The 70241-nt window shown below is 46.9% G+C and overlaps 6 protein-coding genes across 12 annotated transcripts; 2 read left to right on the top strand and 4 right to left on the bottom strand.

Annotated features, from left to right (window-relative positions):
- Nucleotides 1-44737: 44737 nt before the first annotated feature.
- LOC109770749 (ATPase 6, plasma membrane-type-like) lies at nucleotides 44738-47352 on the top strand. The gene has a single exon (XM_020329460.4). It carries the CDS (start codon nucleotides 44879-44881, stop codon nucleotides 47258-47260), a length of 2382 nt encoding a protein of 793 aa, XP_020185049.3. The 5' UTR covers nucleotides 44738-44878; the 3' UTR covers nucleotides 47261-47352.
- LOC141026889 (ATPase 9, plasma membrane-type-like) lies at nucleotides 47265-47862 on the top strand. Its single transcript, XM_073503764.1, has 2 exons — nucleotides 47265-47277; nucleotides 47341-47862. The coding sequence occupies exons 1-2, from the start codon at nucleotides 47265-47267 to the stop codon at nucleotides 47631-47633; spliced, it is 306 nt and encodes a 101-aa protein (XP_073359865.1). The 3' UTR covers nucleotides 47634-47862.
- Nucleotides 47863-48004: 142 nt separating this feature from the next.
- LOC109770748 (uncharacterized) lies at nucleotides 48005-50909 on the bottom strand. 4 transcript variants are annotated; one of them, XM_020329459.4, is made up of 8 exons: nucleotides 50609-50909; nucleotides 50401-50506; nucleotides 50149-50278; nucleotides 49906-49957; nucleotides 49657-49803; nucleotides 49452-49563; nucleotides 49051-49177; nucleotides 48005-48972 (listed from the first exon to the last, which is right to left on the bottom strand). In XM_020329459.4, exons 1-8 carry the CDS (start codon nucleotides 50813-50815, stop codon nucleotides 48510-48512), a joined length of 1344 nt encoding a protein of 447 aa, XP_020185048.1. In that variant the 5' UTR covers nucleotides 50816-50909; the 3' UTR covers nucleotides 48005-48509. The 4 variants fall into 4 exon arrangements, with proteins under 4 accessions (XP_020185048.1, XP_073361901.1, XP_020185047.1 ...); XM_073505800.1 differs by having other exon boundaries at nucleotides 49657-49794; XM_020329458.3 differs by having other exon boundaries at nucleotides 50401-50509; nucleotides 50609-50908.
- Nucleotides 50910-51440: 531 nt separating this feature from the next.
- LOC109770747 (uncharacterized) lies at nucleotides 51441-56824 on the bottom strand. The gene is made up of 5 exons (XM_020329457.4): nucleotides 55981-56824; nucleotides 53245-53573; nucleotides 52128-52303; nucleotides 51926-51992; nucleotides 51441-51844 (listed from the first exon to the last, which is right to left on the bottom strand). Exons 1-5 carry the CDS (start codon nucleotides 56618-56620, stop codon nucleotides 51806-51808), a joined length of 1251 nt encoding a protein of 416 aa, XP_020185046.1. The 5' UTR covers nucleotides 56621-56824; the 3' UTR covers nucleotides 51441-51805.
- Nucleotides 56825-57705: 881 nt separating this feature from the next.
- Nucleotides 57706-58201, bottom strand: LOC141026888 (uncharacterized). Its single transcript, XM_073503763.1, has 2 exons — nucleotides 57908-58201; nucleotides 57706-57834 (listed from the first exon to the last, which is right to left on the bottom strand). The coding sequence occupies exons 1-2, from the start codon at nucleotides 58199-58201 to the stop codon at nucleotides 57706-57708; spliced, it is 423 nt and encodes a 140-aa protein (XP_073359864.1).
- A 2089-nt stretch (nucleotides 58202-60290) lies between these two features.
- Nucleotides 60291-65557, bottom strand: LOC109770746 (uncharacterized). Of its 4 annotated transcripts, none has more exons than XM_073505802.1 (10): nucleotides 62854-65557; nucleotides 62541-62757; nucleotides 62261-62412; nucleotides 62120-62191; nucleotides 61874-62026; nucleotides 61628-61791; nucleotides 61401-61548; nucleotides 61090-61212; nucleotides 60909-60996; nucleotides 60291-60800 (listed from the first exon to the last, which is right to left on the bottom strand). In XM_073505802.1, the coding sequence occupies exons 1-10, from the start codon at nucleotides 65347-65349 to the stop codon at nucleotides 60622-60624; spliced, it is 3792 nt and encodes a 1263-aa protein (XP_073361903.1). In that variant the 5' UTR covers nucleotides 65350-65557; the 3' UTR covers nucleotides 60291-60621. The 4 variants fall into 4 exon arrangements, with proteins under 4 accessions (XP_073361903.1, XP_040250735.1, XP_020185043.1 ...); XM_040394801.3 differs by having other exon boundaries at nucleotides 61401-61551; nucleotides 62854-65528; XM_020329454.4 differs by having other exon boundaries at nucleotides 62541-65557.
- Between the last annotated feature and the right edge of the window lie 4684 nt (nucleotides 65558-70241).

The raw sequence follows: 70241 nt of genomic DNA, 5'->3' as shown, positions 1-70241 counted from the left end.
AATTTTCATTATAGAACTTGGCTTGTATATTCCAATGATGGGCTTCCTCAAAATGCCCTAGGTCTCGTGAGCAAGCAAGTTGGATGCACACCCACTTAGTTTCTTTTGTTGAGCTTTCATACATTTATAGCTTTAGTGCATCCTTTGCATGGCAATCCCTACTCACTCACATTGATATCTATTGATGGGCATCTCCATAGCCCATTAATATGCCTAGTTGATGTGAGACCATCTTCCTCTTTTTTGTCTTCTCCACAACCACCATTCTATTCCACCTATAGTGCTATGTCCATGGCTCGCGCTCATGTATTGCGTGAAAGTTGAAAAAGTTTGAGAATACTAAAGTATGAAACAATTGCTGCTTGTCATCGGGGTTGTGCATGATTAGAGCATTTTGTGTGACGAAGATGGAGCATGGAAAAACTATATGATTTTGTAGGGATGAGCATTCTTTGGCTATGTTATTTTGAGAAGACATAATTGCTTGGTTAGTATGCTTGAAGTATTATTATTTTTATGTCAATATTAAACTTTTGTCTTGAATCTTCCGGATCTGAACATTCATGCCACAATAAAGAAAATTACATTGAAAATTATGTTAGGTAGCATTCCACATCAAAAGTTATGTTTTATCATTTACCTACTCGAGGACGAGCAGGAATTAAGCTTGGGGATGCTGATACGTCTCCAACGTATCTATAATTTTTGATTGTTCCATGCTATTATATTATCTGTTTTGGATGTTTAATGGGCTTTAATATGGTCTTTTATATTATTTTTTGGGACTAACCTATTAACCGGAGGCCCGGTGCTAGTTGCTGTTTTTTTGCCTATTTCAGTGTTTCGCAGAAAAGGAATATCAAACAGAATCCAAACGGAACGAAACCTTCGCGAGGATCTTTCTTGGAACAAACGCAATCCAGGAGACTTGGAGTGGAAGTCAGAGACGCAACAAGGTGGCCACGAGGTAGGAGGGCACGCCCAGGGGGGTAGGCGCGCCCCCCACCCTCGTGGGCCCCACGTAGCTCCACCGACGTACTTCTTTTGCCTATATATACTCTTATACCCTAAAAACATCCAGGAGAGCCACGAAACCACTTTTCCACCGCCGCAACCTTCTGTATCCGTGAGATCCCATCTTGGGGCCTTTTCCGGCGATCTGCCAGAGGGGGATTCGATCACGGAGGGCTTCTACATCAACACCATAGCCTCTCCGATGATGTGTGAGTAGTTTACCACAGACCTTCGGGTCCATAGTTATTAGCTAGATGGCTTCTTCTCTCTCTTTGGTTCTCAATACAAAGTTCTCCTTGATGTTCTTGGAGATTTATTCGATGTAATACTTTTTGCGGTGTGTTTGCCGAGATCTGATGAATTGTGGGTTTATGATCAAGATTATCTATGAATATTATTTGGTTCTTCTCTGAATTCTTATATGCATGATTTGATATCTTTGCAAGTCTCTTCGAATTACCGGTTTAGTTTGGCCTACTAGATTGATCTTTCTTGCAATGGGAGAAGTGCTTAGCTTTGGGTTCAATCTTGCGGTGTCCTTTCCCAGTGACAGTAGGGGCAGCAAGGCACTATTGTATTGTTGCCATCGAGGATAAAAAGATGGGGTTTATATCATATTGCTTGAGTTTATCCCTCTACATCATGTCATCTTGCCCAATGCGTTACTCTGTTCTTATGAACTTAATACTCTAGATGCATGTTGGATAGCGGTCGATGTGTCGAGTAATAGTAGTAGATGCAGAATCATTTCGGTCTACTTGACATGGACGTGATTCCTATGTTCATGATCATGCCTAGATATTCTCATAACTATGCGCTTTTCTATCAATTGCTCGGCAGTAATTTGTTCACCCACCGTAATATATGCTATCATGAGAGAAGCCACTAGTGAAACCTATGGCCCCTGGGTCTACTTTACATCATATAAGTTTCTGATCTATAATTCTAGTTTACTATTTATTTTGCAATCTTTATTTTTCAATCTATACAACAAAAATACCAAAAATATTTATCTTATTAGCTTTATCAGATCTCACTTTTGCAAGTGGCCGTGAAGGGATTGACAACCCCTGATCACATGCTCAATATGGAGACTCCCACCTCCCCACCTCCCCATGGTGACTCCCTTGGCGACTGCGGCCTCTGGCCCTAGTTTCCACCGCCGGCGACCCCAATGGATGGCCTCCTCCATTGGGACTTCTCCCCCGGTCTTCGGGTGGAGGATCACGTGCGTTCACGGTTTGGATCTACGGTCCACTTCGTCCCAACCCTAACTCCAAGGAGTTCTTCCTTGAAGTTTCTTTCTCCTCGGCCTCCTTTCACCTCTCGGAAGAATCAGTGGGTTTGGCCTTACAATCTTGCATTGGAGGTCTCAGTGATGGTTTCAATGTGCTTCGTTTGAGTGATTGATACGTCTCCAACGTATCTATAATTTATGAAGTATTCATGCTATTATATTATCCATCATGGATGTTTTATGGGCTTTACTGTGCACTTTTATATTATTTTTGGGAAATACCTATTCACCCAGAGCCCAGTGCCAGTTCCTGTTTTTTCCCTTGTTTCAGTGTTTCGAAGAAAAGGAATATCAAACGGAGTCGAAACGGAATGAAACCTTCTGGAGAAGTTATTTTTGGAAGGAAAGCAACCCAGAGGACTTGGAGTCCACGTCAAGAAAGCAACAAGGAAGGCACGAGTCAGGGGGGCGCGCCCTCCAGCCTCGTGGGCCCCTCGTGGCTCCCCTGATGTATTTCTTCTGCCTATATATATCCATATACCCTAAAACGATCGGGGAATATAATAGATCGGGAGTTCCGCCGCCGCAAGCCTCTGTAGCCACCAAAAACCAATCGGGACCCTGTTCTGGCACCCTGACGGAGGGGGGAAACCTCACCGGTGGCCATCTTCATCATCCCGGCGCTCTCCATGACGAGGAGGGAGTAGTTCACCCTCGGGGCTGAGGGTATGTACCAGTAGCTATGTGTTTGATCTCTCTCTCTCTCGTGTTCTTGATTTGGCACGATCTTGATGTATCGCGAGCTTTGCTATTATAGTTGGATCTTATGTTGCTTCTCCCCCCCGACTCTCTTGTAATGGATTGAGTTTTCCCTTTGAAGTAATCTTATCGGATTGAGTCTTTAATGATTTGAGAACACTTGATGTATGTCTTGTCGTGCGTATCTGTGGTGACAATGGGATATCACGTGATTCACTTGATGTATGTTTTGGTGACCAACTTGCGGGTTCCGCCCATGAACCTGTGCATAGGGGTTGGCACACGTTTCTGCCTTGATTCTCCGGTAGAAACTTTGGGGCACTCTTTGAGGTTCTATGTGTTGGTTGAATAGATGAATCTGAGATTGTGTGATGCATATCGTATAATCATACCCATGGATACTTGAGGTGACATTGGAGTATCTAGGTGACATTAGGGTTTTGGTTGATTTGTGTTTTAAGATGTTATTCTAGTACGAACTCTAGGGCTGTTTGTGACACTTATAGGAATAGCCCAACGGATTGATTGGAAAGAATAACTTTGAGGTGGTTTCGTACCCTACCATAATCTCTTCGTTTGTTCTCCGCTATTAGTGACTCTTTGTTGCATGTTGAGGGATAGTTATATGATCCAATTATGTTATTATTGTTGAGAGAACTTGCACTAGTGAAAGTATGAACCCTAGGCCTTGTTTCCTAGCATTGCAATACCGTTTACACTCACTTTTATCATTAGTTACCTTGCTGTTTTTATATTTTCAGATTACAAAAACCTATATCTACCATCCATATTGCACTTGTATCACCATCTCTTCGCCGAACTAGTGCACCTATACAATTTACCATTGTATTGGGTGTGTTGGGGACACAAGAGACTCTTTGTTATTTGGTTGCAGGGTTGCTTGAGAGAGACCATCTTCATCCTACGCCTCCCACGGATTGATAAACCTTAGGTCATCCACTTGAGGGAAATTTGCTACTGTCCTACAAACCTTTGCACTTGGAGGCCCAACAACGTCTACAAGAAGAAGGTTGCGTAGTAGACATCAAGTAGTTTCTGGCGCCGTTGCCGGGAGGTGAGTGCTTGAAGGTATATCTTTAGATCTTGCAATCGAATCTTTTTGTTTCTTGTTTTAGCACTAGTTTAGTTTATAAAATAAAACTACAAAAAATGGAATTGAGTTTGCCTCATACGCTTCATCTTTTGAATATCTTTCATGAGTATGATGGGAAGGAAAATTGTGCCAAAGTGTTAGAAGAAGAATGCATTAAAATGTTTGGCACTAAATCTTTGAATGATGAGCACGATTGCAATTTTGTTAGTATGAACTCTTTGAATATCCATAGTACTAATGATGATTGCACTAGTCATGATGAAAATGTTTCCTATAAGCATGTCAATTTTTGTGGAGTGCATTGGGTTTGCAAGTACACATCAAATAGGGAAGATAGATATTGCAAGAGGCATAAGCATTTAGAAACTAAATTGTTGCAAGAAAGGCTAGATGTTTGTGCTGAAAATTTAAATTTTCTTGGCCATACTTGTGAACTTTGCAATGAACGGGGTCATTTAACTATCCGATGCAAATTGTTTCATGATCTAATCGTGTCCAAAAATTGTGATGACTTGATTTCCCTTGCACATTATAATGAACTTAGTTTGCTTATGGGCTACGAAGAAATGAAACGTATGACTAATTATCTTCCAGAATTTGCCCGTTATAAACTTCTTGAATTTGATCTAGAGGAAATTTATATGTATTGTGCGGTGAATTGCATTAAAAACCCTTATATTTCCAATTACATAAAGAAAAGAAAACAAATAGAAGATGAAGAGAATACTAATGAAAGGGAACAGACTTCCCAATATCCTCCTATTATTTCTTATGATGAATCAGGTAACGAGGAGGAGCCTTCTATTCAACCAATCTCATTAATAAGGAGCTCCAAAAAGAGGATTTAACCCACACATGATGTGGTGAAGAAGAAAAAAAGAAAAAGGAAGAGAGGTAAAAGATATCTCTTCCAAATAATGTTGCTCCTACTATTGTTGTGCCTCATGAAAATGAAGATGATGCACTTGATGATGATCTAGTTATGCCTATTTCTTGTTGTCATGATTATGATTGGGAAGATAATGATACTTCTTATGATCTTGAAAATCTTTTTGGCACTTGCTTGGAAGAATATGATAATTGCTATACTATTGGTGCTATCCATACTATTAATGATGAGAGTGATTATGCTTATGATATGAAAAGGCACAAGCTTGGGGATGCTATGTTTTATGAAGATGATGTTTTTGAGAATATATTTGCTGCAATTAATGTTTGTCCCAAGCTTGGGGATGCTATGTTTAATAATGATGATATTTTTAGCCTCCCAAGTTTTGATATGCAAAGTTGTTATGATGATAGCATGGCTTCTACCTACGAAAATTATATTGATGAAAGTGGGTTTGGAAGAGTGTCAACTTTAGGAAGTAATGATCCAACTATTTTGGAGGATGTTGAATCTTATAATATTTATGAAGGTGGATTTGGAGAGGTCATGACTTTATTTAGTGATGATTCCACTATCTTGGAAGAGGTTTCAATCGATTATGATGAGAACAAAGTTGCTACTTATGATGATTATTGTGATGAAACTTATGCTATAAAAATTAGTGATGATTATATTTATAAAACTTGTCATGATTATGATTACCCTTTTTATGAACATTACTCATTTAATGTGGAAACAATTTATAGTATTCAAGTCTCTTATGATACTCCCATTATTCCGAATGAGAAGAAATTTGCTTATGTGGAGAGTAGTAAAATTTCTATGCTTGTAGATCATGAAAAGAATGCTTTAGGTGCTGGTTATATTGTTGAATTCATTCATGATGCTACTGAAAATTATTATGAGGGAGGAATATATGCTTGTAGGAATTGCAATAATATCAAGTTTCCTCTCTATGTGCTTTAAGTTTTGAAGTTATGCTTGTTTTGCCTTCCTATGCTAGTTGATTATTGTTCCCATAAGTTGTTTGCTCACAAAAATCATATGCATAGGAAGTGGGTTAGACTTAAATGTGCTAGTCATATTCTTCATGATGCTCTCTTTATGTTTCAATTCTTATGTTTTATGCGAGCATCATTGAAATCATCATGCCTAGCTAGGGGCATTAAACGATAGCGCTTGTTGGGAGGCAACCCAATTTTATTTTAGTTTCTTGCTTTTTGGTTCTGTTTAGTAATAAATAATCCATATAGCTTCTGGTTAGATGTTTTTTCATGTTTCAATTAGTGTTTGTGCCAAGTAGAACCTTTGGGAAGACTTGGGTGAAGTCTTTATGATCATGCTGTAAAAAACAGAAACTTTAGCGCTCACGAGATTTGCTTCAACTTTTTACTGGAGAGTGATATTTAGTTGATTCTTTTTTCAGATGATTACTAGACAAATGCTTTAGGCGCACCAATTTATTTTGGAATTTTTGGAGTTCCATAAGTTTGCGTTAGTTACAGATTACTACAGACTGTTCTGTTTTTGACAGATTCTGTTTTTCGTGTGTTGTTTGCTTATTTTTATGAATCTATGGCTAGTAAAATAGTTTACAAACCATAGAGAAGTTGGAATACAGTAGGTTTAACACCAATATAAATAAAGAATGAGTTAAATACAGTACCTTGAAGTGGTGTTTTGTTTTCTTTCGCTAACGGAGCTCACGAGATTTTTTGTTAAGTTTTGTGTTGTGAAGTTTTCAAGTTTTGGGTAAAGATTCGATGGACTATGGAATAAGGAGTGGCAAGAGCCTAAGCTTGGGGATGCCCAAGACACCCAAAGGTAATATTCAAGGATTACCAAGAGCCAAAGCTTGGGGATGCCCCGGAAGGCATCCCCTCTTTCGTCTTCGTTCATCGGTAACTTTACTTGGAGCTATATTTTTATTCACCACATGATATGTGTTTTGCTTGGAGCGTCATTTTATTTTCTTTAGATTTTCTTGCTGTTTGAATAAAATACCAATATCTGAAATTCTTAAATGAGAGAGATTCTTCACATAGCTACATAATTATTTAACTACTCATTGATCTTCACTTATATCTTTTTGGAGTAGTTTGTCATTTACTCGTGTGCTTCACTTATATCCTATGAGTAAATGGTTGAATGATTTGAATGTCATAAATAAAAAATTATATATGTTTCATATGCCTATCCCATGGAGAGTAATTCCCTCACATATAAGAAGAAGATGTGGTAAATTTTTTTAAGGTTAGCAAACATTGTATTGGTCACTTTAACAATTCAGGAAAGAATATTGAAGGAAGAGAGATTTCACATATAATACTATCTTGGACATCTTCTATGATTGTGAGCCCCATTAATTATTTTCAAACCTAAGCAAATTAGTTGAAGTTGGACAAGGAAGAAAACATAATGAGTTATGCTTGGGTATATTTGTATAAGTTATATTATTTTGGATCCTCTAACATGTGGTGCTTGCTATTTAGAATCCTTTGCTAGCCAAAATATCTGTACTAAGCGGGAATACTGCTTGTGCATCCAAATTCCTTGAACCAAGTTTCTTTCGTGAGTGTCCACCATATCTACCTATATGCGGTATTTACCTGCCGTTCCAAGTAAATTTGCATGTGCCAAACTCTGAACCTTCAAATAATAGTCTGTTTTGTATGCCTGAATCGCTCATGTAGCGACTAGGGGCTAGCAGTATCTTCCATGCTAGGTGGGTTATTCTCACGATGAGTGGACTCGGCTCATCATTCACGAGAAAATGGCTGGTAACTGGGATGCCCAGTCCCAGGATCAAAAGATCAAAATCAAATCAAAAATAATTGCAAACAAAACTCCCCCAGGTTTGATGTTAGTTGGAGGCACCCGTTGTTTCGGGCAAGCCATGGATTGATGATTGTTGGTGGAGGGGGAGTAAAAATCTTTACCTTTCTGTTTGGGAAACGCCTATAATGTATGTAGTATGGAAGATATTGGGAACTCTTGGTCGTTATGTTGACAATGAAAGCATACCTCTCAAAATTATTTTCATCTCTGTTTTTGCTTCGAGCTCTGGCACCTCTACAAATCCCTGCTTCCCTCTGCGAAGGGCCTATCTTTTACTTTTATGCAAGAGTCAGTAGTATTCCTTCTCATTCCAACCTACTCTTTAGTTGGCAAGCATCATGTGATGGAAAGATCTAAGCATATATGGCCATTCAAATATATTTGATCATGAATTATTATTGTTGACATTACCCTTGAGGTAAAAGGTTGGGAGGCGAAACATTAGCCCCTATCTTTCTCTGTGTTCGATAGATGCTATTTGTTCTAAAAATATGCTTTGAGTGGTAGCAATCATGGAAGACTATATTATAGTTGAAAATGTGGAGTTTGCTAAATCAAAGCTCTGACATAGACTCTTCCTGAAAATAAGATGAATTGCAATTGTTTGATGACTGAGAACTGTTTGTTAGTTTTCAAGAAAGTTTATGATCTATAATTTAACATGTGAATAGTTTGTTACTTGATCATGAAAAGTTCTATGAGTTGAGCTACTGTTATGACATATAATGATGCTAGAAAAGGTGATTGAAATTATCATTGATCAAACTTATGCACCTGCTAGCATTCACACTTCATAAATTATTTCTTTTATCATTTACCTACTCCAGGACGAGCAGGAATTAAGCTTGCAGATGCTGATACCTCTCCAACGTATCTATAATTTATGAAGTATTCATGCTATTATATTATCCATCTTGGATGTTTTATGGGCTTTACCATGCACTTTTATATTATTTTTGGGACTAACCTATTGACCCAGAGCCCAGTGCCAGTTCCTGTTTTTTCCCTTGTTTCAGTGTTTCGAAGAAAAGGAATATCAAACGGAGTCGAAACGGAATGAAACCTTCTGGAGAAGTTATTTTTGGAAGGAAAGCAACCCAGAGGACTTGGAGTCCACGTCAAGAAAGCAACGAGGAAGGCACGAGGCAGGGGGGCGCCCACCCCCCTGGGTGCGCCCTCCACCCTCGTGGGCCCCTCGTGGCTCCCCTGACGTATTTCTTCCGCCTATATATATCCATATACCCTAAAACAATCGGGGAACAGAATAGATCGGGAGTTCCGCCGCCGCAAGCCACTGTAGCCACCAAAAACCAATCGGGACCCTGTTCCGGCACCCTGCCGGAGGGGGGAACCCTCATCGGTGGCCATCTTCATCATCCCGACGTTCTCCATGACGAGGAGGGAGTAGTTCACCCTCGGGGCTGAGGGTATGTACCAGTAGATATGTGTTTGATCTCTCTCTCTCTCTCGTGTTCTTGATTTGGCACGATCTTGATGTATCGCGAGCTTTGCTATTATAGTCGGATCTTATGTTGCTTCTCCCCCTCTACTCTCTTGTAATGGATTGAGTTTTCCCTTTGAAGTAATCTTATGGGATTGAGTCTTTAATGATTTGAGAACACTTGATGTATGTCTTGCCGTGCGTATCTGTGGTGACAATGGGATATCACGTGATTCACTTGATGTATGTTTTGGTGACCAACTTGCGGGTTCCGCCCATGAACCTATGCATAGGGGTTGGCACACGTTTTCGTCTTGATTCTCCGGTAGAAACTTTGGGGCACTATTTGAGGTTCTATGTGTTGATTGAATAGATGAATCTGAGATTGTGTGATGCATATCGTATAATCATACCCATGGATACTTGAGGTGACATTGGAGTATCTAGGTGACATTAGGGTTTTGGTTGATTTGTGTCTTAAGGTGTTATTCTAGTACGAACTCTAGGGCTGTTTGTGACACTTACAGGAATAGCCCAACGGATTGATTGGAAAGAATAACTTTGAGGTGGTTTCGTACCCTACCATAATCTCTTCGTTTGTTCTCCGCTATTAGTGACTTTGGAGTGACTCTTTGTTGCATGTTGATGGATAGTTATATGATCCAATTATGTTATTATTGTTGAGAGAACTTGCACTAGTGAAAGTATGAACCCTAGGCCTTGTTTCCTAGCATTGCAGTACCGTTTACACTCACTTTTATCATTAGTTACCTTGCTGTTTTTATATTTTCAGATTACAAAAACCAATATCTACCATCCATATTGCACTTGTATCACCATCTCTTCGCCGAACTAGTGCACCTATACAATTTACCATTGTATTGGGTGTGTTGGGGACACAAGAGACTCTTTGTTATTTGGTTGCAGGGTTGCTTGAGAGAGACCATCTTCATCCTACGCCTCCCACGGATTGATAAACCTTAGGTCATCCACTTGAGGGAAATTTGCTACTGTCCTACAAGCCTCTGCACTTGGAGGCCCAACAACGTCTACAAGAAGAAGGTTGCGTAGTAGACATCAGTGATCGCCGTTTTTGGTTCTCAGTGGCCTCGAATCGTGTGGGTCATTTCATTTTTGGCCTTAGAGATCGCATCTGGACGGACTTTGTTTGTCATTTTCATCTCCATCGAGGTGCAAACTCTATCCCTCCTCGGATTATGGGTTGGCATGCGGATACCGAGCTAAATGGTCTGGCTTCTTCACCTGGTCCGGCGATTAAATCTAAATGGCTCTCCTCCAACTCCAAAGATGTTATTGATCCCTCCTCGTTATCGGTTTTTCAAAATTTGGGGTTAGTTCCGCCGCCGATGGAGAGACATTCCGGTGAGGGTTCTTTACCGGCGATCACTTTTGGAAGTTTCTCGGGTCTGGATTCTCAGGAGGATAATTCTCCCTTTCGTTTTGGATCCATCAATGTACCGATATTGCCCGGATCTCATGTCATGTTGCCATCTTTTCGTGGCCGTTGGTTTTTTCAGAGATTATGGGATGATATTCCTGAGGATAAGCTTTTCCATATCCTGGATGGATGGCAGGCTGGTTATGATAATGACAGTGTTAAGCTTATGGTGGATCTCTCTAATATACCCTCGATGGAATATATTTATGAATGGCTTAAACACTGCTCTCACTGTGATAGGTTTGGTCACTCGCCATCAGTCTGCACTGGGCTATTTTGTCAAGCATGTGGTGATACATCTGGGACTTGTTCTTGCTTTTCATCGGTCTCCAGCCAGGAATTGGACCACGTTGCTTCTACCTCGTCTCGTCATGAGCCATGCATATTGGGCCGTCCTGTGTGTACTATGAACTGCTCGGTTTGCTCAGCTATTGGACACCGGGCCGCAAAATGCCCTGGGCTACTTCACTGCTCCTTCTGTCAGTATCTTGGCCATAGAGCCCATAAGCCCACCCTGTGCCGTAGACTTCCTAAACTGTGTTGGACACAAATGCGACTGCACACAACTAAATCAGATGAGATCCTACCCCAGAATATCTCGTTATCCTCTAAGGTAGGTAACCCTGTGGTTGTTGGTATGCCCCGTGGTATTCGGGATACGCAGGCGTGTATGGTTTGGGTAAAGAAACAGAAAATCCCTTGCCCTTTGGACGTGGCTCCTTCCCGTTGCTTGTCAATACGCCTCCCTCTTCCACAGGCAGTCAATTCCGCCTGCCAAAAACACCAATCGACCGCAGTAACACTTCCCTCGCGCACGCCACCTCTTCCATCGCCAAAAACCACCGCCAACTCCACGCCGTCGTCCGCCTCCGCCCCAATCCGCCGCTCTTTGACGGCTGCGATGGTGAACTTCCCGGTGCGCCCGTTCGCCTTTGCTCCCGATGGTTCGACCTTCGACAAAGGCCCTGCTCATCGCGTCCAGCGCCATGTCATGGTGGTGGACGACCCTCCGCTCAACCATGATAGGTATGCCATTGTTTCTGTCGACCCTCCTGTCCCCGATCATCAGAAGGAGTTCTGGCTCGCGGAAGTCTGCCGCATTATCACTATTGACCTTGAGTATGATCTGCTTGATGATTTTGTCTACCCGCTGGGCATTGGTTGTGTTGTGTTTGCGGATATGGAGAGCAGAGATGCTGCGTTTAGGGAAGGGCCTCATGCTCTCACTGATGATTCACACTTTTCCTTAGTTCCGCATGATGAGAGCATCAATATGCGCATGCCTGCTTTTGAATATGAGGTCTGGATTATGTTTCTTGCTTTTCCCATGGACTATCAGACTGAACATTACATCCACAAGGCAGTCTCGAACTTTGGTAAGCTTCTAGTCTGGCCGCGTCCGGGGCAGAACAAGGCCCGTGTTCTAGTCAAATGACATATCAAAGATGTTGCTGAAGTTCCTCATAGTCTCTTGGTGACCCGAGTTGGTCTGCTGCCCGATCTTGGGCGTTCTTGGTCTGTCCCCGTCTATGTGTTGAACGGGAGAAACACCATCCCTGGCCTGGTGGGCACGGAGGAAGATCCGCCCCTCCTAAATGCCTCACCGCATCCATATGATCTGCCATATTACACTCTCATGCAACAGGCCCGAATCGACGAGATGGCTGCTCAAGATGCTCTGAACGAAGCTGCTTGGAACGCACTGGAGCCGGAACAGGAACAGCTTCAGGAGAATGGATGGCGAGCCTAGCCAGTCATCCCCCCTCCATACTCTGGTTTCAGTTTCAGAACCTTTTTCCAGTATGATGGGCCGTCCCTTATGGATGGCGTTGACCCTGAGCATAATATTCAGGATAATCTGTCTAATGTGTGGTCGTCAGAAGCTGAGATTGAGGCAGTTGAAGCCCTAGCTGATTGTTTTGTTCTTGGAAATCCTACTGCCCATTTGGCCTTTGTCAGAGCAGGAGGCGACTCTGTTAATCTGATGGTAGCAATGGATCAGGAGTTCCTGTCTTGGATTGGTGGTATGCTCAAACGCATATACACACCAACCCTTACAGATGTGCAGATGGACAATGTGATGCTACCACTCAATCCTTTCAGGATTATCCAAAACCGTCTGAACTCTATTTCTGATGCCTACCTGTTGAATGTCACGCCAGAACCTGATGTTATGGCTAGAATCTTCAGTGCCCATTTCCAATTGGGAGCCAGTGTCATTCCCTGCAATCTGCTGCTGGAGGGCCCGCTAGTTATGGTGGACTCTGTTGATATGGAATGGGAATGGGCCGACCGATCCCCTGGGCTCAAGGCCATCACTGCACAACTTGCTCCTGAACCTGTCTGCTCTGAATCCAGTTCTGCTGCTCGGTTGGACCATGGGAGTGCTCTTCAGATGATTGCCTCGTCGTCTATGTTTGCTGCCAATAGTTCGCGTAATGTCAAGGTTCCCCTTGAAACCTACTGCTGTCAGAAGAAGCACAAGATCAAACAAATATGATGGCTTCAAAGTCAACCAGATCTCTGACAACAAGCAACCCAAGTCAAGAGTGAGAGCTCGAGTGGTGCGAGCGGTTCGAGCTGTCTCTACGGCTGCTGTTCCTGCACCAACCGCTGCTACAACTTGCCCTCCTCCCACCTCCGTCGAGGAAATTCAACAGGTGGACGTTCGGTGTGGTATTTCTCCTGAAGATCTATCTACCGAGAAGCTGTTGGATGGTCAGTCGTCGGCTCCGGACGGCGACAACTGACTTCTCCTTTCATCATGAATAAATCATGGAATGTGTTGTCGTGGAACATCAGAGGCATAAACTCTGATAGTAAACTTTTGGCACTTAGGAATGCTATTGATACTAGCGGTTTTCGGTGCTATGTATCCAAGAAACTAAGCGAGAATCCTTTGATCTAGCTTTTATTAAAACGTTCTGCCCTAAGCGTTTCGATAAATTTGCCTTTGCGCCTACGTTAGGTGCCTCGGGTGGCTTGATAACTATTTGGAACAGCTCTTTGTTTGTGGGCACGCCGTGGTTCGTTGAGTCCTTTGCTGTGGGGATTTCTTTTGTTTCAACACAATCGAATGAATCTTGGAATCTTGTCAATGTTTATGGTCCTTGTACTGGTCAGCGACGTGTGGATTTTAGCTCTTGGCTTTTTGATCTTCATATACCTGATGATGAGAATTGGTTAATCCTGGGTGATTTCAACTTCATCCGTTCCCCGTCCAACCGAAACAAACCAGGTGGTGACGCTATTGATATGCTTTTGTTCAACGAAATAATCCGTGCACAATCCTTGATGGAGCTTCCTGTCAAAGGCCGATCGTTCACCTGGAGCAATATGCAAGATGATCCTTTGCTTGAGCAGCTTGATTGGTTCTTCTCTTCTTCTAATTGGACCACGTCGTTCCTGAACACGATGGTATTACCTCTAGGCAAACCTGTGTCTGATCATATTCCTTGTGTTGTGGCCATTGAGTCCAAAATCCCCAGGTCCAAACTTTTCCGGTTTGAAAACTACTGGGTCAATCATATGGGTTTCTTAGAAGTTGTTGCTGGTTCCTGGTTCAAACCTTGCCACGCTCCTAACTCCGCTGCCCTCATTTGTAAGAAGCTCAAAAATCTACGTTATGATCTCAAGCGTTGGAGCCGAGGTATCTCAAAGCTGAAGATCATGATTCAGAACAGTAACGAGGCCCTTCTTCGGCTGGATGATATTGAGGACAAAAGATCTCTTTTCACACAAGAAAAGAATTTCAGGCGCATTCTTAAATTACACCTCAATACTTTGCTCAAATATCAGAATGAATACTGGAGGAAAAGGTGCACTGTCAGGTATTTCAGGTTCGCTGACGAAAACACTTAGCTCTTTCAGTCCCTTGCAACTGAGAGGTTTAGGCATAACTCCATTGCCAACCTGCGGGATGGTGATGTTATCGTTAGTGATCATGTTGGTAAGGAAGGGCTACTGTATAAAACATACAAAGATCGCTTGGGTTCTTCTAAACCCACATGCATGCGCTTTGACCTCGCTCGGATCATCCGACGGGTTGACGGCTTGGAGGAACTGTCGGCACCTTTCACAAGAGGTGAGATCGACGCTGTGATCAAAGAAATGCCAGCCAACAGGGCCCCTGGTCCAGATGGCTTCAATGGTTGTTTTCTTAAAAGTTGTTGGCCGATCATCAAAGAGGATTTCTATAAGATGTGTGAGGATTTTCATGAGGGCAATTTGGATGTCTCCAGCATCAGCGAGGGGTATGTTACCCTGATCCCGAAAATCTCATCCCCTCAGACTACTAATGATTACAGACCAATAACACTGCTTAATTGTTGTCTCAAAATTGTCACAAAAATATTGGCCAATCGTCTGCAGAAAATTATTCTGAAAATAATCCATAGGAATCAATATGGCTTTCTTAAAGGGAGGACCATTCAGGACTGTCTGGCGTGGATATTCGAGTATATTCATCAATGTCAGGCATCCGCACGGCAGATTGTGCTGCTCAAACTTGACTTTGCCAAAGCCTTTGATACAATTGAGCATGCACCAATGTTGGAGATCATGCGAGACATGGGGTTTGACGACAAGTGGCTAGGCTGGATGAAAACCATTTTTGGTTCAGGTGTTTCTTCTGTGCTCCTCAATGGAGTTCCTGGCAGAAAGTTTCATGTAAATGTGGGGTGAGGCAAGGTGACCCCCTGTCACCACTGATCTTTGTACTCGCTACTGATCTTCTGCAAGCTGTTGTTAATGATGCTTTTGCTCAAGGTCTGCTTGACCTGCCAATCCCAAGTAATTGCCGTGGTGATTACCCCGTAGTTCAATATGCGGATGACACCATCTTGGTGATGCCAGCTTGCCCGGATCAAGCTGCCCGCATGAAAACCATTTTGGAAGATTATGCTACATCGGTTGGACTGAAGATTAACTTCCATAAGTCTACATTGATCCCCATTAACATTGATCAGCGATATGCGATGGAGTTGGCGCAAGTTTTTGGCTACACTGTTGGTTCTCTCCCGTTCAGTATCTTGGCCTTCCTATGGGCACGACCAGACCCACGCTTTTGGAGCTCATGCCTCTTGTGCATGGTGTGGAGAGGAAGATGTCCACGGCTCTGTCTCTAATGTCGTCCGGGGCCAAACTCACTTTGGTCAATTCGGCCGAGACGTCGATGCTGATCTATGCCATGTGCACGATTAAGCTGCACCCTAGAGTGATTGAGCACTTGGATAAGTTGCGCAGATACTGTCTTTGGGCCAAAAACTCTGAGGATGGTGTTAAAAATAACTCGCTGGCTGCCTGGGAGTTAGTCTATAGACCAAAGGACAAAGGTGGCCTTGGGATCATTGACATCAAAACGCAGAATATGGCCCTCCTCTTAAAGCATCTCTTCAAATTTTACAACCACGATGATGTCCCCTGGGTGACCATGATCTGCGACGCCTATTACACAGACAAGATTCCGCATGCTATGGACCCGGTTGGCTCCTTCTGGTGGCGCGATGTTCTGCAACTCAGTGATGTTTTTCGTGGGGTTACTACTGTCACTTTGGGAGACGGATCCTCCTCTCTGTTTTGGAAAGACGCCTGGTTTGATAGTGATCACCAGGCCCCCCTCATGGAGCTCTTTCCCAGGGCCTTCTCGTTCTATTTGAACGAGGACACGTCCGTCGCTGATGTGCTCATGGCCACAGACCCAAACATGCTCTTCCACCTGCCACTGTCAGCTCAGGCTAGGGGAGAGGTTAGAGAGATCCAACATGGATCGTTGCACGTTATCCTGGAAAGTGATCGCAGAGACACCTGGGGGTGCACTCTCGGTGGAGCCTATTCCTCGAAGAAATTTTATGATCACTGCTTCTGGGAGATTGTTGCGGACAAGGCCTTTGGCTGGCTCTGGAAAGCCAAAAGCCCAATCAAATTCAAAATGTTCGGGTGGCTGCTGTTGGTTGATCACCTAAACACGAGAAACATGTTGAGACGCAGACACTACGTCGTGGCTAACAACGACTATACCTGCATTCTTTGTCAGAACCCCCCAGAGGAAACGATTGAGCACCTTTTCTTTGCCTGTCCATTTAGCCAGCGTTGTTGGGCTAAAGTTGGCATGCTTTGGCCAGCAATGGGGGACAGGATTTCTTTGATCCGCGAGGGCAAAGATAGCTGGCGTCAGCCTTTGTTTATGGATATCTTCTTGATGGCAGCATGGAGTTTGTGGAAGGAAAGGAATAATGTCTATTTCAGAGGGATCCCGCACTCCTTTGACTCATGGCTAACTAGGTTCAAGGATTTGTTGAGTCTCCTGTTACATAATTGTAGAAAGGATCTCCACCCCTTCCTAGACACTTACTTACAAAGATTGTAACCTCCTTGTAACACTTGTTTGCCTTTTTGTTTCTTTGGAGTTTGGCCGGGGGGCCATTAAAAACCCATCTGTAACACTGATGTAATTGTTCGTCTGTGAGTAATACAAAAGTTAGTGGGAGCCTCCCCCACTGTCATTAATTGTAAAAAAACCTTTATCGCGTTGGTTGCAAGGTTCTTGATTGTTTGTGCCGGTACTAGGTGACTTGCGAGTAGTCTCCTACTGGATTGATACCTTGGTTCTCAAAAACTGAGGGAAATACTTACGCTACTTTGCTGCATCACCCTTTCCTCTTCAAGGGAAAACCAACGCATGCTCAAGAGGTAGCAGTGACCGACCGGGAAGTTGTTCCCGGGTGCGCACGAGTGAGGACAAAGTGCGCAGAAAAGGCTAGTATTGATCTGTGGGGCCAGTCTAGATCCCGTCAGGAGTAACGACCACCGGCGGGTGTGTCCGGGGCGCTACAACATTGAAAACCTCCATGACGGCCGAGGTCAAAGGCATGCTTAAGAATTTTCTTGATGGTCTTAAATCATCCACAGCACCGTTGGAAGTGGTCGATCCCACTAACAAGGTGACGGATGCTAACTCCAACAAGGGGGAAGCTACTAGTGATCAAGTTCCTTTGACTAGTGGTAGAAGTGGAAATGACATCTTTGCCCATGTTGAACCTCCTCTTACTTATGGAGGACTGGTTCCCTCCACGCAAATGAATCATGTTGTTCCTCCTCCCAAGCTTGTGAAAATTGAGGACTTTCACGCCTTGTCCTCAAGTGAAGTGTTGGATGAGTTTGTTGCAATGAGGATCTTGGACAAGACCGCCGACAATGCGGTGTAGCATTCTCAATGAGCAAAGAAGCCCAACCTTGCTTTGAAGGCCAAGGCTAGTGTGGAAGAAGAGGGTGAAGAGGAAGAAGAGGAGTGTTGCCCCGAAGATACCAAATATGCTTATCATGAGCACATGGCTCTCGCTTCAAGGAAATTTTGGAGCAAGAAGAACTCAAGGCCCAACTTCAATAAGAACAACTCAAGTGGCGCCAAGGGCAAGCAATGTTTGAGGACATGCTATAATTGTGGCAATGTGAGCCACTTTGTTGCGGAGTGCCCGTACGAGAAGAGGGAAGACAATGGTGGCAAGCTTATCCGAAAAGACAAGGCCAAGTCCTTCCTCAACAAGAACAACTTCACCAAGAAGACTCCTCCCAAGGGGTTGGTCACACAAGAATAGTACAATGAGGATGAGGATGATGATGAAGATGGTGAGACTGTTGCCATGGCCTCTGTTGCCATTGCAACAACTCCACGGGTGTCCCTCTTCGATTCACCCAACGAGAACATCACCGCCAAGTGCCTCATGGATAAAGCCACCAACAAGGTAACCCCCAACATCAAAACCACCATCACTACTAAACCTTCCTTGACGGATTGCATTGATGAAAGTGAGGGGACAAAGGAGGAGGAAATGAGTAAGCTCAAGGGTAAATCCAAGAAGCACTTCGTTGCTCTCTTGGAACAACTTGGTGAAGCCAATGACATGATCGAGGCTCACGAAGACACCATCTCTAAGATGGAAGGGCATAGTCGTGACTATGCCGATGAGATATCGGATCTCTCTAATGCGCTTGAGGAAGAGCGTGGTCATCGTTTGGCTCTTGTTGTTTCTCGTGTGCTCAATTCCGAGAAGGCCAAACTTGGGGTTGACCATGCTAGACTCAAGGAGGAGTTTGATATAATTGACAAGGCTCACAAGGCCTTGAAGGGTACACATGCTAGCCTCAAAGAGTCTCATGATCAACTCAAAGTAAGCTAACCAAGGAGAAAGCCACATTTCCTCATATGGTTTTAATTGATAATGCAAATGCTACTAACCCTTGTTGTGAGCATGTGCATCTTGTGGAGGATAATGCCAAGTTGAAGGAGCAACTTGAGAAAGGCCGTGTGTCTTGCATACAAGGTGATAAGAACCTCAACAACCTTTTGAGCAATCAAAAGGAAGTTGCGGGCAAGGAGGGAATTGGGTTTGCACCCAAGTCCAAGAATAATAAGAAGAATGACAAGGCCAAACAACCTCCTCCTCTCAAGCAAACTTTGTGAAGGAGGGAGAGGGTGCTTCTAAGGAGAAGAAGAACAATGTGAAGGGTGGTGGTGTCAAGAAGGACAATGCCACTCCTTCCAACAAAGCCGGCGACTTTAACCCTTCTTATGTGTTATGGCGCGCTAGTGATGGGCATGTTTATGCCAAATTTGTTGGTTCTTCTTATGAGTACATTGAATGGTCTATTTGGGTTCCTAAGACCCTTGTTACTAACATCAAAGGACCCATTACAAAATGGGTACCTAAAACCAAGCATTGATATCTTGTAGGTGTTTGCTTCCGGTGGGGGGTCATGGCTGCTCGATAGCGGAGCCACAAATCATATGACCGGAAGCAAGGACTTGGTGGTGGACGTGCACAAGGTTTCATCTATGCCCACCAATGTCGAGTGGGGTGATGCCTCATCTTCTAAGGTATTGGGTCTTGGTAAGGTTGTCATTTCTCATGATCTCACAATCAAGAAAGTCATGCTTGTTGAGTCCCTTGCATACAACTTACATTCCGTTCGTCAACTTGCACTCATGGGCTTTGCCACCTTCTTTGATATTGATACTGTGGCCCTCTTGTGGAGCAAGACTCTTAAAGTAGCCTTTGTTGGCTATGTCGAGAATGGTCTTTATGTGATTAACTTTTCGGAGCGACCCACTAAGACCGCGACATGTCTAATGGCTAAAGTTGACGTGGGATGGCTTTGGCATCGCCGTTTAGCCCACGTCAATATGAGATCTTTGCAAAGTCTTCTCAAGGGGGACCATGTCCGTTGAATAACAAATGCTAGTTTTGCCAAAGATCGTGCTTGCAGTGCTTGTATCGAAGGAAAGCTACATGAGAAGGCTCACCCACCCACGACTATCATCTACTCGAAGAGGCCCTTGGAGCTCCTTCACATGGATCTTTTTGGGCCTCCATCCTTTGATAGTATTGGGGGTAGAAAGTATTGCTTGGTGATTGTGGATGATTATTCAAGGTACACTTGGGTATATTTCTTCAAGAGGAAGAGTGAGACCCAACAAACCGTCATCGACTTTGCAAATGAAGCTCAACGTCAACACAATGCAAAGATCTTGACAATAAGAAGTGACAACGGCACCGAGTTCAAGAACTACACCTTGGATGAGTTTCTTAGTGATGAGGGGGTCAAGCATCAATATTCCACACCATACACCCCTCAACAAAATGGTGTTGCGGAGCGGAAGAACTGGACTTTGATGGACGCGACAAGAACCATGATGGCGGAGTTTATGTCTCCATACAACTTTTGGGCCAAAGCCATCAACACCGCTTGTCATGCATCCAACCGGCTCTATCTCCGCAAAGGCTTGAACAAGACTCCATATGAGATACTCACCGGCAACAAGCCCAACCTCAAATACTTCTGGGTGTTCGGTTGTAAGTGTTTCATTCTCAAGAAAGGGTTCGTTTGTCTAAATTTGAGGCTAGAGCTCATGAGGGCATATTTGTTGGTTATGCTACAAACTCTCATGCTTACCGTGTCCTCAACAAGTCCACCGGACTAATTTAGGAGACGTGTAATGTGGAGTTTGATGAGAATAATGGCTCCCAAGTGGAGCAAAGTGGTACTTGTGATGTAGGTGATGAAATTCCTCCCCAAGCCATAAGAAGAATGGGTGTTGGCTATATCCTACCCATTGAGGAACCCCTTGTAGCCGAAGGAGAAGGACAATGTTCCACTCAAGTGGAACCATCACCAACCCAAGGCCCACATGCTTCCGAAGAACAAAGTGAAGGCCCTCAACCAAATGAACAAGATCAAGGGCAAGATCAACCACAAGATGGTGGTGAACCACCAAATGATGCCCAAGGTCAAGTTCTTACCACCGAGCAAGTTCAAGATCAAGAGCAAGCTCAAGATCAAGATCAAGCTCAAGACGACGCTCAAGATGATCAAGTTACTGCTCCTCAACTCTCTCTTGAGGAGGAATTGGAGCATCGTGCCACCAAGATTGCATCCAAGCTCGCTACCAAAGATCACCTCATGAAAAATGTGCTTGGAAGCTTAAGAAAGGGGGTAAGCACTCGTAGACAATTAGCAAACTATTGTGAACATCACGCGTTTGTTTCTTGTGTTGAACCCCAAAAGGTCTATGAGGCGCTCGAGGATCCAGATTGGCTTAATGCCATGCATGAAGAACTCAACAACTTCGAGGACAACAAGGTGTGGAGATTGGTGCCAAGACCAAAGGAGAACCATAATGTTATTGGAACCAAATGGATATTCAAGAACAAGCAAGCTGCTCACAGGATTATCGTTTGTAACAAGGCTTGTTTGGTGGCACAAGGTTACTCCCAAATTGAGGGTATTGACTACGGTGAAACCTTTGCACCCGTTGCTCGCCTTGAATCTATTCGTTTGTTGATTGCTTATGCTTCTCATCATAACTTCAAGTTGCAACAAATGGATGTGAAGAGTGCCTTTCTTAATGGTCCTATTAATGAGTTGGTGTATGTCAAACCCCCAGGGTTTGAGGATCCCGAGTTCCCGAATCATGTGTACCAACTCATAAGGCACTCTATGGCCTTAAACAAGCCCCACGTGCGTGGTATGAGCACCTTACCGAGTTGTTACAAGATCGTGGGTTTGAAATTGGGAAAATCGACCCCACTCTTTTTACTAAGAAGGTCAAAGGGGAGTTGTTTGTATGCCAACTATATGGTGATGATATTATCTTTGGTTCTCCTAACAAAGCTTTCAATGAGGAGTTTGCCGCACTAATGACCTCGAAGTTCAAGATGTCCATGATGGGAGAGTTGAAGTTCTTTCTTGGGTTCAAAATCAAACAAACAAGAGAAGGAACCTTCATCAACCAAGCCAAATACACTCAAGACATGCTTAAGAGATTCAAGCTAAGTGATGTCAAGCCGGCCTCTACTCCAATGCCCGTCAAATGCCAACTTGACATTGATCCCAATGGTAAAGCGATGGATCAAAAGGTATATCGTTCTATGATTGGATCCTTGCTTTACCTTTGTGCATCTAGATCGGATATCATGTTGAGTGTGGGAATTTGTGCACGGTTTCAAGCCTCAGCTAAGGAGAGACACTATGTGGCGGTCAAGCGAATCTTTCGATATTTGGCTCACACCCCAAAATTTGGCTTATGGTACCCTAGAGGAGCAAACTTCAACCTCATGGGCTTTTCGGACTCGGATTGGGCAGGAGACAAAGTGGATAGGAAGTCAAGTTCTGGAGGGTGCCAATTTCTTGGTTGCTCTTTGGTGAGTTGGCCTTCTAATAAGCAAAGTTGTGTGTCTCTCTCCTCCACCGAAGCGGAGTATCTGGCCGTCGGTAGTTGTTGTGCTCAACTTCTATGGATGAGGCAAACTTTAAAGGATTACGGTGTCATTTGTGACAAAAAGTGCCTCTTTGGTGTGAAAATGAAAGTGCCATCAAGATTTCTCTCAATCCGGTGCAACACTTCAAGACGAAGCATATTGAGATTCGTTATCACTTCATCTAGGATCACATTAGGCAAGGGGAAATTGAGCTCAACTATGTCAACACTCATGATAACCTTGCAGATATTTTCACGAAGCCTTTGGATGAAGCAAGATTTCGAGAGTTAAGGCATGAGCTAAATATCATCGATTTGAGCAATGTGGCTTGAACCTTTGCACACTCCACCACACTCATCATGTTGTCTTGTTTAGATGTAGGCATGGACATAGGGGGAGTGTTGTTCTCTCAATGAACTCTCCCTCCCCCCATTATGCATAAATTGACCAACTCTTTCACATTCACCATTGTTGATGGTACTTGTGCTTCAAAGATGAGTTTTGGTCATGGGCCCAAGGTTAAAATCTTCGCGGTGCCATACCAATTGACTCAAACATAGGTGGCCTCGGCCACCGCCCTCCTTTGAGAGGTGCTTGCTCGAGTAGTTTCCTTAGGGTGTTTGTGCTTTGAGTTACTCCAAGTTGCTCTTGGTTTATTGGTTATTCGAACTTGGAGTATTTATTCCCTGTGCTGCCCTTTGGAGTCCCCATCCCAAGCCTATCTCTATGCTTCAACCACCCTAGTCGTGCATAAGCCATTTTTTCCTGTTCTGGGTTGTTCTGTCTCCCTGCCGGCGGTACTACCGCTGTGAGGAAGCGGTACTGCCGCTCCAAGCGGTACTACCGTTCCATCCAGCAGTACTACCGCTCGAGTGGTACTACTGGGCCTCCTGCCCGGCTGTAGTATCGAGGCGGTACTACCGCTACCCCTAGCGGTATTACCACTTAGCGGGACGTTGTGAGGGGTAAGTATCGGGCAGGGGGAGTTCTAACTCCCCCATACCCTTTCACTCTCTCTCTCTCTCAGGCGACGAAGAACAGCCCGGCCGTCGCTCCGGCTGGCCGATTCCGTGCCGTCTTCAACGATTCCGTCCGGTGGAATCCTTCCCCACCACCTCCTCTCGCCATGGAACCCGGTATTGCCCCCATTCGTTGCTCTTACGGTTCTATCCTTTGAATCTAGGTTTCTAGGGCAATGCATGTTGGTTTCTCGATTTTTGGTTAAATCGGGGCTTGAGTAGGATGTTGAATGACTGCTAGATAGGAGGATTGAAGTTTTGGTTGAGCATTTTTGAATTTGTGACCTCCGGTACTACCGGATCTGGGGCTTTCGTGCGTCCGTTCCCAGAGCGGTACTACCGCTCCAGTTCCGCGGTACTACCGCTCGGGCGGTACTACCAACCCAGTTCCGCGGTACTACCGCTCGAGGCCCCCAATTCCAGAATGCTCACCTAATCCTTCCGTTCTCACTTTTGTTTCTTCGTGGCTTATGCATAATTTGTATTCATGTTTTCCCTTGCGGTTTTGTGTCTCTTCAGGTGGTAGTAGCTCCAAGGTTCGTCGCAAGAATGCGAATCCCCCATCTAAGCGTGGGCGCACCTATCATGCCAGAATTGTGTATTCCAAAGATGAAGAAGAGGTTTCCCCCACACCGCCGCCTGCTCGTCGCCAGTCTGCCAGGAACAAGGGCATATCCACTGTCAAGTCAACCGCTGCTCGCAAGAAAAAGGAACCGGTCAAGACGGCTACGGAATTGAAGCAAAATGAGTATTGGCAATACCGTGAGCAAAACCCCTACCTCCTTCCTTAGGATCCTTCTCTTGTTGGCTCACCGTTCTGGAACAAGGACCAATCACTTGTGTACTTTGATCGGATCAAGGGAAGGAAGAACCTGTTTGTGAAGACCAAGTCAATCAACCTGGATCACATGGAGAAGTACCGGGCATACTTTGGAGAAGCTCGTGCCCTCTGTGATCAGCTCAACATCGTGCCCCTCATGACCTTCAACTATGATTTTGATGCAGAGTTGGTTGCACAGTTCTTTGCAACCATATGGTATGGCACAAACACAGAGCGCACTTTGATCTGGATGACCAATGACAGGCAGTTGCGCACCACTTGGGGTGCTTTTATGGCGCTTCTGGGATATCCTGACGAGGGGCTGAGGAAGCCTCTTGGCCTTCATCCTCACCATGAGGGGGGGCCTACTCACAAGAATGAGCAGAAGCCTCATATGGTCATCACTAAGATAGAGAAAGGAGTCAAGAAGGAGCTGAAGCCATTCTTTGACATTATGCATCACATCTTCCAGCACACTCTCTTTCCTCGCATTGGCAACTTGGACATGGTGCATGGGCACCTTGTGGATATGCTACTGTTGTGCCACCCTGAGAAGGGCACAAATGCGGTTTTGGATGTCTCTCATGTCATGTGGAAGGAGATAGTGAATGCTACCTATGGAGATCATTGCCCAATTTATGCTCCCTTCATCTTCAAGTTGATTCAGACTACCTGGAGCTCCACTTTCCCTAGTGTGCCTCTTGAGACCGGACCCTTGACTCCTCATGACATCCTCAACTTGCGTCAGAAGGAGCTTTGGGCCTCTACTACTCGTCCTGAGGTGGCAGTGTCTTCTGCTTCTGGAGAGGATCAGGGTGATGATGGTGGTCTTGCTCCTGGCACAGAGCATTCTTCTGGTCAGTCAGGTTGGCCGGCTATGCTCAAGCACAAGGTTAAGAAGCTCTTTTGACTTCAGACCGATGTTCAGCACAAAATGAACTTGGCACATGTGGATGCCAAGAAGGCTCGTTAGGAGAGGAAGGCTATCATGAGGAAGCTTGAGATCCCAGTTCAGGATGGTTCTGAGGATCGTATCACTCCAGAGGACAAGTGGATTTCTTCGCACTCTCACTAGACGGACTCGGATGAGTCCAATGCTGCTACATCTGCTCCAGCTCAGGATCAGGAGATCGAGGAGGAGACCGACGAGTATGAGGAGGAGTCTGCTGATGGGTCTGATTCTGAGGAGTCTGACGAGTCCATGGGAGGAGACTAGTGCCACCTGGAGTTGCGTTAGGTCACTCTTTGCCCCTTTTGGTGTCTCAATGCGAAAGAGGGAGAGGTTTAGGACCGGGGATTTGTCTTTCTGCAGGGCGTTGTTGAGTCACAAGCTTGGTTCTTGTTGCTTCTATGTTTCTGCTTGTGAACTCGTTTCTTTCATTTGCTTTGGTTTTGTGTGAGACTCTATCATATGGTGTAAGACATATGCTACCATGGTTATCCTTATTATGTCCCTATGTACATGAGTTTATGCTCATTTGTCTTATTATTTTCCTTGCTTAAGTGTCGCTTATATTGTTGCAAGGATTGTCTGGTCTATAAAACATAGGGGGAGTGTTGATCTTAGTGTGTGTTATGCAGTCCAAAGCACATCTATAGAATGCACACATCTAGGGGGAGCCTGTCTATATTTTATAGATTTTGGGTTTGCTTCTGCTCATTATATATCTCTATGTGCAAATCCCGTATTGTCATCAATCCACCAAAAATGGGGAGATTGTAAGGGCATATTTCTCCCTAAGTGGTTTTGGTGATTGATGACAATGCATTTGTGGACTAATCGTGTGCATTGAGCATTTCAGATATCTCATGTCTAGGCACTAGACGATTCGATGCCCCTCGGAGCCTATCGAAGACGGCGGTTCTCTACGTTTCTTTTCGGTGGATTTGAGTCGTAGGAAAGCCGTACTATTAAGAGGGGGTCCGCTTCGGAAAGGCATGGGTGGAATCAACACGTACACAGCCCCATATGCACCCACAACCTCCTTTCCCTTCTCTGGAGCTTTTCCATGTTTTCTGTGGTGTTCTCAGCATCTTGCCAGCGGTAGTAACGCTAGTGCCCACGGTAGTACCGCTGGGTACTTACGTGGCACTACCACTTAGGGTGTCCCCGAGCGTGCAACGTTCTCTTGTCGGTTCGCAATTCACGGTAGTAGGGCGGTAGTAGCGCGGTAGTACCACTCCCGGCGGTACTACAGCCCGTACTACCGTCTCCACTACCGCTTGCAGGGTTTTTCCTCTATGCAAGGTTCTGTTCCCACTTTGCTCCAAGCGGTAGTAGAGCAGCACTAGGACGGTAGTACCGCCTCGCATGGTACTGCCACCCCAGGCACCCTCTACTACCGCTGCCTCCCCAGGACTAAAACCCTAGGCGGTAGTACCGTCGGGGTCAGCGGTAGTACCCCTCCGGCGGCACTACCATAGATAAACTCTGTGTAATTTTAGGCTTGTGCAGAGTAGTACTGCCTAAGAGGTAGTACCGCTCCTAGGAGCGGTATTACCGCTTAGCTGCGGGCCTTGGCAGAAAACGGTTGGATTTTTGTTCCCCTATATAAAGGAGGGGTCTTCTTCTTCCTTGGTTTCACCTTTCCCCAAGCTCCATTGCCTTTCAAAAGCTCATTCCTGCTCGATCTCTCTCCCTAGCCAATCAAACTTGTTGATTTTCTAGGGATTGGTTGAGAAGGCCCCGATCTACACTAATTCCACCAAGAGAAATTTGATTCCCCCCACTAATCCCTTGCGGATCTTGTTACTCTTGGGTGTTTGAGCACCCTAGACGGTTGAGGTCACCTCGGAGCCATATTCCATTGTGGTGAAGCTCCGTGGTTTCGTTGGAAGCCTCCAATTCAGTTGTGGAGAGAGCCCCAACCCTGTTTGTAAAGGTTCGGTCGCCGCCTTCAAGGGCACCAATAGTGGAATCACAGCATCTCGCATTATGTGAGGGCGTGAGGAGAATACGGTGGCCCTAGTGGCTTCTTGGGGAGCATTGTGCCTCCACACCGCTCCAACGGAGACGTACTTCCTCTCAAAGGGAAGGAACTTCGGTAACACATCCTCGTCTCCACCGGCTCCAGTCTTGGTCATCTCTTACCTTTACTTGTGCAGGCTTTTATTGTGTTGTATCCCTTGCTTTCTTGTGTGCTTGTTGTTGTTGCATCATATAGGTTGCTCACCTAGTTGCACATCTAGACAACCTATTTTGATGTTAAGTTTAATTTGGTCAAGAAAAGATAAAAAATGTTAGTTGCCTATTCACCCCCCCCCTCTAGTCAACCATATTGATCCTTACACTTCCATCTAGAAACGAGAAATATAACTACGTTGTGGAGACACTCAAACAAATAATAAAGAACCAGACAATGATGTTGAGATAGAACCAGCAGTTGATCTTGATAACCCACAACCTAAGAATACACGATATGGTAAAAGAGACTTCATTGCTAGAAAACAAGGTAAAGAAAGAGAACCGTGGGTTCAAAAACCTATGCCCTTTCCACCTAAGTCAAATAAAAAGAAAGATGATGAAGAATTTGAACGCTTTGCTGAAATGCTGAGGCCAATCTTTTTGCGTACCTTCTTGACTGATATCTTAAAAATGCCTCCTTATGCAAAGTACATGAAAGACATCATCACCAATAAGAGAAAAATACCGGAAGCTGAAATCTCCACCATGCTTGCTAATTATACTTTTAAAGATGGAGTACCTAAAAAACTTGGAGATCTGGGAATACCAACTATACCTTGCTCCATCAAAAGAAATTATGTGAAAATTGCTTTGTGTGATTTGGGGGCTGGTGTTAGTGTTATGCCTTTCTCTTTATATAAAAGACTTGATTTGAATAAACTCACACCTACTGAAATATCTTTGCAAATGGCTGACAAATCAACTGCCATACCTATCGGTATCTGTGAGGATGTGCCCGTTGTTGTTGCTAATGTTATTATTTTGACTGACTTTGTTATACTTGAGATGCCCGAGGACGACAACATGTCGATTATCCTTGGTAGACCCTTCTTGAATACTGCAGGGGCTGTTATAGATTGCAATAAAATCAAGGTCACTTTTATATCAATGATAATGAACATACGGTGCACTTTCCGAAGAAACAATTCCAAGTGAATGGTATTAATGTTATTGAAAAATCTCCGACAATCACTATTGGAAGTTTTCAACTACCTCTGCCTACTGTCAAAAATAAATATGAAATGCTTATTGTTGGGGACATTCATATCCCCGTTGAGGTAACTTAGTGATTTACGAAAGTTCTTCGGTTTCATGCTAATCGAAAGTGGTTGTTAATAAGACTTGGTCAAACTTATTAATGGATCATTTTTTAGAGGTATGAAGTTGATGAATTTAGTGAGCACTACTTTCTGTCCCTACCTTTTGTTTTCTGTTTTTATTAGTTAAATAAAATAAAATGCCATATTTTGTCAGTTTTCTGAATTTCCCATGCAATAAAAAATGACCCCAAAAAAGTTCTCAGAATGCTCTGAAAATTTAATACGATTTTTTTGAATCTTTAAGATTTTTTGGTGCAAATAATATCAGAGGGAGGTGCACCAGGTGGGCACAACCCACCTGGGCGCGCCAGGACCCCAGGCGCGCCCTGGTGGGTTGTGGTCCCCACGTGGGCCCCCTCACTTATCTCTTCATACCACTTCATCACCTACCTCCAGAAAAAAATCACCATTGCTCTCTCTCTCTCTCTCTCGTGTCTTGCTCTCAAACCCGTGGATTTCGATCTCTTTGCTCGAAGCTCCGTTTCTGAAACTGTTTCGGGGGATTGTTGCTTGGTATGTGACTCCTCCGTTTGTCCAATTAGTTTTTGCTTTAGTGGTTTATATTTTGAATAATTAGCTACCCTTGGTGCTGCTGTAGATGAGCTTGCATGTTGAATTCTTGGAGTTCTAAGTAGTTTGAATGCTTGATATCGCCTCTAGGGATCCCTATGAGTAGTTGATATCAATCTTGTAAAGTTTGGTTGATAAATTTTTGTCACCTAAAATTTTTCAGAAAATTGTACGCGAATATGATGAACCTCTTTGGAAGGAGGTCTTCAAAGAGGAGATCCTCAGAGGCATCTTTTAGTGACAGTTCCGTTCGTCGGTCTTATGTTGAACCAAGTGAAAGCTCCATACGAGATGCCGCCACCAAAACATGCCTATGGCCATGCAACGATTATATGGTGAGTGTGGGCATTAAGGAGGAATTTGAGCAATATGTTCACAATGCCGACCTCGGTCCCTACATTTTAGATAAGTGCAATCAACACCACACTCTCACTGAATCATTATTTGTCAAAGGATTTAAATTCCATCCCAGGGAGTCTAGGGTGTCATTTAAACTGTATGAAAATCCATTTACCATATCTTTAGAGAGATTTGCTCACCACTGCAAAATTCCATTCTGGGGCTCGCTTGACGAACCACCAAGAGCTGAGTTCCAAACATTCTTGACTAGTCTTTGCTACGGTGAGAATAGGGGAATGACGCAAGGTAGAATAAAGAGCATTCATTTTCCCGCAATTCAGTACTTTGCATTATTCAATGGGAAATGTATTGTAGGCAAACAAGATTGTAGTACACTTTGTGCTCCAGATTTGAGCCTCATACGCACCACTCTCACCGGTGACAAAAATTATAATCTTGGAGCGATTGTTGCACGCAGGTTGCAACACAACACTAATAGTGGTTATTTGTATGGTGGAATTTATGCCACACGCTTAGCAAGAGAGCTGGGTGTTTCACCTTTGCCATATGACCCTATTTTACCCACGTAGTATTTAGACTTTGATGCTATGAAATGTCATAAGATCCTTAGAGGTGATCCCACTAATTTCACCTATAAATTGTTGTTTAATCAAGACTCTGTTGTATACACATATTTGCATGCGCCTGCTCTCTTTGATTTTCACAGTAGGGGAAGATACTTTGTTCTGGAGAGCGAGGCCCGAGCCCACAACGCGGCGGTTGTGCCTGCACGGCAGGCCGAGGCATCCGCACCGAGAGCCTCCATGAGCTACCGTCCCGACTATTATCCAGGCTACTGACTGATTACCAAGTTAGGCCAAAAGCCTAAGCTTGGGGGAGTACGTGTTTCCCACCGACATTACATTCATGTTCACACATTTCATTCCAGTTGTCAGTGTCGACACTTTTTCATTGTATTATCCATGCTTAATTTATTTTCTCGTTTTCTTCTTATGTGTTTGAAAAACTTTGAGAAAATCCAAAAATATTTCCTGCTTCTTTTTTATTTTTCTTTCTAGAGTAATTAGTTGTAGCACTAAAAAGAAACCCAAAAAGATTTCCTTGTTCTTCTTTTACTTGTTGGGAGCTTTCCCGTGTAAATAGTTTTTCTTGTTTTTGCTTTTTCCTTTTATTTGCTTGTTCAAGAAAACCAAAAACTCCAAAAACATTTCAGTGTGTTTCTCTGAATTTCTTTTCTTTTTATTGAGTCATACCAAGGGGAAGACCACGATGAAAATGTTGAGTGGCTCTCATATGCATAATTGTTGATCTGACAAAGAGCCCATATATTACCTTGTCTTCTCCTGGTTAATAAAATGTTTGCAGATTCCAGCTTAGTCCACGGCACTCTTGCACTATAATATTTTCACATCGTTCGGTCGTGCAAGTGAAAGGCAATAATGACGATATTTGATGAACTGGCCGTGGCAGAGAGAAACGGGTATGAACTCGACTTGTTCTGTTTTTGTAAATATGTTTAACCTAGTATCCATGATTCAGCCCATTATGATTAAACATGTTTGCAATTAAAATTAGAGATTATAGTTTCTCATGCCATGCATAAGTAGCTGGGAGTGGATAATGTTTATCTTGGATGTCAACATTGCATTAAAATGATTGTGATATAGTATGATGATATGGTATCCTCCTCTAAATGTTCGAGTGGCTTGACTTGGCACATGTTCATGCATGTAGTTGAATCAAAACCAACATAGCCTCTATGATATTTATGTTCATGGTGTTCATATCCTACTCATGCTAGTGTCCAATGTTACTTATGCATAATGCATGTTCATGAATGTTGTTGCTCTCTAGCTGGCCACTTCTCAACCTATTTGCTAGCCTTCACCTGTACTAAGTAGGAATTCTGCTTGTACATCAAAAACCTGAAACCCAAGTTATTCCAGATGAGTCCACCATACCTACCTATATGCGGTATTACCCTGTCGTCCTAAATTTGCATGTGCCATCTCTAAAAACTTCAAATAAATATCCTTTGTGTGTGCATGGATCGTTCATGGAACGACAGGAGGTATTCGGTATCTTCCATGCTAAGCGGGTTATTCTCAGGATGAGTGTTTATTCACTCACCATCGCACGAGAAAAGTGTTGGGGAACGCAGTAATTTCAAAAAAAAACTACGATCATGCAAGATTTATCTAGGTGATGCATAGCAACAAGAGGGGAGAGTGTTGTCCACGTACCCTCATAGAGGTTGATGTAGTCGTACATCTTCACGATCCGACCGATCCTAGCACCGAAGGTACGGCACCTCCGCGGTCTGCACACGTTCAGCTTGGTGACGTCCCACGAACTCTAGATCCAGCTGAGGTCGAGGGAGAGTTTCGTCAGCACGACGGCGTGATGACGGTGATGATGAAGTTACCGACGCAGGGCTTCGCCTAAGAACTACAATGATATGACCGAGGTGGAAATCTATGGAGGGGGCACCGCACACGGCTAAACAATCAACTTGTGTGTCTATGGGGTGCCCCCCTCCCCCGTATATAAAGGAGTGGAGGGCCGGCCCTCTCATGGCGCACCCAAGGGGGGGAGTCCTACTCCCAGTAGGAGTAGGTCTCCCCCTTCCCTAGTTGGAGTAGGAGAAGAAGGAAGAGGGAGAGGGAGAGAAGGAAAGGGGGCCGGCCCCCCTCCCAATTCGGATTGGGCTTGGGGGGGCGCCCCCACCTTGGCCGCCTCCTCCTCTCTTCCACCAAGGCCCATTAAGGCCCATTAACTCCCCGGGGGGTTCCGGTAACCCCCCGGTACTCCGGTAAATGCCCAAACTCACGCGGAACCATTCTGATGTCCAAACATAGCCTTCCAATATATCGATTTTTATGTCTCGACCATTTCGAGACTCCTCATCATGTCCGTGATCACATCCGGGACTCCGAACAACCTTTGATACATAAAAACACATAAACTCAAAATACCGATCGTCATCGAACGTTAAGCGTGCGGACCCTACGGGTTCGAGAACTATGTAGACATGACTGAGACTCATCTCCGGTCAATAACCAATAGCGGAAACTGGATGCTCATATTGGTTCCTACATATTCTATGAAGATCTTTATCGGTCAAACCGCATAACAACATACGTTGTTCCCTTTGTCATCGGTATGTTACTTGCCCGAGATTTGATCGTCCATATCTCAATACCTAGTTCAATCTCGTTACCGGAAAGTCTCTTTACTCATTCCGTAATGCATCATCCCGTAACTAACTCATTAGTCACATTGCTTGCAAGGCTTATAGTGATGATCATTACCGAGTGGGACCAGAGATACCTCTCCGACAATCGGAGTGACAAATCCTAATCTCGATCTATGCCAACTCAACAAATACCATCGGAGACACCTGTAGAGCATCTTTATAATCACCCAGTTACGTTGTGACGTTTGATAGCACACTAAGTGTTCCTTCGGTATTCGGGAGTTGTATAATCTCATAGTCATAGGAACATGTATAAGTTATGAAGAAAGCAATAGCAACAAACTAAACTATCATCGTGCTAAGCTAACGGATGGGTCAAGTCAATCACATCATTCTCTCATGATGTGATCCCGTTCATCAAATGACAACTCATGTCTATGGCTAGGAAACTTAACCATCTTTGATTAACGAGCTAGTCAAGTAGAGGCATACTAGTGACACTCTGTTTGTCTATGTATTCACACATGTACTAAGTTTCCAGTTAATACAATTCTAGCATGAATAATAAAAGTTTATCATGATATAAGGAAATATAAATAACAACTTTATTATTGCCTCTAGGGCATATTTCCTTCAGTCTCCCACTTGCACTAGAGTCAATAATCCAGATTACATAGTAATGATTCTAACACCCATGGAGTCTTGGTGATGATCATGTTTTGCTCGTGAGAGAGGCTTAGTCAACGGGTCTGCAACATTCAGATCCGTATGTATCTTGCAAATCTCTATGTCTCCCTCCTTGACTTGATCGCGGATGGAATTGAAGCGTCTCTTGATGTGCTTGGTTCTCTTGTGAAATCTGGATCCCTTTGCCAAGGCAATTGCACCAGTATTGTCACAAAAGATTTTCATTGGACCCGATGCACTAGGTATGACACCTAGATCGGATATGAACTCCTTCATCCAGACTCCTTCATTTGATGCTTCCGAAGCAGCTATGTACTCCGCTTCACACGTAGATCCCGCCACGATGCTCTGCTTGGAACTGCACCAACTGACAACTCCACCATTCAATAAAAATACGTATCTGGTTTGTGACTTAGAGTCATCCAGATCAGTGTCAAAGCTTGCATCGACGTAACCGTTTACGACGAGCTCTTTGTCACCTCCATAAATGAGAAACATATCCTTAGTCCTTTGCAACTATTTCAGGATGTTCTTGACCGCTATCCAGTGATCCACTCCTGGATTACTTTGGTACCTCCCTACTAAACTAATAGCAAGGCACACATCAGGTCTGGTACACAGCATTGCATACATGATAGAACCTATGGTTGAAGCATAGGGAATGACTTTCATTTTCTCTCTATCTTCTGCAGTGGTCGGGCATTGAGTCTGACTCAACTTCACACCTTGTAACACAGGCAAGAACCCTTTCTTTGCTTGATCCATTTTGAACTTCTTCAAAACTTTATCAAGGTATGTGCTTTGTGAAATTCCTATTAAGCATCTTGATCTATATCTATAGATCTTGATGCCCAATATATAAGCAGCTTCACTGAGGTCTTTCATTGAAAAATTCTTATTCAAGTATCCTTTTGTGCTATTCAGAAATTCAGTATCATTTCCGATCAACAATATGTCATCCACATATAATATCAGAAATGCTACAGAGCTCCCACTCACTTTCTTGTAAATACAGGCTTCTCCAAAAGTCTGTATAAAACCATATGGTTTGATCACACTATCAAAGTGTATATTCCAACTCCGAGAAGCTTGCACCAGTCCATAAGTGGATCGCTGGAGCTTGCACACTTTGTTAGCACCTTTTGGATTGACAAAACCTTTTGGTTGCATCATATACAACTCTTCTTTAAGATATTCATTAAGGAATGCAGTTTTGACATCCATTTGCCAAATTTCATAATCGTAAAATGCGGCAATTGCTAACATGATTCGGACGGACTTAAGCATCGCTACGGGTGAGAAGGTCTCATCGTAGTCAACTCCTTGAACTTGTCGAAAACCTTTCGCGACAAGTTGAGCTTTTGTAGACAGTAACATTACCGTCAGCGTCAGTCTTCTTCTTGAAGATCCATTTATTCTCTATGGCTTGCCGATCATCGGGCAAGTCAACCAAAGTCCACACTTTGTTCTCATACATGGATCCCATCTCAGATTTCTTGGCCTCAAGCCATTTTGCGGAATCTGGGCTCATCATCGCTTCCTCATAGTTCGTAGGTTCGTCATGGTCAAGTAACATGACCTCCAGAACAGGATTACAGTACCACTCTGGTGTGGATCTTACTCTGGTTGACCTACGAGGTTCGGTAGTAACTTGATGAGAAGTTTCATGATCATCATCATTAGCTTCCTCACTAGTTGGTGTAGGAATCACTGGAACTGGCTTCTGTGATGTACTACTTTCCAACTCGGGAGAAGGTACAATTACCTCATCAATTTCTACTTTCCTCCCACTCACTTCTTTCGAGAGAAACTCCTTCTCTAGAAAGGATCCATTCTTAGCAACGAATATCTTGCCTTTGATCTGTGATAGAAGGTGTACCCAATAGTCTCCTTTGGGTATCCTATGAAGACACATTTCTCCGATTTGGGTTCGAGCTTATAAGGTTGAAGCTTATTCACATAAGCATCGCAGCCCCAAACTTTAAGAAACGACAACTTGGGTTTCTTGCCAAACCACAGTTCATATGCTGTCGTCTCAACAGATTTAGGTGGTGCCCTATTTAACGTGAATGCAGCCGTCTCTAAAGCATAACCCCAAAACGATAGCGGTAAATTAGTAAGAGACATCATAGATCGCACCATATCTAATAAAGTACGATTACGATGTTCGGACACACCATTACGCTATGGTGTTCCGGGTGGCGTGAGTTGCGAAACTATTCCGCATTGTTTCGAATGAAGACCAAACTCATAACTCAAATATTCTCCTCCACGATCAGACCGTAGAAACTTTATTTTCTTACGATGATTTTCCACTTCACTCTGAAATTCTTTGAACTTTTCAAATGTTTCAGACTTATGTTTCATCAAGTAGATATACCCATATCTGCTCAAATCATCTGTGAAGGTCAGAAAATAACGATACCCACCGTGAGCATCAACACTCATTGGACCGCATACATCAGTATGTATTATTTCCAACAAGTCTGTTGGTCGCTCCATTGTTCCGAAGAACGGAGTCTTAGTCATCTTTCCCATGAGGCATGGTTCGCAAGCATCAAGTGATTCCAAAAGTCCATCAGCATGGAGTTTCTTCATGCGCTTTACACCAATATGACCTAAACGGCAGTGCCACAAATAAGTTGCACTATCATTATTAAACTTATATCTTTTGGCTTCAATACTATGAACATGTGTATCACTACTATCAAGATTTAGTAAAAATAGACCACTCATCAAGGGTGCATGACCATAAAAGATATTACTCATATAAATAGAACAACCATTATTCTCTGATTTAAATGAATAACCGTCTCGCATCAAACAAGATCCAGATATAATGTTCATGCTCAAGGCTGGCACCAAATAACAATTATTTAGATCTAAAACTAATCCCGAAGGTAGATGTAGAGGTAGCGTGCCGACGGCGATCACATCGACTTTGGAACCATTTCCCACGCGCATCGTCACCTTGTCCTTAGCCAATCTTCGCTTAATCCGTAGCCCCTGTTTTGAGTTGCAAATATTAGCAACAGAACTAGTATCAAATACCCAGGCGCTACTGCGAGCATTAGTTAAGTACACATCAATAACATGTATATCAAATATACCTTTCACTTTGCCATCCTTCTTCTCCGCCATATACTTGGGGCAGTTCCGCTTCCAGTGACCAGTCCCTTTGCAGTAGAAGCACTCAGTCTCAGGCTTAGGTCCAGACTTGGGCTTCTTCACTTGAGCATCAACTTGTTTGCCGTTCTTCTTGAAGTTCCTCTTCTTCCCTTTGCCCTTCTTCTTGAAACTGGTGGTCTTGTTAACCATCAACACTTGATGCTCCTTCTTGATTTCTACCTCCGCAGCCTTTAGCATTGCGAAGAGCTCGGGAATTGTCTTATCCATCCCTTGCATATTATAGTTCATCACGAAGCTTTTGTAGCTTGGTGGCTGTGATTGAAGAACTCTGTCAATGACACTATCATCAGGAAGATTAACTCCCAGTTGAGTCAAGTGGTTGTGGTACCTAGACATTCTGAGTATATGTTCACTGACAGAACTATTCTCCTCCATTTTGCAGCTATAGAACTTATTGGAGGCTTCATATCTCTCAATCCGGGCATTTGCTTGAAATATTAACTTCAACTCCTGGAACATCTCATATGCTCCATGACGTTCAAAACATTGTTGAAGTCCTGGTTCTAAGCTGTAAAGCATGGCACACTGAACTATCGAGTAGTCATCAGCTTTGCTCTGCCAGACATTCATAACATCTGGCGTTGCTCCTGCAGTGGGTTTGGCACCTAGCGGTGCTTCCAGGACGTAATTCTTCGTCAGCAATGAGGATAATCCTCAAGTTACGGACCCAGTCCGTGTAATTGCTACCATCATATTTCAACTTAGCTTTCTCTAGGAACGCATTAAAATTCAACGGAACAACAGCACGGGCCATTTATCTACAATAACATAGACATGCAAAAATACTATCAGGTACTAAGTTCATGATAAATTAAAGTTCAATTAATCATATTACTTAAGAACTCCCACTTAGATAGACATCCCTCTAATCATCTAAGTGATCACGTGATCCATATCAACTAAACCATGTCCGATCATCACGTGAGATGGAGTAGTTTTAATGGTGAACATCAGTATGTTGATCATATCTACTATATGATTCACGCTCGACCTTTCAGTCTCAGTGTTCCGAGGCCATATCTGCATATGCTAGGCTCGTCAAGTTTAACCCGAGTATTCTGCATGTGCAAAACTGGCTTGCACCCGTTGTATGTGAACGTAGAGCTTATCACACCCGATCATCACGTGGTGTCTCGGCACGACGAACTGTCGCAACGGTGCATACTCAGGGAGAACACTTATACCTTGAAATTTAGTGAGAGATCATCTTATAATGCTACCGCCGAACTAAGAAAAATAAGATGCATAAAGGATATACATCACATGCAATCAATATAAGTGATATGATATGGTCATCATCATCTTGTGCCTTTGATCTCCATCGCCAAAGCACCGTCATGATCACCATCGTCACCGGCTTGACACCTTGATCTCCATCGAAGCATCGTTGTCGTCTCGCCAACTATTGCTTCTATGACTATCGCTACCGCTTAGTGATAAAGTAAAGCAATTACATGGCGATTGCATTTCATACAATAAAACGACAACCATATGGCTCCTTCCAGTTGCCGATAACTGTGTTACAAAACATGATCATCTCATACAAAAATTTATATAATCACGTCTTGACCATATCACATCATAACATGCCCTGCAAAAACAAGTTAGACGTCCTCTACTTTGTTGCTGCAAGTTTTGTGTGGCTACTACGGGCTTAGCAAGAATCGTTCTTACCTACACATCAAAAACACAACGATTTTTTGTCAAGTTTGTTGTTTTAACCTTCAACAAGGATCGGGCGTAGTCACACTCGATTCAACTAAAGTTGGAGAAACAGACACCCACTAGCCACCAATGTGCGAAGCACGTCGGCAAAACCAGTCTCGCGTAAGCGTACGCGTAATGTCAGTCTGAGCCGCTTCATCCAACAATACCGTCGAATCAAAGTATGACATGCCGGTAAGAAGTATGACTATTATCACCCACAACTCTTTGTGTTCTACTCGTGCATATAACATCTACGCATAGACCTGGCTCGGATGCCTCTATTGGGGAACGCAGTAATTTCAAAAAAAAAATCCTACGATCACGCATGATCTATCTAGGTGATGCATAGCAACGAGAGGGGAGAGTGTTGTCCACGTACCCTCGTAGACCGAAAGCGGAAGCGTTATGACAACGCGGTTGATGTAGTCGTACGTCTTCACGATCCGACCGATCCTAGCACTGAAGGTACGGCACCTCCGCGATCTGCACACGTTCAGCTTGATGACGTCCCATGAACTCTAGATCTAGCTGAGGTCGAGGGAGAGTTTCGTCAGCACGACAGCGTGATGACGGTGATGATGAAGTTACCGACGCAGGGCTTCGCCTAAGCACTACAACGATATGACCGAGGTGGAAATCTGTGGAGGGGGACACCGCACACGGCTAAATAATCAACTTGTCTGTATATGGGGTGCCCCCCTCCCCCGTATATAAAGGAGTGGAGGAGGGGAGGGTCGGCCCTCTCATGGCGCGCCCAAGGGGGCGAGTCCTACTCCCAGTAGGAGTAGGTTTCCCCCCTTCCCTAGTTGGAGTAGGAGAAGAAGGAATAGGGAGAGGGAGAGAAGGAAAGGGGACCGGGCCCCCTCCCAATTCAGATTGGGCTTGGGGGGGCGCGCCCCCACCTTGGTCGCCTCCTCCTCTCTTCCACCATGGCCCATTAAGGCCCATTAACTCCCCGGGGGGTTCCGGTAACCCCCCGGTACTCCGGTAAATGCCCGAACTCACGCAGAACCATTCCGATGTCCAAACATAGCCTTCCAATATACCGATATTTGTGTCTCGACCATTTCGAGACTCCTCGTCATGTCTGTGATCACATCTGGGACTCCGAACAGCCTTCGGTACATCAAAACACATAAACTCATAATACCGATCGTCATCGAACGTTAAGCGTGCGGACCCTACTGGTTCGAAAACTATGTAGACATGACCGAGACTCATCTCCGATCAATAACCAATAGCGGAACCTGCATGCTCATATTGGTTCCTACATATCCTATGAAGATCTTTATCGGTCAACCGCATAACAACATATGTTGTTCCCTTTGTCATTGGTATGTTACTTGCCCGAGATTCGATCGTCGGTATCTCAATACCTAGTTCAATCTCGTTACCGGCAAGTCTCTTTACTCATTCCGTAATGCATCATCCCGTAACTAACTCATTAGTCACATTGCTTGCAAGGCTTATAGTGATGATCATTACCGAGTGGGCCCAGAGATACCTCTCCGACAATCGGAGTGACAAATCCTAATCTCGATCTATGCCAACTCAACAAATACCATCGGAGACACCTGTAGAGCATCTTTATAATCACCCAGTTACGTTGTGACATTTGATAGCACACTAAGTGTTCCTCCGGTATTTGGGAGTTGCATAATCTCATAGTCATAGGAACATGTATAAGTTATGAAGAAAGCAATAGCAACAAACTAAACGATCATCGTGCTAAGCTAACGGATGGGTCAAGTCAATCACATCATTCTCTAATGATGTGATCCCGTTCATCAAATGACAACTCATGTCTATGGCTAGGAAACTTAACCATCTTTGATTAACGAGCTAGTCAAGTAGAGGCATACTAGTGACACTCTGTTTGTCTATGTATTCACACATGTACTAAGTTTCCGGTTAATACAATTCTAGCATGAATAATAAACATTTATCATGATATAAGGAAATATAAATAACAACTTTATTATTGCCTCTAGGGCATATTTCCTTCAAAAAGGGCGGTAATAGGGATGCCCAGTCCCAAACTGCAAACATAATTGATCTCTCAAATAAACAAAAACTCCCAACGGATTCATAACCTTTACTTTATCGCTTGGGAACCGCCACTAGCGTGCTTAGCATGGAAGATATTGATAACTGATAGTCGTGAAGTGAACAAGAAGGGTGCATGTCTCAAAATTTCATTGACTCTTTTTTAAAACTTGAGCTCTGGCACCTCTGCAAATCACCGCTTCCCTCTGCGAAGGGACTTTCTATTTACTTTTATGTTGTGTCATCACCTTCTAAAATAAGCGTCAGTACCTGAGAGCACTGCTGTCATGCTGATGCATTGTGTGTAGCTAATGTTGGGTGCATCATGACTGGATCTTTTCTACCATGAACTTTAGTCGTTGCTTGAACTTTGGAGGTGCTCTGCATTTATGTTTTGCGGTCTCAGAAAGGGCTAGCGAGATACCACTATTGTCATATTATATCATGGTTGTTTTGATAACGTGTTGCCGTTTGAGATATCTTATTATTGCTCGCTAGCTGATTATGTCATTGATATGAGTTAATATAATTTTTAAGAGTTATTGTCGGTATGGTTAGTTATAATGTTGGCTGAAAACCTGGGTGATGTTTAAGCTTATTTATGCAAACAAGAGCAAAAGAGTTCATAAAAGTTTTTCTTTTTCACTTTCAGTTTATCAACTGAATTGCTTGAGGACAAGGAAAGGTTTAAGCTTGGGGGAATTGATACGTCTCCAACGTATCTACTTTTCCTAACGCTTTTCCTCTTGTTTTGGACTCTAATTTGCATGATCTGAATGAAACTAACCCCGGACTGATGCTATCTTCGGCAGAACTATCATGGTGTTGTTTTTGTGCAGAAATAAAAGTTCTCGGAACGGAACGAAACTTTGCGAGGATTTTTTTATACAATAAAAGAGAATTTCTGGAACCAGGAACCACCGGAGGGGGGCACCTGGGTGGGCACAACCCACCTGGCGCGCCTGGAGGGGGCGCGCCCTGGTGGGTTGTCCCCACCTGGTGGCCCTGCAGACCCTGAAACCGACGCTATAAAATCCTATTTTTCCAGAAAAAAATCAAGGAGAAAGAATTATCGCATTCCACGAGACCGAGCCGCTGTCACCTCCTGTTCTTCATCGGGAGGCCAGATCTGGAGTCCGTTTGGGGCTCCAGAGAGGGGGATCTTCAATCTTCGTCATCACCAACCCTTCTCCATCGCCAATTCCATGATGCTCCCCACCGGGAGTGAGTAATTACTTCATAGGCTCGCTGGTCGGTGAGGAGTTGGATGAGATTCATCGTGTAATCTAGTTAGTTTTGTTACGGCTTGATCCCTAGTATCCACTATGTTTTGAGATTGATGTTCTTATGACTTTGCCATGCTTAATGCTTGTCACTTTGGGCCCGGGTGCCATGGTTTCAGATCTGAACCGTTTATGTTATCACCATTATATCTATGTTCTAGATCCGATCTTGCAAGTTATAGTCACCTACTACGTGTTATGATCCGGCAACCCCGGAGTGACAATAGTCGGGACCACTCCCGGTGATGACCGTAGTTTGAGGAGTTCATGTATTCACCATGTGTTAATACTTTGTTCCGGTTCTCTATTAAAAGGAGGCCTTAATATCCCTTAGTTTCCCATTGGACCCCGCTGCCATGGGAGGGTAGGACAAAAGATGTCATGCAAGTTCTTTCCATAAGCATGTATGACTATTTACGGAATACATGCCTACATTATATTTATGAACTTGAGCTAGTGCCGTATCGCCCTAGATTATGACTGTCACATGATGAATATCATCCAACAAATTACCGATCCAATGCCTATGAATTTATCTTATATTGTTCTTGCTAAGCTAATACTGCTATCGTTACTGTTGCACTTGTTACAAAACTACTGCTATCACTGTTACTGTTACTATTGCTGCTATCACTATTATCAAAACTGTCATACTACTTTCGTACTGATCACTTTACAGCAGATAATTAATTTTTAGGTGTGGTTAAATTGACAACTCAGCTGCCAATACTTACAAATATTCTTTGGCTTCCCTTGTGTCGAATCTATAAATTTGGGTTGAATACCCTCGAAAATTGTTGTGATCCCCTATACTTGTGGGTTATCAATATTCTACGAAGATCTTTATCGGTCGAACCGTTATGACAACATACGTAATTCCCTTTGTCCATTGGTGTGTTACTTGCCCGAGATTCAATCATCGGTATCTCTATACCTAGTTCAATCTCGTTACCGGCAAGTCTTTTTATTTGTTCCATAATACATCACCTCGTAACTAACTCCTTAGTCATTTTCTTGCAAGCTTATGATGTGTATTACTGAGAGGGCCCAGAGATACCTCTCTGATACTCGGAGTGACAAATCCTAGTCTCGATCTATGCCAACTCAACAAACACCTTTGGAGATACCTGTAGAGCATCTTTATGATCACCCAGTTACGTTGTGATGTTTGATAGCACACAAGGTATTCCTCCCGTATCCGGGAGTTGCATAATCTCATAGTCGAAGGAATATGTATTTGACATTAAGAAAGCAATAGCAATAAACTGAATGATCTATATGCTAAGCTAAAATGGGTCTTGTCCATCACATCATTCTCTAATGATGTGATCCCGTTATCAAATGACAACTCATGTCTATGATTAGGAAACCTTAACCATCTTTGATCAACGAGCTAGTCTAGTAGAGGCTCACTAGGGACACGGTATTTGTTTATGTATCTACACATGTATTTAAGTTTCCGATCAATACAATTCTAGCATGAATAATAAACCTTTATCATGAATAAGGAAATATAAAATAACAACTTTATTATTGCCTCCAGGGCATATTTTCTTTACCTTGTTGGTGTTGATGTGTTCATGCAGAGAGGTTGGTGAGCGGGTGGCACCGTAATGGTGGCCGCAACCGTTGTGTCCTCGCCTGCTGCCGCGGGTCGCCCTTGTCAGAGTAGGGCGACCGCCATGGCGAGCTAGTCGACGCGCCGTTCCAAATCCGGGCACCACTGGACAATGTCGTCCAGCCTGGCGGTCGTGGCCTGGATCATGGCAGTGTTGGAATGAATGTTGGCGTGGATTCCCTCAAGGGAGTTTGAGAGCTTGTCGAAGTATTCCTTAAACGAAGGATCCATGACGGCGATTTGATCCTTGGCCGATGTCAGCGAGCGCCTCTCCACGAGGTGCACCATGGCGGGGATCAGAAAGGCTCTCAATAGCAGATGTTAGCAACCTAACAACATTCCTCTCGAGCTATCATTCTCACATGCGAATTCGACTAGCAATAGTGGATTACAATCTCCGTTACATGAATTGAGGAAAGGGGGTTCGGGGTAGAGGAAGAACAGGTAGCTGCCGCCGCCGGGGTTCGTGATCCACCGGATGCCCCTTCACGCAAACGGACAGGGGTAAGTAGGTGAGCTGTGACTCGCACGCCACCGACTTGTCTTCGGGTGGGGTACGCATGCCAGTGCCACTGACAGGGGAGACGAGAACTAGAGGGTGAATTGACTGAGATTGCACGATGATGAGAAAGAGAGGAAGAAAGAGATAAGCAGACCGTTGGATTTCAATCGAGTAATTCAGGCAGAGTCAACAGAAATTGGTTGATTTATTTTCTTTCCAGTTGACCGATCCATAGGGCAGGAGGTCACTTTCTCGTCCCACGGAAGCGAACACCGCCCCTTTCGCTCCCCGACACGCGCGGAATTCGGTCGCAAAGATGTCGCGGACCAATGTTTTCAGCCGAGACGCGCGCCGCAGGAAGCTGCACGGCATTCGCTCATCCGGCCACGCCGAACGCCCAGCCAGCGACACCACCGCATGCAGGACGCGGCGCCCAGGCCGGCACGCTACCACCATCCGCGCGAGACCCGCCGGACGAGTGGCGCTCCGCCAAGCTCGGAGCACGCATGCAACCCTCATGCCCGCGAAATCCTCCCGTCCTCCACCGCACGGCGCAGCGAGCTATAAGACGGCGGCCGGGCGCCATCACCTCCCCGCATTCCCACGGAGAGAGGAGGCAGGCAGCCAGGCAGCTTGCCCCCGCCCTCCCTCCGTGCCCACGCCGACAGGGTCTCCCCCCTCTCGGGCGAGCGCCGGCGCCACCACCCACCACCACCACCCGGCCGGCCCCGTAGCTAGCCCGGAATAAAATAAATTTATCTATCTAAGTACCTAGCCAGCCATGGCGTCCCTCTCCCTCGAGGACGTCCGCAACGAGACCGTCGACCTGGTAAGTCCTTCCTTCCTTCCTTCCTCGCCGTCGATCGGCTCATTCCGTTCCTCCATTGATCCGCCTTCACGCCTCGTGCGCATTGGGTTGATTTAATTTGCGATTTTGCAGTCGACGGTGACGGTGGATGAGGTGTTCAAGACGCTCAAGTGCGACAAGAAGGGGCTGAGCGAGGCGGAGGGCGAGAACCGGCTCAAGCTCTTCGGCCCCAACAAGCTGGAGGAGAAGAAGGAGAGCAAGCTGCTCAAGTTCCTGGGCTTCATGTGGAACCCGCTGTCCTGGGTCATGGAGATCGCCGCCATCATGGCCATCGCGCTCGCCAACGGCGGCGGCAGGCCCCCGGACTGGCAGGACTTCGTCGGCATCGTCACCCTCCTCTTCATCAACTCCACCATTAGCTACATCGAGGAGGCCAACGCCGGGGACGCCGCCGCCGCGCTCATGGCCGGGCTCGCGCCCAAGACCAAGCTGCTCAGGGACGGCAGCTGGGAGGAGCGGGACGCCGCCATCCTCGTCCCCGGCGACATCATCAGCATCAAGCTCGGCGACATCATCCCCGCCGACGCCAGGCTGCTCGAGGGCGACGCGCTCAAGATCGACCAGTCGGCGCTCACGGGCGAGTCCATGCCGGTCAACAAGTACGCCGGGCAGGAGGTCTTCTCGGGATCCACGGTTAAGCAGGGCGAGCTCGAGGCCGTCGTCATCGCCACCGGCGTGCACACTTTCTTCGGCAAGGCGGCGCACCTCGTCGACAGCACCAACAACGTCGGACACTTCCAGCAGGTGCTCACGGCCATCGGCAACTTCTGCATCATCTCCATCGCCGCGGGCATGCTCGTGGAGATCATCGTCATGTACCCGATCCAGCACCGCGCGTACCGCGACGGCATCGACAACCTCCTCGTGCTCCTCATCGGCGGCATCCCCATCGCCATGCCCACCGTGCTCTCCGTCACCATGGCCATCGGCTCCCACCGGCTGTCGCAGCAGGGAGCCATCACCAAGCGCATGACGGCCATCGAGGAGATGGCCGGCATGGACGTGCTCTGCAGCGACAAGACCGGCACGCTCACACTCAACAAGCTCACCGTCGACAAGACCCTCATCGAGGTGTGCTCCAAGGGAGTCGACAAGGACATGGTGCTCCTCTACGCCGCCAGGGCGTCCCGTGTCGAGAACCAGGACGCCATTGACACATGCATCGTCAACATGCTCGCCGACCCCAAGGAGGCCCGCGCCGGCATTAAGGAAGTCCACTTCCTGCCCTTCAACCCGGTGGACAAGCGCACGGCCATCACCTACATCGACGGCAACGGCGACTGGCACAGGGTCAGCAAGGGCGCGCCCGAGCAGATCATCGAGCTCTGCAAGATGTCACCGGACGCCGAGAAGAAGGTGCACACGCTCATCGCCTCATACGCCGACCGCGGCCTCCGGTCCCTCGGCGTGTCGTACCAGCAGGTCCCGGAGAAGAACAAGGAGAGCGCCGGCGACCCGTGGCAGTTCATCGGGCTGCTCCCGCTGTTCGACCCTCCGAGGCACGACAGCGCGGAGACCATCCGCCGCGCGCTCCACCTGGGCGTCAACGTGAAGATGATCACCGGCGACCAGCTGGCCATCGGGAAGGAGACCGGGCGGCGGCTCGGCATGGGCACCAACATGTACCCGTCCACGGCCCTCCTGGGCGACAAGAGCACGGCCGTGGACGGGCTCCCCATCGACGAGCTGATCGAGAAGGCGGACGGGTTCGCGGGGGTGTTCCCGGAGCACAAGTACGAGATCGTGAAGCGGCTGCAGGACAAGAAGCACATCGTGGGGATGACGGGCGACGGCGTGAACGACGCGCCGGCGCTGAAGAAGGCGGACATCGGGATCGCGGTGGACGACGCGACGGACGCGGCGCGGTCGGCGTCGGACATCGTGCTGACGGAGCCCGGGCTGAGCGTGATCGTGAGCGCGGTGCTGACGAGCCGCGCCATCTTCCAGCGGATGAAGAACTACACCATCTACGCGGTGTCCATCACGATCCGTATCGTGCTCGGGTTCATGCTGGTGGCGCTGATCTGGAAGTTCGACTTCGCGCCCTTCATGGTGCTCATCATCGCCATCCTCAACGACGGCACCATCATGACCATCTCCAAGGACCGGGTGAAGCCGTCGCCCAAGCCGGACTCGTGGAAGCTGGACGAGATCTTCGCGACCGGGGTGGTGCTGGGCACCTACATGGCGCTGGTCACCGTGGTCTTCTTCTACCTGGCGCACGACACGGACTTCTTCACGGAGACGTTCGGGGTGCACCCGATCCGGGACAACGACCGGCAGCTCATGGCGGCGCTGTACCTGCAGGTGAGCATCATCAGCCAGGCGCTCATCTTCGTGACGCGGTCGCGGAGCTGGTCCTTCGTGGAGCGCCCGGGGTTCCTGCTGCTCTTCGCCTTCTTCGCGGCGCAGCTGGTGGCGACGGCGATCGCCGTGTACGCCGACTGGGACTTCTGCGACATGGAGGGGATCGGGTGGGCGTGGGGCGGCGCCATCTGGGCCTTCACCCTCGTCACCTACCTCCCGCTGGACGTGCTCAAGTTCATCATCCGCTACTCGATCAGCGGCAAGGGGTGGAACAACGTACAGAACAAGGCAAGCTAAGCCCATGCACGCCCGCCGTTGGTTTCGCCGTCGCCATTGTTGTTGATTCGTCTTTCTCCATTTCGTCCCAGTGAAGTGAGACACGTTTGTGATCTTGGCGCAGACGGCGTTCACCAACAAGAAGGACTACGGCAGGGGCGAGCGGGAGGCGCTGTGGGCCAGGGAGCAGAGGACGCTCAACGGCCTCAGCCAGCCGGCCGGCTCCGACCTCCTCAGCAGCACCGAGGAGCGCTCCGACATCGCCGCGGAGGCCGCCAAGCGCGCCGAGATCGCCAGGCTCAGGGAGCTGCACACGCTCAAGGGCCACGTCGAGTCGGTCGTCAAGCAGAAGGGCATCGACATCGACGCCATTCCGCAGAACTACACCGTCTGATCTGATCTGATCGATTGCTGCTCCGGTGGGGGCGGCCGGAGAGGGTCCGTCCGTCCTTGTGTTGCGTGGTTTTCAGCGGGAAGAGTACTACAACTATGCCGGTATACCTGTCTGTGTGTATACATATCTCTCTCTACTGCTGCATAGGTCTTCTTGTGCTCTCTATCTGACATTATCTGTAATACAAGTGTGTGGGAACGGTGCGTCTGCATCAACATTTTGTCTCTCTTGTCACCAGCCTCTTGCTTCTCTCACTGCTGCTCCCTCCCTAAACTAATATAAGAGCGTTCCGATCACTACTTTAGTGATCTATAAACGCTCTTATATTTCTTTACGGAGGGGGTACTATGAAAACTGGCTAATGCACCTCCTACATCCAAAACCTCTTCTACCTTTTCAAATGAATGAACATCTCATAAACACAAAGAAATGGATAACTCTATGCATAAGAGAATATCCTAGTGATTCACATCTACCTACACAAAAACTCGTAAACCTCATCCCTCCTCAGGTTTACAGAAACACGATGGTACAAAAATGGGAAAACAATTCTAATCAACTCCCCCAAAAAAAAAAAAAATCCTACCTCGGCAGTTCAGGGTTTAGTAGATGTAAACATGGTTTCTGCGTCTTAACCAAGCTTCCTTGAGAGGGCATCAAAATGGTCATGGCAACACGACATCCATAGCGATATATGTCACTATTTGCCGTGCATGCTTTGTGGATTGACCACAAGGATGGTTTCAGGTTTCGATATGATGCAGCAGCCCTTCATATAAGCAATTGCACTGAAGGTATCGCTTAATCCTCTTGGTCTCTCCAACTCTCTGATACCAATCATACGATCGCATGGTAGAATGAATCACAGCACAGTATTCACCGCGAAGCCTTGACCGCCTTCCAGCAGGTGAATTCAGAAGGAATCATGTTTTCATCACTGGAAATCACAGCTTTGGCAGTTAGTTTTCCAGCTAATCCATGATACAGGAGCCCCCTGGCTCCAAGGCCACCGACTAGCCAAAACGCGCTATTGCTTCTCTCGCCTATAACATCATTTAGACAACCCAACAGTGGCAGGGATCCATTGGCTGTCAATGGAGGCATGGCTCTTATCCCAGCCCTTGCTCGTACATAATCCCATTTACTTATTCCTGGATAGACAGCAGAAGCTTTTGGGAGCAGCTCTTCCATTGCAGAACGTGCTTCTTCATTGGATACACTTGGATCATGATTGTCAGACTTCCATTGCCAAGTTGACCCGACAGAAACGGTGCGGGGTCCTTGGAATGCCAGCCATGCATCAGACAAGATTGAAGGACTTCGACTGCCATATTTTTCTCTGCAAGGAAATGCAGCCATCAGATAGTTCCAGTTGGTACTGTAATGACTGTGAGCTCAACTTACATAAACAACTTACACTGTGTCCGATGGCAGTCGGAATTCAGCAATAACTCCTCTGCAGGTTCTAAGAGGCAACTTATTTGTAAGTTCTGGAAGTGAGCTAGCTTTGCCCCCAAGGCAGATGATCACTGCATCATAATCTCCTGCTCATGTTCGATAGTGTCTTTAGGCATAGAAAAATGTTGATACCACGACACAATGGCTTCAGTGGTGTACACATGTTGAATTTTAACATTCTCCTTAACAGGAACGACTGAATTGATAAGTACACACTGACAAAAGTTCAGCACATCATTTTTAGCTTTAGGTGGTTTAATATGGATGGAAAGCCAACATCTGAACGGCCATATATATTGTAATGTCTAAGTTTATGTAAAGCAATATCGTTGCTTTATTGGGACTGTGCAAAAATTCTACCTGAAAATTGATGTAGATTATCAATATGTTCATTGTACAGATTGAACTCTTTCTGTTCACTGGACGACGCAGATGCTTCGTTAGCCACATTTTGGCATGCAGAGAACAATGCCTACAGAAACACAATAATGAAGTGTGTTAGCATACCAAGAACATAACATAGTAAACAGTTGACAATGAAACAAAGCAGGAAGGCATGCAGCACCTGTAAATATTTCCTAGGGTTAATGTTCAGTGCTAGTGGCATATAAATCGCAAGGTTGAGCGGAACACGTAACCCAGGGATCAGTCGTTGTGCAGCATCCGAATCAAGAACTTGAAGGCTGCAACTCTGGAGGCAACTCTGAGCATTCTAACTTGAATAGGTCGAAGTCGAAGCAATTAAAACCATGCACCAAAAAAACACAAAAAATAAGCACCTGAGCATAGCTTCGTAATCTCAGTCCAGCAGTACCTCTAGCAATATGTCAGCAGCCTTCTCTGTCGTAGGTGGCCGCAAAATTCCCCTACTCAGTGAAAGGTATACTTATCAATAGGCCAAACATCAACAAAAACAAACAGTTAAAATACACACCCTCCGTTCCATATTAATCGCCGCTCAAACGGATGTATCCAGACATATTTCAGTGCTAGATACATCCGTTTGAGCGTCAATTAATATGGGACGAAGTACTAACTACAAGGAAAAACTGATTGCCTTCTCCAGATGAGGGCCTCATCATCTCGACTGGCACCATCCGATCCAGCGGTGCCATTCGCTTTCTCTGCGCTGCGCAGGAGATCCATACTCTCTTTCCAGAATTCTCCTCCCCTCCAGAGAAGCTTGGCTGCAGTTAAGCAAGAAATCAATGTGTCTATCAAACTTATGCTAGAGCTGGACTCAAAACTGTACATTGTAGAATATAGTGAGTGGAAGACAGAGTCGAATGCTTGTAGTGATGAAGGAGACCTTTAGGCGAGTACGGATGGAGAAGCCCTCCAGAGACCCCCGAGGCGCCTCCCCCGACGCCGTTCTCGTCGTAGACGTCCACCGACACGCGCGAATCCTTCGGGCTCTGCTGCAAACATGCCACACAGCGTCGGCTGGCTCAGGCGATGCTCCCAGCCCCAGTTGTGTGTGTATAAGTAAATATAAGGCCAGGGGGAGGGGAGGGGACCTTGAGGAGGTGCCACGCGACGGAGAGCCCCGCGAAGCCGGCGCCGAGGACGGCGTAGCGGAGAGGGCGGGGCCATCCCGGCGGCGAGGGCGAGGGGGAGGAGGCGGCGTACGTGGCGGCTCTTCTGGAGCACGAGCCGAGGCTCTGGAGGAGGCGCGGCCGGGGAGGAAGGGGAGATGGGGGATGTGTGCTGTGAGGCGGCGGCATGGCTTCGCGGCGGCTACGGTCGTGGATGAGGGTGCGGCGGGTACTGTTCCGGATAGAAGGACGGCGGGCGGTGGAGCAGCGGCACTATTCTCGGCAGGAATAGGGCCCACCGGAAAGAGGGAAGGCATTCGCCGTTCCGGGCTGGGAGGAATTGGGCCGCCCAGAGGTGCCTGGAATCCAAGACACGGAAAAGTAGCCCACGCCTACAAAAAGGGCGGCCATGAAAGACTAAACTCACTATGCCAACTAGTTTAAAAAAAAACTCGCTACGCCGACTTCATTCTGAAAATTAACAATTTGATCATTTCAGTTGTTTTAACGAAAACAGTTGTAGAACAAATGTTTTTTTTTCTTTTGAAAAAGGGGAAGGCGCACAAGGCACCAACAACTTCATTGTAATCAGGTCTCAAGTACATGTTACAACAGGGATTACGTAACCTGGGCAATCTAGCTCAAGAAGAAGAGGGAGAAAAACACAAGTAGAATGCCTGCGAGCCTGATTGATGCACGAAAATCGCAGTCTCAAAAGAACTGGATAGAGCCTGATGAGCACAATCGTGCGCAACACCACTGAGAACAAGATGTAATGTGTACACATGCATAAACTATGGGGAAAACATGATCATTTTGTGAGCAGTAAACATCCTAGTTATTAGAATATAAATGGGGGCATCCACAGATGGTTGGGATGAGGTTATCTCAGAACATCCACCGTGGCAATACAGGAAGGTGTAATATGCTCGGACAAAGACAACATTCCATCACGACAGAAAATGCCCCCACGACACTTCAACAACAACCACAAAAAACAAGCAATTCTTAAATTGCCGAAGGGAGACTTTACACCTATAATAGCATCCTGTGCATTTTGCCCGTTAGTAAGCTTCTAAGCGATGTAACAAAATATTAACAAGCTGCATACAGCTACTCCATCGGTAAAAGAGGCATGCAGTTTCACCATATAGAACCACCCCAAAGTATGTCTCTCCACTATCTCATCATGTTCCTCCACTTATCCTTCAAGTCCACCTGCAATGCGGCCGGTTAGGCGGTTACTAGATGAAAGATCAGTCACAAAAGAAAATCTTTAGTGTAAATTCAAATACCCACCGTTGTTCTACCAATAAAAGCATCGGGATTGTGGATCAAAATATCCTTCCAATTGCTGCTACCAAATCTTCACAACAGCAAGAAGGGAGAAGCGGTAAGGATCACAAAAGAAAAAGGCACAAACTACGGCTTCGGGACAAAACTTAAACAGCAATCAAGAGATATCATCGAATAACGAATTCCAACGAGACAAAAGACATACTGTTCAACGCCCTTCCTTAATGTTTCTTCTTCTACCGAGCTCCACCTCCTTGCCCTTCTACGCCTAGCTTTGTTTTCTGCCACTTGCAACGGAGAAACCGATATTCTCCTTGGGCTAGGCAAGTGTGGTCTATGTGATTGTGATCTTGAACCATCAGGATCAAGCGAATCCTCCCACTGCAAACAAGATCCCTTTGAGCATAGTTATCAAAATCTAATGTTTTAGGACTTATGCCTAGAAGGGTGTTCTACATATTAAGAAAAGACTTTTAATCCCCAAAGCACTAAAATTCCACTTCTTATTTTAATTAAACTACATCATAATTTACTTCTGGAGATGTGCATAGCTGGCCAATGTGCATGCAGAATACTGAAGATCACATTTTACTAAGGATTAGCCATCATATAAATTAAGTATTAACTTATATATTGTACAAAGAAAGTAGTATTAACTTACAAAAGTTCAGTAATATATCAATCACACAAGTACCAACGCATATTTGCTGTATGTTCAAATGCTGATTTAATAATCTTTTGCCATGTATAAGAAACCAGCTTGTCCAAAAAACATATGTTCACAAATATAAGATGTTCTGACTTTTTTGTGAATTGGATGTATATGGACATGTTTAGTGTGTTCGTTCACTCGTTTCTGTCCATATGTAGTCTATATTGAAATATCCAAAGAATCTTATATTTGTGAACAGAGAGACTATTATCTAGTTTCTCTAGAAAGCAACAGAACTGTAGGCGGCAGTGAAAAGTAGCAACATAATAATTGTGAACTTATCAAAGTAACTTATACAAACAAATAGATGTGTTTTAAGGCATTTATTTATATCATAAAGGCGTTGTGATAGCATTAGTTTCCTAGATAAATTATAATTAAGATAACCCAGTTGTCTCCATTTGATATAACTCCTTGTTCAAAGTGGTTGAAATATGTAGAATACTCAAAAGACATAAAACAAATACTCCCTCCGATTCATATTACTTGTCTTAGATTTGTCTAGGTACGGATGTTTCTAACATTAAAACGTGTCTAGATACATCCGTATCTAGACAAATCTAAGACAAGTAATATGGATCAGAGGGAGTAATACACAAAGGAAATTCACCAGAAGAGATTGTGCTGTAGGGTTCCAATCCATAAGACTTGATGGCGTGCCTTTTCTCAATGTCTCGCCTTGGTCATTAACAGCACTTGGACCAGCAACGCTACAATTCGCACCATGATTGTTAAATTCATCATTAATATGAACTGCCTTATCCATCCTTGCAGCCAACACCTTATCTGCAGCTGCTTTTGCGGCTGGTAATGGATCATCCACCACATTATGAAGGTCAGCACAGCTTGATTTGAGGTCATGTATGACCTTATGAACTTGAGGGGTTGAAATTCGGTCTTCAATTTTGCTCAAAATTTCACGTGTTTTTTCTTCCCCAGCTGTAAGTTCCAAAATTGTACCATCAATGATAGGCACAAAATAACCTTGTGGCGCGGTTGGATCTAAATGCAACAATGTAAAATAATTCCAACTACCATTCCAAGCACATGAGTGGTGCACGAAATAGAACAGGCCCAGAAAACGGGAATCCCAAATGAAAGTTCCACTGGTCATCAAAGACTTAGCAGTAAGGCCATGAAACGCAGGAGAAGGGCTGAAGGGGTCACTCATTTTCCTATTGGGGACAAGTGCACAAACAACAACTCCAAACATTAAACATCACTAGAAACAAAAATGTGGCTCAAACAAAATATGCTCAAAACAATTATTTATGGAACCAGGACAAATTATACTAGCATGTAAAACATATACTCCCTCCGTACCGAAATATAAGACTTTTGGAATTTGCACTACCTTTAGCGAATCGCTCGGTCACTACAAATTATTATTTTCGTTTCCGAAAATGTCCCCAGATCTCCCCCACTCGGTCTCGAGTCTTTCTTCCTCACTCGCTCACTCTCCCGACGCCTCCTCCTCTCCCCTCAAATCGCCGCCGCCTTGCCGGTGCCTTCCTCCCTCAGTTGTACTTTCGGCGCCACTGCCTCAGCTGGTTACACCCACCGCTACAAGCGCGGCATGGACTTCTTCAGTTCAAGGTCATTTCTGGCCAAGAAACCAGCGGTGCGAGCCTGGACACCAAGATCTGTGAGCTTAGGTGCTGGAACTGCTCAAGAGAGGCCTGCTGTTCGAGTGTGCGACGCCGGAGGAGAAGATAGTGATCTCCGCAAGTCAAACCCAACCTGAGTCCATTGACGCGGGCAGCGAGGTGCGGCACTGGAGCGCGGAGGTCAACGATGTCTCCCTCCACGTCACGGAGCCGGGCTCCGCCGCCGTCCTGGTGGTCCTCCTCCTCCATGGCTTCTCGGAGATGTGGCTCTCATGGAGCCACCAGATGACCACTCTCGCGGTAAGCGGCCGCTGCGCCCTCGCCCCCAACCTCCACGACCGTCACGCTCCTCGACCACCTCTGCCTCCCCAAGGTGTGGCCCCTTTTCTCTGGTGTCTATGGTCCTTGCTATGATTGCCTACTGTGTCTTGTGATTTACTTCATCATCTCTGATCCAGTGTCTGTGATTGCATCCCCAAGGAGTGTTGTAGTTTCAACTCCAATCTTCTGCTGAAAATTACAGTGTATGGGTTGTGTGAAATGGAGATTGTAGACTTTGGTTACATAGAAATTGAAGCAAATGTACTTGTAAATTGCATTTTTTACAATAGGTGTGGCCACATCCAGGTGTACATTCTGAAATCCATTTTCCTACAAATCCTAAATTAAAATTTGACTTATCATCTGGATACAAATCCCCAATTATACTTCCATCTCAGCAGCAGAAACTAATAGAGTTGATTCTTGTGGGAAAAATAAGTGAAGCTTTGGAATTTGCTCAAGAACTTGCACCAAGAGGTGAAGAAAATGTGAGTTCTACTGAAATTATCTCTTTAACAGTTTAACTTCAGTTAGGACTATGGGTTCAAATCTTTATTAATCAAAACTCCCATTATATCTCTTGGTAATACCAGTGATTTTTAAGACCATGCCATGACATTACCTCTCTATGTGAAATGTTGGCAATTTTGCAGCAAGCCTTTCTCGAGGAAATAGAGAAAACTGTAGCCCTTCTGTTTTTTGAAGATGTAAGAAACTGTCCATATGTTGAACTGTTGGACGTTTCTCAACGCTTAAAGACGGCAAGTGAAGTTAATGCTGTCATTCTTACAAGCCAAAGTACCAAGAAAGATCAGTAGCACGAGGAGTATCTGTTTATCTATTTTGTAATTTAGTGTCACTGAGGCATACCTGCATCCACTTGACATATGTACTGAACTTATATCAAACATCTTGTTTTATTTTGGAATAAGCTACCTTTTGGTAAAAGAATTTGAAACTGACAAGCGGACACTCAATCAAGAGCAATGCATAAACTGACAAGTGGGGTATGTATTTATTCTCATTTTATACCTCAAAGCAAATCTAAGACTGAATTTTATCAAAAGGTTACATGACTAAAGACTAGGCTTAGACAAAGATTGGGTCAACTGCACAACCGCTAAGGGTGGCGTTGGTGTTTATATTTATAAAGGGATTACATGTACAAGTACAAGTCATATACGAAGCTACATACAAGTCTAATAACTACACATAAATATAATAATGTATGGCCATGCTGAAAACAGCAAACACTTGAGCTGATCATGCATGACTGGCGATGAAAGTAGGAAAACATGTTTCAGACGTGCCATTGGAAATTACAGTGCATGGGTAGCTAGCTTCATCGCATCATTGCGTCTCAGAACCCCGCCCAACAAAATGCTGCGCTTTGTTGGCCAGAGCAGAAGAACACTCACCTAGTATGCGGTATTTGGCGCGGACGGTCTCGTCAGCGGCGCGCCACGTCTCGACGGCGCCATCGCCAACGATCTGCTCGGCCGCTAGCTCCAGGCGAGACGGGCCGACCGCGGCCCACTCGGCCGCCAGGAGGTCCCTCACCCGCCGCTCCGCCTTGGCCCGGTCGCCAAACAGCCCCTTCAGCACGTCCTGCGAGAAGGCGTTCCCGACGGCGGCCTCGAACTGGTCCGCGACGACGAGGGCCTCGGAGGAGGCGAGCGGGGGGTCCCCGCCCTCCTCCCCGTCGACCGCGCGGCGCGCGCGGCCGCCGGGGCGCGCGAAGAGGGCCCGCGCGGCGGCGTCGAAGTCGGGCGCCGAGCAGGCGAGGAAGGCGGCGACGGCGAGGTGCGCAGCGGAGACGGGGGACGCGGGGTCCGGGTCGGGAAGGGAGGCGAGGAGCTGGAGGGAGTCGAGCGCGGCGGCGGAGACGGGGTCGGCGGCGAGGCGGCGGAGGAGCAGCGAGCGGAGGAGGCGCGGCGTGGGGCGGTCGGGGAAGGGGAGGCCCGCGAGGAGCACGTTGGCGGCGGCGGTGGGGATGGACGCGTCGCCTACGACGTGGTCGAGGATGAGGGACGCGTCCGACGGCGTCAGCCGCGGCATCTTTTCTTGCCGCCGGTAGGGTTTGGGGGCGAGGAGAGGGGGGAGGGGACTAGCTACGTGCCAGTCGACTGAAAATCCCTATTTGGGTCAGTCGATGTTCTCTGCCCTTGATCTCTAATCTAACGGCCAGCAGTCATCTTCCACCTACAACAGTTTCTAAAAACAGATCACAGCGCATCTTCTTTCTCCCGATGCTTTCTTCCAACCGCCCACACGGACCACCGGCCGGACCGCCAGCCACCACCGCCCGCGGCCGGTGGCGCTCCCGCGCAGCGCCAGCCTCGCCGCCCCGTCCTCCCCGGAACCACCCCCCACCGCCGGTCTCCCACTGCCCCGGTCATCCCTCTAGGCCCCGTCGCATCGAGTTTTTTCTTCGGCGAATCCCCACACCGCCCCCCCACCACCGTCCTCCACCACCGCCCCACCATGAACCCTAAGATAGACACCGGGTTAGCCTGCCCAACGAGCTTCTTCCTCCCCCCCGGCGAGTTTCTTCCTTCCCTATGGCTATTTCTCCCTTCGACCAAAATCGATCGACCCAACTGTGAAAACTCAGTCGACTGAAATGCAGCTATTGTGAGGGGAGGGGCGGCGAGGAGCAGTGATGGTTGGCTTCGGGCTCAGTTTACTTCAGTTCTGTTTTGCTTGTTGTTTTGGGGCCGCCCCCTCGGGTCGGGTCGAGTGGAGGTTTAATGAGAAGCCTCTATTTTTTTCTTCCTTTTTACGAAGATGATGCAAAACTTTGAGCATCTCCCATAGATGATCCAAATTTAAAGATGTAAAACTAAGTGACGTATAATTTACATCTTAAAAAAATGCATTTTATGTTTTAAAAAAAGAGGCAACTCCATCAAATGATGTATTTTGATGATGTAGAAGTGCAACTCCAATAGATGACGCAAATTGGAGATGTAAAAACTAGAAACTTCAACAACTACTTCATTTGAAACATAATTCAAACATAGTTCTAATTAAAAATATAAATTAAACGACTACTCCAACTAATTCAAACTACTACATCCATCAAACTAGTCGTCCTCCTCCGAGGGCATCCAGTACTCCTCGTCGTCCTCATCTGAGGGCCTTCAGAACTCCTCATCGTCAGCCTTCGAGGATTCGACGGGGATCACCGTCCAGGGGCTGGCCTCGTCTTCCTTCTTCAACTCCTTTTTCTTGTGCTCGGCCTCACGCTTCCAGAAGTACTCCTGCTCGGCCTAAACATATTTCGGTTGCTCCCGTATGAACCTCACCAACGTCGCCTCGTCGCTATCACCGAGAGCAACTTACAATGGTCGGCCTCTTCTTCGTCGTCTTCGTTATCTCCTCAATCTGAATACCCTCCAGCACGAGGAACTTCGCATTCGCCCGGGTCTCAATCTCCGGGAAGTAGAGGTTCGTCTTCGGCCTCCCGGCACACCACACTGCCACGTCGTAGGCACGTGCGCCCTTGTCCGCGGTGGTGTAGCGGATGAGCCAGAAGCGGCGGTCGGCATCAAAGAACTCAACGTTGAAGTTGCTGGATGGCTTCGCCCGCATCCCGAAGAACCCGGTCTTGCTCTTCGGGAGCTTCTTCGGTGGCATGGCAACGACGGGGTGGTGGCGGTTGGGCGGCGGGCGAATTGGGGCAACGACAGCGCGACGCGATTTGGGACGGCGGCATCGGGGGAGCGTCGGTGCGACGATGGTTGTGCGTGGGGGCGACGGTCGAGGAGCGTCGGGGCAGCGGGGGTGACGAATTGTGGTGGCGGCAGTGGGGAATCAGGACGGCGATTCGAGGCAGAGCGGTAGACCGGCAGCGGAGGGGCGCGCGGGTTGGTTGACGACCGGATCTGGCACGAGCGGGTGCAGTGCTGCAGGCGAATCGGGGCGGCGAGGGCTGTGCGGCGGGCGGGAAGAGGAAGGAGGAGAAAGGAAATGAAGGGCGGTTGGTGCGCGACCTCTAGTTTTACATCTCCTGAAGGTGGAGATGCAAATTTGCATCTCCAGGTGTTGTATTTTACATCTGCTAGGCCAGAAGATGTACAAGAATTTGCATCTACATCATTCGTTGGAAGTGGGATTTTAACCTCAAAAATACAAAAGTTAGTTATTTTTACATCCACGTCATCTATTGAAGATGCTCTCAGAGATTACATTCTCGTCCCACAATACTCATCACCTCATCCCCTCATCCAAGCCAAATCGAGCCCAGATCATGAAATGACTGGCATTATTGTTGCTACGAGGAATATTAGTACTATAGGAATTACGTTTCTCCGTACTTTGCTTGATCTCCCTTATCATGATATGATTTTTATATGATTATTTTTTAGCGCCAAATAAATATACATGATGAGATCACATGATGATAACTCAGCTTCACTCGGCCGCCCGACTTCTCGGTCCTTATCGGTGACACCGAGGAGGTGGTAATGGTATTCCAAGCCATTGCCGCCTCCGACCTCAAGGCCACCGTCGAAAACGCGGCAATGGTTGCGGTGGTAGCCGCGTCCATCTTTGATGCCCATTTTTTTACGAAAAAGCTTCCAATTTATTCATCATCAATCATGATAGTATAACAAACACCGAAAAAATAAAAAATTACATCCAAATTCATAGACCACCGGTGACGACTATAAGCACTAAAGCGAGCCGAAAGCGCACAACCGTCATCACCCCTCCCCCACCGGAACCAGGTAAAACCTGTTGTAGTAGACAGTTGGAAAGTCATCGTGCAAGACCCCATAGAACTAGCGCACCAGAACAGCAACCGCCACCGCTGAAGAGAAGCGTAGATCAGAAGGATCCAACGTGAACACACACAAACATAGACAAATCGAATACTGGATCCAAGCGGATCCACCAAACACAACCACCGACCAAATCATGCAAAATCCACCGAAGGTACGCCTTCACACACCCTCCGACGATGCTAGACGCACCATCGAGGCGGAGGCTTGACAGGGAGAACCTTATTCCCTCTCCAGCAAGCCCCCGTCGTCTCGTCTTCCTGAGCAGCGCACAAATTCTAACAAAACTCGAAGAAACATATAAAAATAGAGCCTTCATGCCGGCAAGGGACATGATCCACCACGCGCACGTGACCCTAAGGTCACAAGAAATGAGACAAATCGACGCCGCCACCGACGAGAGGCAGAAACCCTAGCCGTATGCTCGCTTGATGCCCACATTGTGGTGCTCTTGTTGGACTTCAACAGTACTAGGCCAGGGACAATGAGGTGATGCTCCTCTCTAGCTAGGGTAAGGGTTGGCGGTGGACGTCAGGCATGTTTGGCTCTCCGACGAGCATCATGGGAACTGAATGCTTGTGCTCGCCGCGGCTGTCCTAGGTGCCTTGCGGTGGCACAGGTGAGTTATCAGCTAAATCACCATCGCACAGGTCTTGTAATTACTGCCATGCCTCAGCTAAATCACTTCTTGGGCATCTCCTAAAATATTAACCCCATATAATCTAAGAGGGTCGGGACAGCATTAGCTTTAGAAGATGTCTAAGAGGTGATTTAGCCCCACATGAGCTTGCATGTGATCCCAAAGCTAATATCAACCCAGCTAAATCACCTCTTGCAATTGCTGCCATGCCTCAACTTCACAAACACGGGAGAATATCACCAAGCGCAAACCAGAGTTTCGGAAACATTACAGCTGAAAAGTAAAACGAGACGCTTTGAGATCACAGGCAAGCTCACGCATCCGAGCTAGCAAGAGAACGCAGGCCACAGACTGCATTCTGCATTTGTTCCAGCAGGCTTCTGCACATCGACCACACGCAGGAAACAAGTCCCGGAGCACCCAGGAGCCGGTACATAACACATTCACCAACCGTTGCCGCGGCAGCTCCCTGTACATGCTCTTACATTTCATCATCATCATCATCATCATCAGTGTCTAAAAGCACCACATGAAGTGTCAGGCAAACCCCCACCAGCTCTATCCTATTGTGAGCAGCGTCGCCGCGTCCTTCTCTATATTTTCCCTTGCTCATGTACGGAGCTAAGGGCAGTCTACTTCTGCGGCAGCGTCTTGGTGGGGGAGGTCGCCATAGCCCGTAGCCTCTTGACGACCTCCGTGAAGCTCGGCCGCTCCATCGGCTCGGCTGACCAGCACTGCTCCATCAGCGATCTCCACTGGGGGTCGCACGACTCGGGCACCAGCGGCCGTAGGGTGTTGTTCACGATCCCACCTGCTTGCAGTTGGCGAAATGTTCAGAGAAATAAAAGGAGGCATTGGACTCGAAACAAGCGAGTGCGTTTACTGCGGTGTGCATTACAGCAGAGGTTTGCAAGTGTACCTATGATGGCGCCATAATGCAGGTCAGCATAAGGCTCTTCACCGGTAAGCAGCTCCCACATCACGATTCCGAATGAGAAGACGTCGACCTGCAAAAAGAGCATGTGAAGGTAAAATAGGGTGAGAAGTGGATCATGGGAAGGGGGCCATGCGCACTAGATGTACGATGCAGCCGAACAAACCTTTTCAGAAACAAGGTTACTGCTGCCATTTAACAGCTCAGGAGCCATCCAGGGAAGTGTCCCTCGCACCCCACCGGAGATTAGTGTCTGGCATTTAACCTTTGATAAGCCCAAATCACCGACCTACAAACATAGCACGGTTGGTTACTGCCAAAATCAAAAAATCTCCATGCTCGCTTTCTGCGCACAAACAAGGTGCTAGGGCACAGAAGTTATGTGTTGCAGTTATAAGGATTGTCCGAACTAATTTTCCTAGTTGACAAAATATGCAGAAAACAGGGGTGTGAGATGGAGAGTTTGGAGACCCTCACCTTGCATATAGGGCGTTGGGGATCTCTTAGGTTGACGAGCAGATTATCACTCTTCAAGTCGAAGTGCACAATGTTCTTCCCGTGCAAATATTCCATACCAAATGCAACATCCATCACAATTAGCAGGCGCCTACGCCTGTCGAATATCCTGCTGACAGAAGAAACTGACATTAAAAGTGTCACCATATGAAAACATCATATATTTGCACAAAACAGATAGAGCATACTTTTCATGTCTTTGTAATGCTTGTCGAAGCGAACCATTAGCCATGTACTCAGTGACTGTTGCAACAGATCCACCTGGTCCATCCAGAACAACACCGTAAAAAGCAACGACATTTGGATGGTGCAACGATGAAAGCTTGCAAGCTTCATTCCAGAAATCGGTTTTCTGCAGGTACGACAAAGTTAGACAAAGTTAGAACGAGATGAACTGAAGATTGAAAAAAAGCGGCCATAAGTTTAACACGGACCATGCGCTGTTCCTCAGAAGGCTTCCCAACAAAACATCGATCGCTTATCCTTTTTATAGCGACATCAGAACCTCTCCATTTTCCATGGTAAACGGTACCAAAGGTTCCAGAACCTAGTTCACGCAATTCTTCAAGATCACTGTTCTTTATTATCTGCAATTGTAAACGCGTAGGTAAGGGTGATGTATGTATTTAGAAGTGCATATGGAAAGCACACATATAATCAACTTGTAAATCGTCAACAACCTGAAGGTTATCGATGTCATCTAGAACTGGAACTCCTTGGCTTGTTTTGTCTGACTGTTTGCTCGGCGCATCCTGAACAAAATAAATAAATCACTATTACAACTGATCAAGCTACAAAGAAAAGAAAGAATTGCCACCAACCTCATTTTTTGGATCAATTACATCTCCAGGCAAATCTTTGTGATCCCCAGAAAATTCAGTTGGTTTTTCAGGAAATGGTGACTGCAGAACAGATGCTGCCACACCTTCAGCGACAGCTTGTAATTGACGTTTGACAATTTCTTCTCCATATCCTTTCAGAGACAAAATCAAATGACGACAAAAATATTGATGTTAGTTCATTTCAATTCTTAAAGGATGTAACAGTTCAGTCTGTAGTGCAAACCAAATTATATACGATAAGATAGTATACTGTACCAACCTTTGCTTATTTGAGCAGGTTCTGGGTATATATCCTTGAAAGTAGGGTCATGAATGAGTGGAAGATTGCCTTCTTCTAATAGCATGGCAGCATTTGAACTTGTAATTGCAGGAACATGGCCATCCACATATGGATCTCCAGAAAGAACATGTTCCTTAGCCAACATGTTTGATGTTGGAGGTACTGCCGAAGCATTTCCAATTGCTTTCCAAGGATCCTGGTTTGAGAAAAGAGATTCTGTGTAAGCTGGTTCATGTGTAGCTTCGACACAATCAGTACTAGCAGCAGCCTGCAATACAACTTGACTACTAACATTATAGGGAGCGGAAACCATGCCATTCAGCATTTCCCCAGGATGATGTGCAGGAGGTCCAGCAGGAGACTGAACACCAGAGTAAGCAGGCCTCACAAGAAATCTTTCGCTCGGAACAGGATGTTCAATGGGCACACCAAGGTTGTTCTTGAGTAACATACTTGGCTGCTGGATAACCTCAGGATAGACGTTGTTCGCACCAACATTTCGAGAGGGAGGTGGTTGTTCAGTATGTCTCACAACATTGTCCTCTAGGATAAAAGAAGGGACAGGAAAAGCATTGCTAGTGCCCATGTGATAACCTCCAGCTTGAGATTTGTATATGGGACTGCCATCAATAATAACAGGTGGCTTCTCAACTATCCCATCGCCAACAGCACCATGGGGAATAGCTGACTTCCCTTGCACAATAGATTCTGGAGGAGCAATAGGACCTAACTGAATTCCTTGCATCCGAGCATCGATAGCTCTGACATAATCATGAGGAACATCATGAGCATATTCTCCAATTGGTTCTGCTACTGGATGATTTGAATTCTTAAATGCACTAGCATCAATCCCTTGTGGATTGCTGCTGACTCCATTTGCCAGGACTTGAGTTGTTTGCATACTGTAAGGGTGTTGCTGCTGACGTTGGTACATGAGAAAATCTTCAGCAAGCGTGTGTGGAGGTTGCCCTACAAAAACTCCATTTGAAGTAGGTATACTGGAAAGAGGTACAGTAACCATGGTGGGTTGAACCAACGTTCCTGCATCTTGAGATGGTGCTGCTTGAACTGCTGGATTTCTGGCAGAAAGTTTTGGATCAAACTGGGTCATCCCTGCTGTGCTCTCGGCTCTGGGTTCTGATATGTAATTAGCAGATGTTACTGGAACCGCAGCTGGAACCTGTTGTTTGGTTGCATCCTCTTGATGGAGGCTGTAAAACACTGGACTAACATCAGGATAATTCAGTGCGCGAGGATTTCCCTGCTCCTGTATCATGTTATCCGAATGGGCATGCGGCAGTATTTTCTGGCACATCATGCAGTCATCGTACCTCACTGTTGGCACGGTAGCCGAGCTTACCACCACTGGGAATGCCCTCGAGCTCGTTATCACTGGTGAGCTTGCCGTGCTTGTGAGTACCGTCTGGACGCCATACCTCTGAGCATCACTTGCCTGCAAAGTCGTATGAGGCAGAGGAGGAAGCTCTGAAAGTGGCTGCAGCACCCTGTAATTCGGATCAACTGGAGTTTGCATTGGCCGTGAGAAATGAAGATTCTCCAAAACCCGCTCTGTACCTGCAGAAACAGGCCTCAAAGCACCAATTTGGGCACCCGTGGTCGCCATGGAGTTCGTACCCAGAGTACTGGGCACATACTGGCTCATGTGCGCAGGCATCAGATTAGCGGATTGAGATACACCATGCAGACCAAATTGCTGTGCATTGACGTACTGGATTTGTTGAGGCTCTATGTATGATTGTGGCATTTGCGAAGTATAAGCAGTAACCTGAGGCAGCTGCGGCGGCGGCGCATAAGAAGCAACCTGAGGCAGCTGCTGCGGCGGCGCGTAAGAGGCAACCTGAGGCTGCAGTGGCGGCGCATAAGAGGCAACTTGTTGAGCCGGCTGCTGATGCTGTGCATAAGAGGCAACCGGAGCCGGCTGATGCGGCGGCGGCGGCGCATAGGAAGCAACTTGGTGAGGCTGCAGCGGTTGCGGCTCCGGCCTAAGCAACACGGGTTTGTGCGCAGGAATGCCCATTGCCGGAGCTGACGCTGCGACAGCACTAAATCCTAGCGACTGCGGAAAGGGGCTAGCATGGTTGGTGTGGCTCCCAGCCGAATACAAATATTCAGGCGGGACGGAAGGGGGCGGCACGGCCCGCGGCGACATACCTTCGGCGAGGCCGGCGGGCTCGGAGGCCTCGGAGTTGTGCGCGGAGGAGCCGCTCTCCCTGCGGCGGACGGCGTCCGCGGAGACGCAGTTGATGGCGTCGATGTAGCGCTGCCCGGCCTCGTCGACGGCGGCGGGGTGCGAGCCGGAGCCGGAGGCGGAGTCGGCCGGGAAGAGGAAGACCCGGAGCTTGGCGGAGCCGTCGGGCGCGGCGGCGGCCAGCTTCTCGTACTCCTCCAGCATGTTGTCGTAGTCCTCGGCGCAGGACACCGAGACGAGCGAGTCCAGGTCCTCCCCGGGGAGCTGGTACTTGACGAGCGCCCCCCCGCCGGCGGCGGCGGGGGCGGGTCCGGCGGCGTCGTCGACGGCCTCGACCTTGCGCATGAGGTCAGCGAAGGAGGCGGCGCGGGGCACGGAGATGAGGCGCATCTGGCCGCCCACGTAGCGCAGCGCCCCGTCCCCCGACCTCGGCGCGATCCGGCCCCCGTAGCTGCACAGCAGCTTCACCTTCCCCGCCCCGGCCTCCTCCTCCCCCGCCCCCGCCGCCGCCAAACGCGCGCTCGGGCCGCCCGTGTCCGCCGCCGCCCCCGCGCTCACGGCGCCGGCCCTGCTCGCCATCGTCGCCGCCGCCGTCCTAGGGCTCGGAATCACGTGGTGGCGGCGCGGAACGGCCGGAGGTGGGGATAAATTCCAACTTGTCCTCCTGTCTGTCCGCGCGGCGCGGGCTTTTCGGCGGGCTGCGTTAACACAAGGGAAAAGAGCGGCCGCTGGTTATATCGGACCGGAGTGCACAGTGGATGAATGAATCAGTTTGCTGTGGAGCAGTGAGATGCGACGGCGGATGGGGATGGGTTATTTAGTCGGAAACCGTAGACCGTATCCGGTAGACCGCCTTTTGTGGTGGGAGGTTGGGATTATATTAGTCGGAAAAAAAATCACGCGAGAAAGGAGGTGCGTGCCGCCGCGTGTACTCCTCTAGTCTGGACTCTGGTATAGTACACCGCTGGGTACTGGGTGATGGTATGGCACACGAGATGAGACGATGTATGTGCCGACGCGTTCTGTCATGGAGACGAGTGCGCTGCGCTGGTGCCGACATAGCCGACATTGCCTAGTAGTGGTACGCATCACTGTTGTGCCACGATTCGGTGACCATGTCCCAGATGTGTCCGACGGAGCCATAGATCCGGCGCCGGTGCCTCCCCTTCCCGCCGCGTGTCCCGTGGCGCCGCTCGTGCCCCTGTATGTAGTCCTGCCCGGGGAAGCGAGGCACGCAGACCACCTCACCAGAGGGTTTACAGTAAACTAAGCCACGCGTCAAGCGGCATCACGAGCCGCTCATCATCGTCGGAAACCAGTAGACAAATGGTAGAGCAGATCTGAGAGCCGCCGGCACCGCTTAAACTTAAACAAAGCCTGAGCCAACCGCAGCTTCTTCCCGCGAAACAAATATTTTAACCCTGGTCAAGCATGCGGCCCAGAGCAGCCGGTCCCGGTCGCAGTCACACCTGGGAACTCGCCGCGACGCGTGCGCGCGCGACAGCGAGGCTCGCGGAGCGTCGTGGAGTCGTTGTTGCAACCGGCGCCACGGTCCCGCGGCGCAGGAGCACAAACGCAACAGCATCAGCCATGTCGCTGTTGGTGTCTCCGATAGATTGGTCTATTCGGGCGAGACGGGGGCTCGTGGAAATTCAAAACGGAATTTCCGTGCTTGGGCTCGAAGGAAGGGAGGTGGGGGCGCGGAGGAGGCGGCGCGTGGCGACGGGAGGGTGCGGGATGTGCGGACGTGTGCGGGATTGGAAGACGGAGAGGGACGGACGGCACGGCGCCGCGTGGATGACGGCCGGGGTGGTGTACGGCCTCGAGGCGGGTGGAGGAAGGTTTGGTGGGCGCGGCGTGGGAAAATATCTCATACACCCGTGCTTGTGCAGCAGACCTCTGTAGCATATTTTTTAAAAATGTTAAAAATATGAGCACATTCACATGTTTTTTTGTCGCAAAATTTTAAATTAATATTCGAAATATTGCTCAAGATAAAAAATAACAAATTTAACATTGAATAGTATGTAGTGATATAATTTTGGCTTTAGATTTGATACATTATCACACTGATGCCAAATTTGTCATTTTTTGCATCTCGAGCAGTATTTTGAATTTTGATTCAAAATTTTGCGACAACAAACATTGATGTTGTGCGAATGTGCTCATTTTTTCTTTCAACGTTTCAAAATGTGCTAGGAGGTCTGGTGCACCTTTGTGCAGATGCATTCCGGGAGGCGGCTTCCAGATGATGCAGCTGGGGCTTAAAATCACTGTTTTGATCTTTTAACAAAGTTTGGCACTGTCGGGGGTTGGGTGCGACATATGCCAATGGATGGCTTATCATGGTGGGAGCGAGTAGAACGTCGCCGGTGCCTGGAAGCGGGATGAGGCGTAGACACGAACGCCGGCGCACTTTACCCAGGTTCAGGGCTCTCCTAGGAGATAACACCCCTAATCCTGCTCTGCGGGGTCTCCGCATGATCACTAAGGCACAAGTGAGTACAAATGGTGCTCCTTGAGCTGTATGCTAGAGGTGGAAGAAGGCAAGGATCGCTCTCTTCTCCCCTTAGGTGTGAGTCTAATTCTAACAGGTTTCCACCCTTTGCATGGATGCCCTGGGGGGTTTATATAGGCCTACCCCCCAGGGGTACAATGGTAATCTGGCCAGGTGTAGGACCTGGCTGTCAGTCTCTCTGGTCATCGGCTTCTTCGCCACCTGGTGGGCCCCGCTGACTGGTCTGGTACGGAGCCGACAGGTCGCCCCCGCCGCTCGCAGGTCTTGCCGGCTGCTGGTTACTGTAGCCGTAACGCTAATGACGCTTGCTTAGTCAGGGGAGCGTGGCTACAGTCCCGCCGCCTGGCGGGAGATCACTGTAGCCACTCCGCGTCTTCTCTGGTTAATGGCGTGTGGGCCCCGAGGAAGGAGAGTGGGCCGACTGCTGGGGGCCGACCTCCCTCGGGCCCGACTGGTGAGGCTCTCGCCGTCTTCCGGGCTCTCGCTGACCGATAGGGCCCGCCGTCTTCGGGCCGTACTGACAGACGGTCGTGGGAACAGGGCTTCGCCTGACAGGAATGATGTCAGGGGGGAGTGGCAACAGTGCCGCGCTGGGCGGAGATCTCCGCCTGTACGGAACACTGTGGCCACGCCCGGCCCTGGATACGGGGGTGATGGGCTATACTGCAGCCTCACCCTGTCTTGTCGTCTTAATGGGGGCGCAGACTCTGAGGGCGCCATGGGCCGACTGCTAGGAGCCGGCCTCTCTGGAGGCCGCCTGCTAGGAGTCGGCCTCTCTGGAGGCCGCCTGCTAGGAGTCGGCTCGTCTTGTAGCCGCCTTCCTGAGCACGGCCGTCTTCCGGCAGTCGGCCGTTCGGCCAGCCGGCCGCCAAAAGGCGGCGCTCTATCTTGGCGTCTTGAGGGGCGCAGCCGGCCCCGATGTCCTGAAAGGTTCCGGGGCTCGGGTTAGGCTACCCGTGGCCCATTACTCTGACAAGCACGATTTAACCTTCTTTTCAAAAGAATTTCTCATCTAACTTTTTTTGGTGATGCCAACGTTTATGGTGCTTGGGTTGCATGGAAAATCCCATGGTGTATGGTGTTTCCTTCTTGACATTTCTCCGGTGGGACTTGGCCTCTTCTTGGCAGAGGACGAAACGCCACGAACAATGGCGTTGGAGAGGGGGTGGAGGTAAATGCCATGGACCATGGCATTTTTCATGCAACCAAAACACCATGTTTGTTGACAGTCATAAAAAAAGTCAGATGCGATTTTTTAAAAGAGGGTCAAATCATGTTAAACTTTGACAAAGAGGTTAAAACAGTGATTCTGTCCCCAACATGGTGCTTTCCCATATTTCTTTGAGTTCGCCGCAAAGAGGGGGACCTTAAAGCAGCTGCCTAAGAGAAAAAATAAATCTCATTTGGTTTCTCCAACTGTTGGATCTCGATGGAACGGCCGCAACACCTTCTTCCTCCTTTCCCCACCTTTTCCCTTCCCACCTAGCCCGATGATGATGTCTTATGTGTTGTCCTCCAACATAGGCCTAATCGTCGGCCTTCACCACCCGTGCTCAATGTTGTTGTCTCGCCGCCCGCCTGTGTAGGGTGCCTTCTCCTGCCGTGTTTCCCAGACCATCCGCCTATACCTTCTTCTTCTCTGGCATAGGCGGCCCACCCTGCACGGGCACCCGAACATTCATCTTTCGTCCCGCCTCTGCGACACTTGGCTCTAGCTTACTATTGGCAAGCTCTCGCCAGGCATTGATGACCCACAAGTATAGGGAATCGCAACAGTCTACGAGAGCAGCATTTCACCCAAGTTTATTGATTTGACATAAGGGGAGACAAAGAATATTTATGAGTCTTAGCAGTTGAGTTGTCAATTCAACCACACCTAAAAAGTTATTTCTCTGTAGCAGAGTGTTTAGTACCACATGAAAGGATCGATATAGTTGACTAGAGGGGGGGGGGGGTGAATAGGCAACTAACAATTTTTAGCTTTTCTTTACCAATTTAAACTTTGCATCAAAGTAGGTTGTCTAGATATGCAACTAAGTGAGCAACCTATATGATGCAATGACAACAAGCACACAAGCAAGCAAGGGATTTAACACAAGTAAGCTTGCGAAAGTAAAGGGACGAGATAACCAAGAGTGGAGCCGGTGAAGACGAGGATGTGTTACCGAAGTTCCTTCCTTTTGAAGGGAAGTACGTCTCCATTGGAGCGGTGTGGAGGCACAATGCTCCCCAAGAAGCCACTAGGGCCACCGTATTCTCCTCACGCCCTCACACAATGCGAGATGCCGTGATTCCACTATTGGTGCCCTTGAAGGCGGCGACCGGACCTTTACAAACAAGGTTGGGGCAATCTCCACAACTTAATTGGAGGCTCCCAACGACACCACAAAGCTTCACCACAATGGACTATGGCTCCGTGGTGACCTCAACCGTCTAGGGTGCTCAAACACCCAAGAGTAACAAGATCCGCTAGGGATGAGTGGGGGGAATCAAATTTCTCTTGGTGGAAGTGTAGATCGGGGCCTTCTCAACCAATCCCGAGCAAATCAACAAGTTATGATTGGCTAGGGAGAGAGATCGGGCGAAAATGGAGCTTGGAGCAACAATGGAGCTTTTGGCGGAAGAGGTATCTCAACTTTGGGGAAGAAGACCTCCTTATATAGTGGGGGGAACAATCCAGCCGTTACCCCCCACAACAGCCCCGCAGAGGGCGGTACTACCGCAGGAGGCAGCGGTACTACCGCTGATCACAGCGGTTCTACCGCTCTCCCGGGCGGTACTACCATGGAGTCTGGAGGGCAGGAGAGTGACAGACCCGAGCGGTACTGCCGCGGTGGTTGGGCGGTACTACCGCTCGTGAGCGGTACCGCCGCCCTACTGCCGCTGCGAAGTACCGCACTATCCGACATGAAAAATGACCCCTCGAGTCGACGCGGTAGGGGCCTGGTACCGT

This window comes from Aegilops tauschii, chromosome 7, assembly GCF_002575655.3.
Source record: "Aegilops tauschii subsp. strangulata cultivar AL8/78 chromosome 7, Aet v6.0, whole genome shotgun sequence".
NCBI lineage: Eukaryota > Viridiplantae > Streptophyta > Magnoliopsida > Poales > Poaceae > Aegilops > Aegilops tauschii.
This window is presented reverse-complemented; position numbering and strand designations above follow the sequence as displayed.

Bases quoted from the DNA above. Each gene is read 5' to 3' on its own strand.
- LOC109770749 (XM_020329460.4), top strand. From the start codon at position 44,879: ATGTGGAACCCGCTGTCCTGGGTCATGGAGATCGCCGCCATCATGGCC.
- LOC109770748 (XM_020329458.3), bottom strand. From the start codon at position 50,815: ATGCCGCCGCCTCACAGCACACATCCCCCATCTCCCCTTCCTCCCCGG. The intron at 49,958-50,148 runs GCAATCAGTTTT...TTCACTGAGTAG, and splicing joins GAGGCCCTCATCTGGAGAAG to GGGAATTTTGCGGCCACCTA. The intron at 48,973-49,050 runs GTAAGTTGTTTA...ATTTCCTTGCAG, and splicing joins CGACTGCCATCGGACACAGT to AGAAAAATATGGCAGTCGAA.
- LOC109770747 (XM_020329457.4), bottom strand. From the start codon at position 56,620: ATGCCGCGGCTGACGCCGTCGGACGCGTCCCTCATCCTCGACCACGTC. The intron at 53,574-55,980 runs GTGAGTGTTCTT...TGGAACTTACAG, and splicing joins CGCCAAATACCGCATACTAG to CTGGGGAAGAAAAAACACGT. The intron at 51,993-52,127 runs GTATGTCTTTTG...GCTGTTGTGAAG, and splicing joins TTAAGGAAGGGCGTTGAACA to ATTTGGTAGCAGCAATTGGA.
- LOC141026888 (XM_073503763.1), bottom strand. From the start codon at position 58,201: ATGCCACCGAAGAAGCTCCCGAAGAGCAAGACCGGGTTCTTCGGGATG. The intron at 57,835-57,907 runs GTAAGTTGCTCT...AAATATGTTTAG, and splicing joins CGAAGAAGAGGCCGACCATT to GCCGAGCAGGAGTACTTCTG.
- LOC109770746 (XM_040394800.3), bottom strand. From the start codon at position 65,349: ATGGCGAGCAGGGCCGGCGCCGTGAGCGCGGGGGCGGCGGCGGACACG. The intron at 61,552-61,627 runs GTATGCTCTATC...TTCTTCTGTCAG, and splicing joins GCATTACAAAGACATGAAAA to CAGGATATTCGACAGGCGTA. The intron at 60,997-61,089 runs GTTTGTTCGGCT...CTCTTTTTGCAG, and splicing joins GTAACCTTGTTTCTGAAAAG to GTCGACGTCTTCTCATTCGG.